The sequence below is a fragment of the Bufo bufo genome, chromosome 11, assembly GCF_905171765.1.
Source record: "Bufo bufo chromosome 11, aBufBuf1.1, whole genome shotgun sequence".
In the NCBI taxonomy this organism is placed as follows: Eukaryota; Metazoa; Chordata; class Amphibia; order Anura; family Bufonidae; genus Bufo; species Bufo bufo.
Window position 1 is genome coordinate 90,245,421 of NC_053399.1, and position 72,089 is coordinate 90,317,509.

Sequence of the window (72,089 nt, forward strand, 5' to 3'; positions counted from 1 at the left end):
AGTTCCCCCCTTAGGACCACCTTATGGGATTCCCAAAGTATAGAAGGAGAAGGAGGCGACTCTGGGGTATCATTGATCGCAAAAAATTCAGATATTGAGGCCCTGAGTTTATCTGCATGCCTAGGATCTAGAATCAGGGTGTCATTGAGACGCCACAAGCGCTCCTTTCTCTGTGGTTCAGACAGGGAAAAGTTAACAATGACAGGGGCATGGTCGGATACTGTTATGTTACCTATCCGGGCTCCAGAGACATTACGTATATGCGAACCAGACATGAAAATATAATCCAATCTGTGGAAAGATAATTTAGCATGTGAGTAAAAGGTGTAATCACGGCCATTGGGGTTCAAGGCCCGCCAGACATCTAATACTTTAAGTTTCCTCAAGGAAATTTTTACTCTTTTCAAGAGCCTGTAGGATACAGAGGGTTTACCCGCCGAGGTGTCCACCGCTGGCTCCAGAGCAACATTGAAGTCGCCCCCTAATACTAATAAGCCCTCTGAGAAGGAGGATAATGCAGCAAGGGTCTGAACGAGTCATGGAACTTCGCCTCTATTAGGCGCATAAAGATTGGCAAACGTAACCGGTGAATCGCTTAAAACACCCTTTACAAAAATGTACCGACCCTCAGGGTCTGCTGAGGTAGCGGTGTGCTTGAATGGTAGATTTTTGTGTATAGCCACACTAACCCCCTTACTAGCTGAGTCATTTGTGCTATGGAACCACTGAACAAATTTCTTAGGGGGGAGGTTGGGGATTCGACCTGTCCTGAAGTGAGTCTCCTGTAGGAAAGCAACTGAGACCTTATCCCTCAGGAGAAGGGAGATAATTTGAGACCTTTTGCATGGCTCGTTCAGCCCATGAGCATTTAGGGAGGCGACTGCAATTGACGACATATCAACATACGTGTATGAGGGAGATAGAGCCAGATACCCAGGAAAGTATTAGATAGCGCATAGAATATATGAGCAGAGCAGGGAAAATGAGGAGAAAGGGGGGAAAGGTAAAAAGGAATAAAAAGTAAGAAAAACATTACAATCAACATGTGAGACTGGCAATGAGCCAGCGCAGACAGAATATCCATCTGAAAAAGAGTGAGTGCTTCACCTATCACCATCCAAGACAGGGTTGGATTGGCAAGGGGGCAGGTGAAACACCCTATGGTCTGTAACAAATAAAGACCAACAACAAAAAACATATCCAGCACCGGTAACGCTCCGGTCATTACCCTGCATGTGGGGATCAAAAGTTCTCAGTTCAGAGACAACGTCCATCACATAATAGAGGTAATTGCAGTTCCTTATAACATCATATTCCCATCCGCCAATATAGAAAAAACAGCTCAGGCCCCAAAAACAGAAAAATAGGTCAGGATCTCCCCTGGCCACACGGAAACTGAAAAAAGGGAGGACCAGAGGTGCAAAACAGACATCCCCATAACCAAAGGGGAAAAAGAAACCTCAGGCCCATAAACTTTTCCTGAAAGGAAAAAGATTAGCATAAATCAGGTGGGGGGCCTCTCCGCCTTGCTGCGATTCGGACGCTCAGGTCTGCCCGATGAGGCCTTCTGCCAGGCCGAGATCCGCGGCGGAATCGGTAAGGGGCCATCTTGGTCGGCCGGTAGCCAGGAAGGGATCTCCACAGGGGGGACATTCAGAGAGTTCCAGACTGAGGCGAGATCGGCAGGGGATCGTATGGTAAGTACTTTACCGTTTCTGGATACAGCAAGCCCAAAGGGGTATAACCACCGGAATGGCGTTGATGATTTCCTTAAGACATCCAGGAGGGGCTTTAGCAGGCGCCGCTTCGCCAAAGTCGATGGCGCCAAATCTTGGTACATCTGGAATGGCGTTCCTTCATATTCGAGTGTCTCCATCTCTCTTTGCCTCTTCAAGAGGGCCGCAGTGTCCACGTAACTCAACAAGCCACATATGATGTCTCGTGGGGGCTCTTGCGGCTTAGGCCTGGGCCGCAGCGCCCGGTGTATCCGCTCCACCACGACACCCTCCGCTCTATCCGGGCCCAGCAGCATGGAGATGATTTCACGCGCCATTGTCGGCAGGGCCTCCGCCGCTATCGATTCAGGTAAGCCGCGGAATCGAATATTGCGCCTACGGCTGCGGTTCTCCTGGTCCTCAAGCTTTAAAAAGGCATCGTTCAATAAGGCCCTATGGGCCGCCAGCACCTCCGAGGCTTTGCCTTCATACTCCATGATGGATTCCTGCGCTGTTTCTAGCGCAACCACCCTCTGGCCTAAGTGCCTCAGGTCATCTTTTATATCGGATAGATCTTGCTTGATGGGCGAGAGGGCTGATTCCAGGACCCGTCGGAGAGTCCGTTCTGAAATCGGTGGGTCTCTGGGTCTCCTGTCTGAGATGTCAGATCCGCTGCACGCGTCTGAGAGGTCTCCGGCATCGGAGTCATGGGCGGCAGACTCCGCCATATTGGGGCCTTTCTGTGCTACAAGCCGCGGTGTTTTCCGGAGAAACTTCTCCATTTCTGGCTGTTTGGAATGCCTCGGAGTCGTCTCTGTACTTCCTCTGACTTTATCCTTGCCAGGTTTCCCCATAATAAGGCAAAGTTATATGCTTAATTAGGGCAAATGAGCCGGAATGCTGGAGGAGCTCAAGCTCGTGCGGCCATTCAGCCTATAGTAGTTATATTCTTGTACATAGGAGCAGTATTATAGTAGTTATATTCTTGTACATAGGGGCAGTATTATAGTAGTTATATTCTTGTACATAGAAGCAGTATTATAGTAGTGATATTCTTGTACATATGGGCAGTATTATAGTAGTTATATTCTTGTACATAGGGGCAGTATTATAGTAGTTATATTCTTGTACATAGGAGCAGTATTATAGTAGTTATAGTCTTGTACATAGGAGGCAGTATTATAGTAGTTATATTCTTGTACATAGGGGCAGTATTATAGTAGTTATATTCTTGTACATAGGAGCAGTATTATAGTAGTTATAGTCTTGTACATAGGAGGCAGTATTATAGTAGTTATATTCTTGTACATAGGAGGCAGTATTATAGTAGTTATATTCTTGTACATAGGAGCAGCATTATAGTAGTTATATTCTTGTACATAGGGGCAGTATTATAGTAGTTATATTCTTGTACATAGGAGCAGTATAAGGCTGGGTTCAGACCTGAGCGTATTTGATATGCGCGTTTAACGCGCGTTTTTATGCGCGTTTTTTGCAATAGTAAACGCGCGTTTGTGTGATTGACTGCAGTGTCCTATGGCCACAAACGCGCGTCAAAACGCCCCAAAGAAGTTCAAGAACTTGTTTGAGCATAGGGCGTTTTTCAGCGCGTTCAAACGCGCTGTAAAACGCTCAAGTGAGAACCCAGCCTTATAGTAGTTATATTCTTGTACATAGGAGCAGTTTTATAGTAGTTATATTCTTGTACATAGGGGGCAGTATTATAGTAGTTATATTCCTGTACATAGGAGGCGGTATTATAGTAGTTATATTCTTGTACATAGGAGCAGTATTATAGTAGTTATATTCTTGTACATAGGAGCAGTATTATAGTAGTTATATTCTTGTATATAGGAGCAGTATTATAGTAGTTATATTCTTGTACATAGGAGCGGTATTATAGTAGTTATATTCTTGTACATAGGAGCAGTATTATAGTAGTTATATTCTTGTACATAGGAGGTAGTATTATAGTAGTTATATTCTTGTACATAGGAGGTAGTATTATAGTAGTTATATTCTGGTACATAGGAGCAGTATTATAGTAGTTATATTCTTGTACATAGGAGCAGTATTATACTAGTTATATTCTTGTACATAGGAGGCAGTATTATAGTAGTTATATTCTTGTACATAGGAGGCAGTATTACAGCAGTTATATTCTTGTACATATGAGCAGTATTATAGTAGTTATATTCTTGTACATAGGAGCAGTATTATAGTAGTTATATTCTTGTACATAGGAGCAGTATTATAGTAGTTATATTCTTGTACATAGGAGCGGTATTATAGTAGTTATATTCTTGTACATAGGGGGCAGTATTATAGTAGTTATATTCTTGTACATAGGAGCAGTTTTATAGTAGTTATATTCTTGTACATAGGGGGCAGTATTATAGTAGTTATATTCTTGTACATAGGAGGCAGTATTATAGTAGTTATATTCTTGTACATAGGATCAGTATTATAGTAGTTATATTCTTGTACATAGGAGCAGTATTATGGTAGTTATATTCTTGTACATAGGAGGCAGTATTATAGTAGTTATATTCTTGTACATAGGATCAGTATTATAGTAGTTATATTCTTGTACATAGGATCAGTATTATAGTAGTTATATTCTTGTACATAGGAGCAGTATTATGGTAGTTATATTCTTGTACATAGGAGCAGTATTATAGTAGTTATATTCTTGTACATAGGAGGCAGTATTATAGTAGTTATAGTCTTGTACATAGGAGGCAGTATTATAGTCGTTATATTCTTGTACATAGGAGGCAGTATTATAGTAGTTATATTCTTGTACATACGGGGCAGTATTATAGTAGTTATATTCCTGTACATAGGAGGCGGTATTATAGTAGTTATATTCTTGTACATAGGAGGCAGTATTATAGTAGTTATATTCTTGTACATAGGGGGCAGTATTATAGTAGTTATATTCCTGTACATAGGAGGCGGTATTATAGTAGTTATGCCTCTTAATTAATTTGGTGCATCTTACGCCAGCATACTTTTTTACTAAGACTTGCATAGGAAACTCCAGGCTTAGTAAATGTGGCCCATACTGTGGCAAAGCCTGAAAGGGGTTTGCCAGGCTCCTGATCTTGATTACCCATCAGATTTCTGAAGACAGGTCATGAATATCAGGAGCCTGGAAAACCCCTTTAAAAGGGATATTTTTTATCTTAAAGTTGACCGAGCATTTCAGATACACTCATGTGGCTGACAGCTATCTCTCCCGACCTTCCCCATGTAAATGTTCCCTCATTAGATTAAATGTCGGGCAAAGCTGCCAATGTGGATAGGACTGAGCTTCTAATGTGAAGAGGCCTACCACTAGGGTGTGCACCACGTCAGGTCCATGTAGTGCAGACCGAGAGGTCACTCCCTTTATCTAGTACCTGGAATTGATAGCTGATGTCAGGACACCAAACACACAAATGAAGGTGACGTGAAGCACAACTGTCTGCTGCGTAATATACTTTATTGAAGGCACTTTAACTAATGACCAACTTTCCATGTAATGATCCCGTCTACCCACTGGGGGGCAGTGGACAAACCCAGACAAGAAATAAACTATGAAATTCTGCAAAATGGTAAAACCTTCGTTTAATGATTTTTATTGCAATCCATTGTAAGTGGCGCCGCTGCTCCAACACAAGAGGTTGTTATTAAAGCTTTTGTCGGGAAAAAAAAAAAGGGGAAGGAGTCAAACACGACATGAGGACAACCTTGCGCTGCCACATTGTGCTCTACAGTTAGAAAGGTTTGTGCAAATACTGCTAAGTTTCAGCGCGTTCCGGCCGTCTCTGCCGATTGTGTCGTCACGTCAGAAGAGAACAGGATCCTAAATATATATATATACTCATATAAATACAACTTTTACAAGTTAGGACAATGTGCAAACAGAAACCAGTGTGATCCTCGCCATCTTCCCGTAAAAACGTCTGTACACTTACACTGGAAGATTTGCATATTTCAACATTCAAAATGCAACATTGCATTAAAAACAAAAAACAAACCCAAAACGTCATCTAGAATGTTAGTACATAGCTGGATGCCATGTAAAAGAAAAAAAAATAAAATACTGTGAAATGAATCCTCCGCCCTCTAAGAGGAGGAGGCGGCCATTTTGTAGACAGAAACTAAGAGCTATACGGGGACATGTAGGGCGTGTCCTCTCACTCCTCAGTGGGTTGGGGGTAGATACAAAAAATGGGGCTATAAATTTCCAAATTTCGATAAAATATAAAAAGAAGAGGCTCTATTCGCATCCTTTGGCTACAGGGCTGAGGAATACTTCAGCGGGACACACCCGACATATCCCTCTATGGTAAAATATATATAATTATTAGATTTTTTTAAACTGTGCCCATCTGCATAGATTACACATTTCTAGAAAGCCCAAAGGAAAACAGGATTTTGGCCTATGATGGATGCATAAGGGCCCGTGGGCACCATCGCCATGTATCCCTGAAGCTCTCTCGGGCACATGCCAAACATTTCCCCAAAAAAAGAGATGTGAACTGAGCCTACAAGTGACGTTTTGGTCTACGAAATGGCCGCGGCGGTGACACACAGGTAAAGCATAGTTAGTTAGAATCAGTAAATGTACTGAGAGAAAGTGCCTTTTTTAAGGTTACAAACTTTGAATTCAGCAGAAAAGAAACATTCAAAAGCATTGCCGAAAATAACCAATTTATGTCGCGGTTGTATTTACAGCGCGTTTCAGAAATGACGAGAGAGGTCAGTGTGTCTGACGGTGGGAACAAATGAGCTGAGATGAAGAAACGCGTCACACGGAAGGCATTTCAGGGATGGAGACAGCGAAACGTTTGACGCTTCTTTCCATCCTCCTCCCACAGGTCACTCCTAAAACTACCAAATATAAAAAATATATTTCTATATAGAACATTAGTCATATTTTATAGAATATTTTTTATATCTATACGTAGTGAGGAAACGGTAGGGGGGGGTGTAACTGTGACATATTTATGTCAAATGTGACATATAAAATGAATGTAATGTACTGGAAATTCCGCTGTATTTAGGGTGTATCGCACACGCGCAGCCGCCCTCCATTCATTTCTATGTGGCCGCCGAAAATAACCAAGCGATGGCTCCATAGAAGTGAATGGAAGTGGTGGCCGCGCACCCATTCATCTCTATGGGGATTCCAAAAATAGCTCTGCTATTTTCGGCGAGCCCATAGGAATGATTGGTGGCCACTACTTTGCTGGCTATCAGATAATGGGGGATATGCCCCAATTGTCTGAGATGGGGAAAAAAAAAAAAAAAAAGGTGACCTCTCAGCCCATCACTGGCAGCAGGGCTGCCCACCTCCGTCATAGTCGTTGGCTGAGCGGTCACATTTCCGTTTCAAAAGGAACCACCAAGCACTGGAACAAGTGCAGAGGGGGGATCCCCAATTTTTTTAAGCTTTTTTTATTTTATTTTTATTTTGCGGACCATACAGTCCCTAATAGCGTTCAACTCTTCCTAGAGTTAATGAATATTTAAAAATCAAAGCAAACATTTGGGGGGGTTGCCATAGCAGCCAGTGAGCTAGCAGCTGACACGTGTAGTGCATTTGAGTACATGGAAGCTGTGATCCCAGTAGCTACAGCGTGCCACATCTACAATCCAGTTTTGCCCTGGTTTATCGTTACCGCCCCTCGTCGGTTTTCTTCCATTTTATTAGACTTAAGAAAACATTTAACGTGGTCATTTTTTTTTGCCTATAAGGAGGGCAGGAGGGCGGCCATGTCTTGTAACCAATTAGGAAAAAAGCGAAAAATAAATCAAGACTGCAAAGCAATGACCATGCAGTAACCGTGATGGATTTATTGTAGAAGGCCCCCCCCTTCCCCAATTATCAATGGATGTTAGTGTCCTAAGAGGGGTTAACGCTTTCCACACCACAATCGGGAATGGCAGTCAACTTAAAGAAACGGAGGGGAAATCGCCTTAAGTGCTGAGGAGGCAAAGTTGTTAGAAAATTACCAAATTTGCATGTTTTTTGTGTGTAATTTAGGAACTAACATGGCGCTTTCCTTGTCCCCTAGAACGTGTACATAAAACACTTGAAGGAAAAGTCTGTAGAAACATATTGCATCCGCCCAGTGCTGCCCCCTGCAGTCCTGGGTATGTGGTGTCCCTCAGAGCCTGTGTATTAACGCCTGTTTTTCTCGCTCTTTCCGCTTCAGTTCCGCTTTGTAACAACACGAACAGTAGTTGCCCGTTTCAGGACGTCCATAAAAATTGCAGTCCGCCTGCTTACACTTGGTCTGCTGGACGTTGTAGTGTGTCCGCGCTTTGCTGCTGTCAGAGGTCACCGCTCTGGACAGGGAAGTGGGGTCTGAGTATTCCTGGTAGCCATTGCTGTGCACAAGGCACACAGTCTGGTCGCCCTCTGCAGGGTAGTCCGGGGGAAGTTCTGACTCTGAGGGAGAAAGCCGACCCAGGTGTGGGGGGCTGGACTGGTACGGATGAGGGCGCGTCTGCATGCAGTGCCGGGGAAGCGTAGCATAGGAGGGCAGATTATTGCAAGAGCCACCTGCTACCTGCCGCCTACTGTCCTGGTAGCTGTGCGGGTGGGAACCGTCTGACAGATTGACAATGGAAGGTCTGGGGATGGTGAACCCCCCAGAATAACTGGAAGGTAACGCGCCTTTAGCATAGTCCATCCCATAATTACTAGTCACTTGGGAATATGTAGGAAGCGAGAGCAGATCGTCGGCCTTGGGTTGCCCCGTGTCTTGCTCTAGTCTCTTTGCCGTGCCGCAGTTCATGAGCGCCTTTTTCTCAGCCTCCCTCTGCTTCTGCTCGGCTATGAACCGGTCGTGGGCATCCGCCATATACTTCTGGATCATTTGCTTCTGGTAAGGCTGGCGGTCACTGGTTTTCAGGAGGCAGGCGAAGATAAACTTGCGTTCCCCTTGCATGGCCGCCCGCAAGATGCTCAGACTCAGTTTGACATCATGACTATATTTGTAAGGATCACCCTGGGCCTTGTCAGTCGCTGACTTGGTGGTGGACTTCTCAGAAGATGTGGAGAGGTCACCTTGTGAGGAATCCTCTTTGCTGCCTTTTCGGCCCTTCAAGGAGCCCCTCTTTTTCTTCTCCAGCGTGTCCCCTTGGCCGTTGCTCATTCCAGATTTCCCGCTCTTGCTGTGCATTAAGCCACCCATGTTTTTCTTCAGTTTACTGCCCAAGGTCTTCCCAAAGCTGCCCAGCTTGTTGGCCACAGAGTCCGCTCGCTTCTTCTCTTTCTCCTTGTCCTTCTCCTTTTTTGACTTCTCTTTCTCCTTGTCTTTTTCCTTCCCGGTTTTGCTGCCCCCATTGCTTGCCGAGCTGCTGCAAACGGACTCTTTGTCAGACTCTCCGGACTCTGCGGCAGACCTGGCATCATCGCCAGCGGATGCGGTTGGGGACTCTGGCTGGGCGAGGGGAGCCTGTTAATAAACAAGAAGATATCAGAATTTGGGAGTAATGCAAAGACCTCCTCTATAATATGGGTGAGAGCTGGGGCCTAACAGACATCACGTCCTTTTGTAGTCTAATTACTACCCCAACAACCTGGGTATCAATGATGACCCCGGGGAGAAATGACACCTGACTGCCTGTTTTGCAGGACCCCCTGTAGTGAAAAGTGTGGGCACGGTCCTTTTCAATACAGCGGTATGTCAAAAAGTCTATTAGCCTACGGTGTCGGCCATGTTTGGTGTACAGGTCTGGATCCTTTCTGGTATATACAGTGAATGTGCACCACATGCGCAGTGTGAACAGAGCCTAATCTGTCATTCTTCTTACAAGACAATATCCCTTTAATGGCGTCTTTAAGCACTCGTCACTCACCTGCATCTCGCACGGCAGTGAAAGCCAGGTGACCGTCATGTAGCTGTGTAGCAAGTTCAACTTGGCTTCCAATGATAACGTGACACTAGAAAAGAGAGGACACCATTTTACATGCACATCTTAGGCTACTTTCACACTTGCGTTGTTTGATTCTGGCAGGCAGTTCCGTTGCCTGAACTGTATGCAAACGCATGGCATTTTTTTCAGGCTGATCAGGCGTTTTTCAGACTGATCAGAATCCTGATCAGTCAGAAAAATGCATTGCAATACCGGATCTGTTTTTCCGGTGTCATCAGGCAAAACGCATCCGGTATTTATTTTTCTCTCATTTTTAAAGGTCTGCGCATGCGCAGACCGGAAGGACGGATCCGGCATTTTGAATGCCGGATCCGGCACTAATGCATTTCTATGGAAAAAAAATGCCGTAGCATGTTACGGTTTTCTCTTTTGCCTGGTCAGTTAAAACGACTGAACTGAAGACGTCCTGATGCAAACTGAACGGATTACTCTCCATTCAGAATGCATGGGGATATGCCTGATCAGTTCTTTTCCGGATTTGAGCCCCTAGGACGGAACTCAGTGCCGGAAAAGAAAAACGCTAATGTGAATGTAGCTGTAACAGTACACTACGGATGTAGCAGAACTGGAAGGCACTGTGAGGACACGTGTCAGTGTTATCTCGTGACAAAAGCCACCGATAACGTCAAACATTAACACTTTCTTGCCATTGTTTACTTAATGTGTTAACCATTCCTTTTAGCTCTGCAACATAAAGCAGCACCAAACGTGTAAGTTCAGGGCCCGAGTTACTAGCCGGCACTTGTCTATGGGCTCTCCTACTAGAAGAGTGCTGACAGAGGCTGCCACGGGCACACCGCACCTCTCTGCTCCTCCGCCCGCTACTTCCTGCCAGCAGCGGGTGCAGAGCAGCAACCCCCAACATGCACAGTGGCTCTACTCCTTTCAGACAGCCCACTGAAGCATGCTGGGAGTTGCCGGCTCCTGGTATATTGAGAGGCACTGCTGTGAGAAGAGACAAGAAGCACAGCTAACACTGGAGGGACATGGTGGACAATGCAGTGATCAAACCAGCCACAAGAGGGCAGCAAAACCAGAGACAGATGCATCTCCAGTAATGACCGGTATGCAAGCACCTAAAGGAGGCTCCCGCCACAACCACACAGCACATGGAGATGTCACCTATTACACAGGGCCTACATGTAGACTATAACTCCCATACGAGCAGAGCCATGTATGGTCCCCTATCACATGGTCGCCATTACAACCAGCCTATATGCATGAAATAGCCGTGTGCAGCAGGAGGAGGAATGAAGATCAGATTACACCCCGGCTAATGAAACATTTATAGGCACAGGAGATAAGGTGACATAATGGAGAGGACGGTGTGTCCTGACCACAGGCACAACGTAATGGACAGAGATCTGCATTCCTCCCCCCGGGCACATGACCAGTAAACGTGAAGAAGAACGTGGCTATTTAAAGGGCACTTCCCCCTGATTTCCATTTTTTCAGGAAGTCTATTCAACCATATTTTTATTCCTGGGAAAATTGGTTGTCACCCAGCTTTCCGGCTAGGTAAGATCCCGAATCCACAGCGAGTGTGAGCGGCAGGGTTCTAGACCTCACTGTGCACCAGACATCAATAATCAATCCGCTCAATGAAGCTAGTATAGCACAGGCTGCATGAGGGCCACAAAACTGTGAGGGAGAGACAACCCCAGCAGCGGCAGGAGCTATCCCTTTAAGAAACCTGTCCACAGGGATGTCAATAAACTATAGAAGACCCTGAGCAACATCAGGCCTCATACAGGACTCTACACGGTGTATACTCTTCCAGGGAGGGGACCTCCATACACATGGCATCGGTACTCCTCCACATGGTACATATTACTCAGGGGCTGCACATACCTGGCCAGGCAGACATTATCCGTGTCATTCTTGCCCCATTCCCAGTCTTTTCCTGGATCGACCGCGAAGTGCACCGGTAGTAACTTGTGCTGAGAGTCCGTCAGGGGGATGAAGGGCGCTGTGTGCAAGGAAAGGAGGGGAGACATGGGTCACAATCTAAGGCAAGGTCTGTTCTTAAAGGTAATGTCTTCTGGATTTACAGACAGAGGGGATATTACTACTGTGATCGGTGCAGAGAAGAGAAGATGCTTTTCAGGTAGGTCAGACACAAGATACAACCCAAAGCCTGAGGCTGCACCACTGAAAGATCCTGATGTCCTTTTCTGATGTGATGGAGATCTTGTGGATTCCAGCCACCAAATAAATACAAATCTCTCTACATGTCCCCCGGCTCTAGTTATGTGTGGGGTCACAATACCGATACCTAGTGGAGTATCAAACTCTCCATACCAAACCAGTACTCAAAACAATCCACAAGTATATAAGTTCCTTCCATAAAATACCTCACGTTCTGTGCCCCCCCTGTATACAGAGTGCCTCGCGCTCTGTGCCCCCCTTGTATACAGAGTGCCTCGCGCTGTGCCCCCCTTGTATACAGAGTGCCTCGCGCTGTGCCCCCCTTGTATACAGAGTGCCTCGCGCTGTGCCCCCCCTGTATACAGAGTGCCTCGCGCTGTGCCCCCCCTGTATACAGAGTGCCTCGCGCTGTGCCCCCCCTGTATACAGAGTGCCTCGCGCTGTGCCCCCCTTGTATACAGAGTGCCTCGCGCTGTGCCCCCCTTGTATACAGAGTGCCTCGCGCTGTGCCCCCCCCTGTATACAGAGTGCCTCGCGCTGTGCCCCCCCTGTATACAGAGTGCCTCGCGCTGTGCCCCCCTTGTATACAGAGTGCCTCGCGCTGTGCCCCCCTTGTATACAGAGTGCCTCGCATTCTGTGCCCCCCTGTATACAGAGTGCCTCGCCCTCTTTGCCCCCCTGTATACAGAGTGCCTCGCGCTGTGTGCCCCCCCTGTATACAGAGTGCCTCGCGTTCTGTGCCCCCCCTGTATACAGAGTGCCTCGCGTTCTGTGCCCCCCTGTATATAGTGTCTCGTGTTCTGTGCCCCCCTGTATATAGTGCCTCGTGTTCTGTGCCCCCCTGTATATAGTGCCTCGTGTTCTGTGCCCCCCTGTATATAGTGCCTCGTGTTCTGTGCCCCCCTGTATATAGTGCCTCGTGTTCTGTGCCCCCCTGTATATAGTGCCTCGTGTTCTGTGCCCCCCTGTATATAGTGCCTCGTGTTCTGTGCCCCCCTGTATATAGTGCCTCGTGTTCTGTGCCCCCCTGTATATAGTGCCTCGTGTTCTGTGCCCCCCTGTATATAGTGCCTCGTGTTCTGTGCCCCCCTGTATATAGTGCCTCGTGTTCTGTGCCCTCCTGTATATAGTGCCTCGTGTTCTGTGCCCCCCTGTATATAGTGCCTCGTGTTCTGTGCCCCCCTGTATATAGTGCCTCGTGTTCTGTGCCCTCCTGTATATAGTGCCTCGTGTTCTGTGCCCCCCTGTATATAGTGCCTCGTGTTCTCTGCCCTCCTGTATATAGTGTCTCGTGTTCTGCGCCCCCCCTGTATACAGAGTGCCTCGTGTTCTCTGCCCTCCTGTATATAGTGCCTCGTGTTCTCTGCCCTCCTGTATATAGTGCCTTGTGTTCTGTGCCCCCCTGTATATAGTGCCTCGTGTTCTCTGCCCTCCTGTATATAGTGCCTTGTGTTCTGTGCCCCCCTGTATATAGTGCCTCGTGTTCTCTGCCCTCCTGTATATAGTGCCTCGTGTTCTCTGCCCTCCTGTATATAGTGCCTCGTGTTCTCTGCCCTCCTGTATATAGTGCCTTGTGTTCTGTGCCCCCCTGTATATAGTGCCTCGTGTTCTGTGCCCCCCTGTATATAGTGCCTCGTGTTCTGTGCCCTCCTGTATATAGTGCCTCGTGTTCTGTGCCCTCCTGTATATAGTGCCTCGTGTTCTGTGCCCCCCTGTATATAGTGCCTCGTGTTCTCTGCCCTCCTGTATATAGTGCCTCGTGTTCTCTGCCCTCCTGTATATAGTGCCTCGTGTTCTCTGCCCTCCTGTATATAGTGCCTTGTGTCCTGTGCCCCCCTGTATATAGTGCCTTGTGTCCTGTGCCCCCCTGTATATAGTGCCTCGTGTTCTGTGCCCCCCCTGTATATAGTGTCTCCTGTCCTGTGCCCCCCTGTATATAGTGTCTCGTGTTCTCTGCCCTCCTGTATATAGTGCCTCGTGTTCTGTGCCCTCCTGTATATAGTGCCTCGTGTTCTCTGCCCTCCTGTATATAGTGCCTTGTGTCCTGTGCCCCCCTGTATATAGTGCCTCGTGTTCTCTGCCCTCCTGTATATAGTGCCTTGTGTCCTGTGCCCCCCTGTATATAGTGCCTCGTGTTCTGTGCCCCCCCTGTATATAGTGTCTCCTGTCCTGTGCCCCCCTGTATATAGTGCCTCGTGTTCTCTGCCCTCCTGTATATAGTGCCTTGTGTCCTGTGCCCCCCTGTATATAGTGCCTCGTGTTCTCTGCCCTCCTGTATATAGTGCCTTGTGTCCTGTGCCCCCCTGTATATAGTGCCTCGTGTTCTGTGCCCCCCCTGTATATAGTGTCTCCTGTCCTGTGCCCCCCTGTATATAGTGTCTCGTGTTCTGTGCCCTCCTGTATATAGTGCCTCGTGTTCTGTGCCCTCCTGTATATAGTGCCTCGTGTTCTGTGCCCTCCTGTATATAGTGCCTCGTGTTCTGTGCCCTCCTGTATATAGTGCCTCCTGTCCTGTGCCCCCCTGTATATAGTGTCTCCTGTCCTGTGCCCCCCTGTATATAGTGTCTCCTGTCCTGTGCCCCCCTGTATATAGTGTCTCCTGTCCTGTGCCCCCCTGTATATAGTGTCTCGTGTTCTGTGCCCCCTGTATATAGTGTCTCGTGTTCTGTGCCCCCCTGTATACAGTGCCTCGTGTTCTGAACCCTCCTGTATATAGTGTCTACTGTCCTGTGCCTCCTATATACAGCACAAACACAGTGTATAACACTCCCCCGTCTCCAGCCCCACAATGTCATGCAGTGATGCAGACCTGGTCTCTTCTGGCCAGGTCTGCCCCTGCAGAGCGTTGCATCACCCAAATTACAGAAAAGTGCTGAATGGCAGGGAAGTAATGGTTCCCTTGTCCTGTCAGTGCTGCCAGGTGAATCAACTCAGTCACTGGGTGGCCGGGAGAAGAGGACTGAAACCCAGGTGACTACCGGCAGGGCTGGCAACGTGAGAAGCGCTGGGTAATGCTCCCCTAGTAGTGAAATACTGACAATGTCAGCACTGAACCGGTAGATGCATCGTAGTATCAAAATTGTACCAATATTTTGAGGCATCGTGCGACCCTACTCTGCAGGAGGTCCCTATGACAGCTCTGTGTCCGAGTGACCAGATCTCAGTGTAGAAGCAAGGTAGTACAAAATGGTTTTCACATTCTTAAAGGATAACTGTCATATTTTTATTTGCTAGTTTATTACAGCTAGGCATGTATACCTGGGTTAGCCTGTCAATGATTGTCAAAAGATCTGTATTTACCTTATAATAACAGCTTTTCTTAATGTCCCCTGTCCCTTTCCACTGCTCCCTTAAAAGACTGTTGCTATGGCTTGTCTGTCTTCCCTTTAGTGTAAACAGAAGACGGAGGGGCGGTCCTTCACACTGCAGGCCTGCATTAGGCTTCAGAGTGAGGAGGCGTGTCTCTCAGTAATCCAATCTGATTGGCTGGCAGGGAGCTGCTGGTTACAGCAAGTGTGTATGGGAAGTAAAGGAAGGCAGTTTTGGCCTCGGAGAACTGGCAGAGGAGCCATCTTGAGAAGATCCTCATATTGTAAACGTTTAAACAGCCGTAACTAAGGGAAAAACTCAAGGAAAACTGTGGTATGTGAAGAAACTAAAGATCGCTTTATGCATAATGATGCTGCAGCAGTAACATATGCTAAAATAGATTTTTTTTTATGAAAACATGAAAGTTACCCTTTAAAAGGGGCATTCCAAGACATTTCCTGTGTGGACCAAACTACTGTCAAACTAAAAAGACTTTGCGCCAGATTTATCATCCGCTCAAGTCAAAATAATGGAGTGAAAAAGTCGCAAATTTTTGCGCAATCGCTAAAACTGCGCAAAAATTGGCGACTTTTATTGGCTCTGCTCGCCAGTTTTCTGAACGTGGGCGGGTTTTCTTATGTAAATGAATCTCTAGACAGATTTACTATTGCGACAATTTAAAAAAAGTCACAGAAAATTGGGCAATTTCACTCCAGTGAGGACCATGCTTATCTTATGCGACTTTTTAATAAAACACGCGACTTTTTTGTAAAGACGTGCGACTTTTCAGAAGCCGCTTACTGAAGGATAAACTACTACCGTCAAGCACATTTATCACAGTATTAAAGGACCATAATCACTTATCAATGAGAGTTATGGGAAGTGTAGCAGGACCTGCTTTGCTTCTATAGTCCTGACCCGATTTGACCTTCACATTTAGGTCAGACGAGATCGGAGAGGCCCCATTCCAGAGACAGGTGAGGCTCCCAGAGGTGTGACCTGTGGATATGCCACAGATGTCTGAGATAGGAATACTTGTTGCATGCATAACAGGCCTGGACCATACCTTGATCCTTGCTCAGGTCCCCATGTTCCATGGATACGAGGGCAGAGAAGTGGGCTTGATCGTACGCCAGGACAAGCGGTGAGCTGTGGCACTTGTTAGGTGGAACCTCCAGGGGAAGGTAGATTCCTCCAAATGGGATGGGGGCAAACGCTGGAAGTAAAAGGAACAGCAGGTAAGTCTCAGCCTGATCCTACTACCTACAGAACATGTTCCCGTAAAGAGAATGACTGCTGGGTCAGACTACACAGAGTTTGTAGTCTGTAACCATGGAGACACAATCTGCCTAGGAGCTGGAGACATGACAGCTGTTCTGTGGCTAAAGTGTGAACGTTATCTACAGGGTGGGGAATGGATAGCTTTTGGCATGAGGGAGCTGCTGATAATTCATATTGCAGATATCCTAATTCAGTTCCTGTACCTGCGTAGGGCCCATTGGGTCACATTGCTGGTGTCAGTCTGGAGAAGGGCGAGAACAAAACCAATGACACCGCGGACACCAGTCAGACTATAGTGTCGGCTGAGCGGATGCTACATAGAGCACAGTCATAATGGATTCTCCCCCTACTGGCAAATAAACTACTCGGCCATTTCTGACTTCTCCTGTCTACACAGGTGACATATTGGATGACCACCGCGGCTGGCAGCTTTCCATCCACACGGATCAGGCTGTCGAAGACGCCATGAACTCCTCTCCACGACTGCATCTTTTGTGGCCCCATTGAACTGAATGGGTCCGCATCCGAGCCACCAAAACTGCGGCCGTGGCTCGGATGCGGACCAAACAACGGCCGTGTGCATGAGGCCTAAGATGAATATTGTAAACAAAATGATGAAAGGGGTTTTCTCTCTCCTACCCATTCCTACACTGGGCAGGGAGAGACGCTGCTGCTTGCGGGGTGAAACCTTCCGTGTTGTGTAGAGGTCCCACTCCAATTAATAGGAAATACTTGGTGGGCAACGGACGGATGCCTTGGCGACCCACTGAGCATGCAACAGGGTCCCTCCAGGCCCAGAGACAAAGAGGGGCAGGACAACCCCTTTAATCAGTCTGGTAAGAATGGGTTAATCGTCAGGATTATGTGCCAGGCAGTTCGGCTTCGGTACCCAGGTACTAGTAAGCTTGCTTCCCTCAAAACTGGAAACGTTACTGGTGCTTCTGGGTTTTCTAATCTGATAATGCGATCCGGACGCTGGTAAACATCTGAGTCACGGCATTAATAAACGTCACTCATCTTCCGCTAAAAAAAAGACCCCCAGATGGAACAAATAGAGTGCACTATGGAAACATGTGCTGTTTTTGCAACACCCATGGGGGGGGGGTGTTAATAGATGTAATGAAGCAAAGAGAGGAACGAACAGCGCACGGACAACAGAGGGTGACCGGGCGATAGCTCTGGTAGAACCATGTAGAGATGGCACAGCGTCCCCTTGTAATCCAAGTAATGGGTATGGTGGTGAAGAGGGGCAATCTAGTCTAATAGCTGGATCACCCTCCTGGCTCTACGTACATCGCATTTATCAATGGGGGGGAGCAGACTGGATGGAAAAGAGAAATAAGGGATTTAACATCAGGGAATGGGACAGATAGTGATGTTAGGACAGAGGTACCTTCTCCTCCTGAGTCTCGGAGCATGGTGTCCGCCACCACCACAATGGGCCTCTTGAGTACATGAGCGAGGACAAAGACGTGGAACTCCTCCAGGCTCTCGTACACCGGCTCCTCCGAGCTCTCCACACTGCAAGACAATCACATCACTAATGATACCGAGGTTCAAAGACGGGTTACTTGGAGGTCTTCTGGGTCCTCCAAAGTCCGATATTTCAAAGGAGACCTTTGTGTTGAAGCCAAAGCTCCATAGTGACATCCACCCAGATAGTTAGGTTGTCTAATTCCCATGGTCAATACAGTCTATGGTGCTGCTACTGGAGGGCCACCATGCACCTTTGGCTGTTCACTAAAGGGCTGAAATAGGAATTAATAAGGCCATCCTAAATGCAACGGACTCTGACAAGTCCCCTGGAAGGTCACTTTAAAGGCCCCTATACATATCAGGTTACCGTTGCTCAAAGCCGCCAATTTCAGCAGGGGTGGCTATTGATTGTGTATGGGGGGCACACTGACTGACAGCAGATGCTGGGAAAAAAGATCGGGCGAAGTAAAGCCCTTTGGTTTTTGCAGGAGATAAGCTGCCACCAGAGCTGTCCGACGATGGCTTTCTCCTCACTTGCCACTGAAAACACATGCATGCTCAGCAGAACTTGGCCACGGACCTCCGGCAGGCTGTTCCGTCGGGTGAACAGCCTGCCGGATGCGTCCCCATTGACTATAATGGGTGCGGAGTTCCGGTGAGGCACGGCGAGAGGCTGCAGGAATAAATGTCGGACATGTCGTAGTTTTATTCCGGCAGCCTCTTGCCGTGCCTCGCCAGAACTTGGCCTCCGCCCCCATTATAGTCAATGGGGACAGAGCGGCAGTCGCATACGGCAGGCTGTTCACCCGACGGGACAGCCTACTGGAGGTCAGTGCCGCTGCCCACCAGTGTGAAAGTAGCCTTAGAGTAAATGTGGGTGGGTGAGTTGGGGGGAGCAGCCGATTGCTACTGAAGGTGCACAGTCCTCCTCTAGAATAAACATGCATGCTCAGCTGGGAGTGCATGTGTTTTCAGTAGGAGGAGGGAAAGTTTTTGCCCAGGGGGATCTCAGGGATTAGCAACATAAATCGCTTTTTGTTCCTAAAACAGTCCCACGTCTTGTCCATGTGCTGTGTTTGGTATCCCATGAATGGGATGGGATAAGCTGCAATACCAGACACGGCCCATATAAAAAAGTGGTGCTGTTTCCTACTCCAGACAATCCCCTTTTAATGGCTGGTCAGAGCTCTCGGCTATATGACAGTACTCCAGGTATTAACTCCGTCAGGTGATATTTTATACAGGTGCAGAGGTCACAATGACTTGGCCGGGCTCCTGGTCTGAAGAAATCTACTGAGGTTCGCACCTTCTCCTAAGTTGTGAGAAAGGAGAGACCATTTGGCCGAGTCCTGTGGTGAAGCCCCGGGAATGACCTGCGACTCGGCAGCAGGAGGAAGGAACTCACTCCCAGCCCCAGAATAAACAAGCGGCTTCACTGCAGAGCTCTGAAGAAGACTTCTAAGTGGGTACCCCGACCCCAGCAGATTAACCCCGTCCTTCACTGAGGCTGGAAAGTGGTCACCAAATGTATGTATGGTTCCTGTCAGCACCAAACTAGTGGGGGGACAATAGGCACAAACCCCCTTCCATGTGATGGTCACTACTTACCCTCCACAATTTGAGCCATTGGTTCCATAATGCATCCTCGGCTCACTGGACGCAAGTTTTATTAACTCATTCCACTCCTTCTGCCATTCCTCTTCTGTGTACACAAGGCCGGACTGCAAGAGAATGACTGCATTAAAGAGGGGGCCTTCCCTCGACATTCCCTACCCGAAAAAAGTGCTTGACCGTCGGTACAACCGTGGACTGCTGCAGAACCTCTGCCTGAAGAGGACAGGAGAGCCCCAATCACATGCTGTCAGGATTATTCCTGATGAGGTTCTGCAGCAGCCGAGGGCTGAGTTCTGCCATGTGCTCACTGTGCCTCATACCTCTTTATTCTGCATCGTCTGCTGGAATCGCCATCTCCGCTTCAACGCTTCCTTCTCTGCGCCTTTCTCCATCATGGTGTACAGAGACTTGCGCAGCATGAGGTCCCGGTCGTGAAAGCCCCACATCCCTGAAATAACATGGCGTGTTAGACGTTCCTCAAGGCCATCATCCTCCCACCCACGTTCCTAACCATGGCTTACCAAGGGAGGCAGCATGCAACAAGCAGTTTCCATCACCCGTCGTTGCCAATGGAAGAAGCCTCTGGTAAGACGGGTCGACTTGCGCCCACCAATTGAGACGACCTGCGGAGGGACAAGGTAAGATGCTTTAATACCGCCATCACAAGATGTGCCCACCACACAATGAACATATGGTGCCCAGGGAGTGGGTGAAGAGAAGTCTAGTTACATGACCTGCCCATTTGGTCACCATACTGGAGAACACGGGGGGAGCCAATGTCAGAGTCTAACCCATGTCTTCAGTGCCACCGTCATGCCCTGATGTGCTAGCTGGTTAAGGGTGCAGTAGGTGTATTAGGGAGGGTGCCAGAACGATCCTGAGATGTGTCCAGGAAGACTGGGGGACACACCTTGTATCTGCTCCACAGAAGAAATTATTCACATCCAGGAGCAGAAGGCACAGGACGGTGAAGCAGAGTTACAACTAGAGGCCTCCAGTGCAGAAGAGACAATGGCTCCACACAAATACCGTCAATACATCTGCTGCCAAGTGGACGAGATCCAGCGAGAAGGACAAGAAGTACATGCAGAGGCGCGTTAACCCCTTCTGCCACCTCACTAAAGTAAATCCCCCCTCCCCCAAATCCTAACAGAGACTTGCTAACAATCAGCCTCTCCAGTGCCCACGCAGTGTACAGCAGATATGGAGGGCGATGAGAGCAGGGAGCGTCTGCAGGGAGGGAGCAAAGCAACGGAGGCATCAACTAAAGTGTAAAAATGGCTGATTACGTCTGCAAGTCCATGTCTGGAGCACAAACTGCTGAGCTAAAAAGTGCCATACTGTGCAGACCGGGAACATGGGCATTCAACCTACCGTTAATTATTTAGCAAGTGATCCATTTCAATATATACTCTAGATAACTGCATTTATTCAGAGCTGAAATCTTCCAGCAACCACCAGCAGAATAGTGAGTGCAGCTCTGGAGTATAATACAGGATGTAACTCAGGATCAGTACAGGATAAGTAATGTATGTACACAGTGACTGCACCAGCAGAATAGTGAGTGCAGCTCTGGAGTATAATACAGGATGTAACTCAGGATCAGTACAGGATGAGTAATGTATGTGCACAGTGACTGCACCAGCAGAATAGTGAGTGCAGCTCTGGAGTATAATACAGGATGTAACTCAGGATCAGTACAGGATAAGTAATGTATGTACACAGTGACTCCACCAGCAGAATAGTGAGTGCAGCTCTGGAGTATAATACAGGATGTAACTCAGGATCAGTACAGGATAAGTAATGTATGTACACGGTGACTGCACCAGCAGAATAGTGAGTGCAGCTCTGGAGTATAATACAGGATGTAACTCAGGATCAGTACAGGATGAGTAATGTATGTACACAGTGACTGCACCAGCAGAATAGTGAGTGCAGCTGTGGAGTATAATACAGGATGTAACTCAGGATCAGTACAGGATGAGTAATGTATGTACACAGTGACTGCACCAGCAGAATAGTGAGTGCAGCTGTGGAGTATAATACAGGATGTAACTCAGGATCAGTGCAGGATAAGTAATGTATGTACACAGTGACTGCACCAGCAGAATAGTGAGTGCAGCTCTGGAGTATAATACAGGATGTAACTCAGGATCAGTACAGGATAAGTAATGTATGTACACAGTGACTGCACCAGCAGAATAGTGAGTGCAGCTCTGGAGTATAATACAGGATGTAACTCAGGATCAGTACAGGATAAGTAATGTATGTACACAGTGACTGCACCAGCAGAATAGTGAGTGCAGCTCTGGAGTATAATACAGGATGTAACTCAGGATCAGTACAGGATAAGTAATGTATGTGCACAGTGACTGCACCAGAAGAATAGTGAGTGCAGCTGTGGAGTATAATACAGGATGTAACTCAGGATCAGTACAGGATAAGTAATGTATGTACACAGTGACTGCACCAGCAGAATAGTGAGTGCAGCTCTGGAGTATAATACAGGATGTAACTCAGGATCAGTACAGGATAAGTAATGTATGTACACAGTGACTACACCAGCAGAATAGCGAGTGCAGCTCTGGAGTATAATACAGGATGTAACTCAGGATCAGTACAGGATAAGTAATGTATGTACACAGTGACTGCACCAGCAGAATAGTGAGTGCAGCTCTGGAGTATAATACAGGATGTAACTCAGGATCAGTACAGGATAAGTAATATATGTAGACAGTGACTCCACCAGCAGAATAGTGAGTGCAGCTCTGGAGTATAATACAGGATGTAACTCAGGATTAGTGCAGGATAAGTAATGTAATGTACACAGTGACTGCACCAGCAGAATAGTGAGTGCAGCTCTGGAGTATAATACAGGATGTAACTCAGGATTAGTGCAGGATAAGTAATGTATGTACACAGTGACTACACCAGCAGAATAGTGAGTGCAGCTCTGGAGTATAATACAGGATGTAACTCAGGATCAGTACTAGATAAGTAATGTATGTACACAGTGACTGCACCAGCAGAATAGTGAGTGCAGCTCTGGAGTATAATACAGGATGTAACTGAAGATCAGTACAGGATAAGTAATGTATGTACACAGTGACTGCACCAGCAGAATAGTGAGTGCAGCTCTGGAGTATAATACAGGATGTAACTCAGGATCAGTACGGGATAAGTAATGTATGTACACAGTGACTCCACCAGCAGAATAGTGAGTGCAGCTCTGGAGTATAATACAGGATGTAACTCAGGATCTGTACAGGATAAGTAATGTATGTGCACAGTGACTACACCAGCAGAATAGTGAGTGCAGCTCTGGAGTATAATACAGGATGTAACTCCAGATCAGTACAGGATAAGTAATGTATGTACACAGTGACTGCACCAGCAGAATAGTGAGTGCAGCTCTGGAGTATATTACAGGATGTAACTCAGGATCAGTACAGGATAAGTAATGTATGTACACAGTGACTGCAACAGCAGAATAGTGAGTGCAGCTCTGAAGGATGTACCTCAGGACCAGTAATGTAAGGTATGTACATAGTGACAATTCTTTATGTAGGTTATTACTACATGAAAACTGCACCTGGACACGTTACTTATCAAGTAGATAATACAAATACCTGAGAAAACGTCTGCAACTTCTCAAAACTGAAGAGTGCAGAAACCCCAGGTGCATGACATGTTTTCTGTATCAGGGGCCCCCGTTAGCCTGGAGGTGGGTGGTTTGGCTCTCTGTGAAGGGCTGACGGGGCCCCTGCAGTCCATTCCTGTTGCAGTGATGGGCACTGGTTGTACATTATTTGAGATGGGAGAAGGCATAGTACCCCCCGTTCCCAAGTCACACAGTGTGTCCTATAGCAGCGCCATCTGCTGATGTAACCGGACTACACCTGAAGACAAGCAGCAGCATGAAGAGATGTATGTATAAGTCGTCCTCCGGGTCATATGACCTCCTCCGGTATTCTGGGAATGTGACAGATCCCAGGGTTGTACTAGGACTGTCGGATAGCAGCATTCACAATCATCACAGATGTCACACTTGTGCTAGTCTCACTTTTTAAGTGGATCTCTTTTAGCTGTCAGTGAATGGAATTTTTTGCCATAGACTTATGGGCATGTTCACACTTGGTGGCCAAACTGTGGTTTTTCCGGGGCGAAAAAATCCATAGCATGTTACTGTACATCTCCAGAAGGACCTGTTGTACTGCGGCCTGCAGCATGTCAATGTGTGAAAAAAATAGCTGTGAGAAGTATTAGGTTAGGATGGACTTTCAGCCTCTGCACGCAAACAAGAATGTTTCCATTTACTGACAGCAAGCAGAGATCTGCAAAGTGGCAGGGACCTAGAGCAAAGTGTTGAATTTGTCGAAACTTTTCAACAGCGAAACTGGCCCGGTTCAGAACGCTCTTTCATTCTTAACGGGGATTAAAAAGATGACGAACTGGAGAAACCCTTTAAGGGTCCATTCACACGTCCGCAAAATGGGTCCGCATCCGTTCCGCAATTTTGCGGTACGGGTGCGGACCCATTCATTTTCAAAGGGGCCGGAATGTGCTGTCCGCATTTGCGGATACGCACTACTGTTCCGCAAAAAAATAGAACATGAAAGGCATTTTCTATTAGAGTGCCAGCGATGTGCGGTCCACAAAATAGGGAACGCACATTGCTGGTGTCCGTGTTTTGCAAATCCGGACGTGTGAATGGACCACTGTCAGTGAGACCCTCACTGTATGGGGAAGCTACATGAAATCACTGGGCACAGTGCGGGCAGTCAACCCATCAGTCATCAGGGGAGACTGGGCAGGGAGAACACACAAACAACTGTGCCCCTGTGGGGTAAGAATTCAGGACCCCAGAGGCTGGCGTTACGTCAGGGAACATGGCGGCGACGTGTGATAGGGCAAACCTTCACTGCCCCCCACCTCTGGGGCCCCCTCTAGAGCACATTCAGGAGGGGCGAGTCGCGGTAATAAGCGCAGCTTGTCATACCCATGAATTGCTGCCAAGCTGTAATAGATGGCAATACAAAAAGGTTAGAATTACCCCACACAAAAGTTCCAGGGTCTTTGTTTTCCCCGTTAGTGTTAGTAATGGAGGAACGTGATGAATTAGCAGCAGCCGGTCACAACACAAGTGACATCAGCCTGGAGGAATCTGCGTCCGTCGCTCCCACACGAGTAAATAAGCCAAGTCTACAGCCCTCACCACTGGGGAGCCTCTGCTGACTTCAACAGCTCGTGCCAGACTTGTCATGAAGGGGGGGGGGGAGGAATGCCATGCTGGGACTTGTAGTATCGAGGCGGAGAACCTCCAGTATCACAACAGCATAAAACTGGTGTAGAAATGAATGTTCTCAGAGCAGTTGTCACTTTCACCTCTCTTGTTGGTGCCAGTGAGCACAAGGGGATAAGCCGGCCATCTTGTAGCTCACCCAGCAGCAGGATAGGCGTGACAAGTGACAATCCAAAGAGACTATCAGCAATGTCTCCTGAGAGCACTGGTGGTAATATCAGCTGTGATCAGAGTTACACTTTTAAAGGGTTTCTGTCACCAGAAATACCTAAATTAAACTGGCTGACCCTAGCGATGTGCTAATGTCAGCTGAACCTAACGAGCCTATTCCTAGTTTTATCTATGCCCCCGTTAAGCAGGAGCAATGCCCCCCCCTCTCCTAGAGGCTAATTTGCATATTATAAAAGTTCCATTTATGGAGTAACGGGGGCATAGATAAAACTAGGAATAGGCTCGTTAGGTTCAGCTGACATTAGCACATCGCTAAGGTCAGCCAGTTTAATTTAGGTATTTCTGGTGACAGAAATCCTTCAAGATAAATCCTGAATTTTCAAAAAAAGGACTGGACATTAGTTAATTTCCTTTTGGTATATATGTAAATCCCAAACATCTCAATTTTAAGGCTGTGGACACCATCAGGGTAATATATATTTTTATGATAGCATTATCTCACTCAATTTGGGCTAAAAATATATATTTTTCAATTGGCCTTTATTAAAAACTTTCAGAAGTTTTAAAGATATAGGGGTCAGAAATCCATCTGTTTGCGGAAGAACAGTTGCAGTCCCATCAGCTGAGGGCTCATGTGAAGCCTTCACTCTGAGCTCCTGACCACCTAAACAGCTAAAATGATTTGTAGCCCAAAGCGAGTAAAATTGCCCTGAATGTGTGCATAGCCTCTACCTTTGTAACAGTCCCTAGGGACTCTGCGAATATGATCAGGCCCCAGTAGGGTCACTTACCAGCATGTTCCAGGGCCACCAGCATGGACTGCTCAATCAGGTCCCGCTCGATAAAGCTCCGGAAATCATCATTGTACATTGTTAGGTCGGGGAGCTGGAAGGTGCACACAGGGGGCTCCAGCGTATGCTCGCTGCTGCCATTGCTGGACACGTGGGATCGAGCCAGGGAGACGATAGAGGAGCTTGCGTGAGAGATGCCTCGGGACAGGCGCTTCTCTAAAAAGGAAGAACATTCATTGAATAATCTGGTCACACAGAGATTAGGATTTTTATATAAAAACTGGAAAACCCTTTTAATTCAGGTAAATGCCTGGTGCACGGTTACAGCCTGCAGGTGCAGGATCCACTGACACACATTCCTGTCATGCTCTAAGCCCCGTGGATCTCTGCAGCTACAAGCGTTGAGTTAGGCTTGTCATGTTGGCGGCTGAAGTAGTCACGGTCACGGTCACAGGGTTTACACAACAATTGAAAGCTACTAGCATAGCGAGGATCCAGACGGATCTCAGGTGTAAAATGTGAAGCAGCCCGTGACATGGAGCGTGCATGGAAGCTTCAAGAAGATGGATGTTCTGGAGACCTTTACCTGTTAAATCAGGTCTCCAACTATTTCCTCCAATTATGGTCAAATATGGCCTTACTATAGTGTGTGAAAGAGTAATGGCCGCCTTGGAGATGAGGATAACGCAGCATGTGCGGCCCTACTGCCAAGGGTCCCAACGAGCATGTGATCACATGAAAGTAGTCACTCGTCAGCCTTGTGGACCATCACCACCCCAAAAGATATTTTCTGACTTTTTGTAGCCACGTCACAAAAAGAAAATATTTAAAATAATGTGACGGGAAAAAAGAAAGAAATCGGAAGCAGAGAAAGGTCCCGCAGACACACAGGCCTCACCTTGCACCATGTCATCCTGCCGCTGCAATGCCGGTCTCATGAGTCGAGCCGCTTCTGGGGGTTTGAAGTTTCGAGGGTCGCTGAAGTTATGAGCCAGCCCGCCTGCAGTGGCTTGTCGTACCTGGTTAAAGTCATTAAGAGTGGGGCTGCCGTCCCACTGTTTACCTAGGAGACAAAAATATTTTCTGGATTACTGAAATATTCGGGATGAGCCGACAAAACTGACAAGAAAGGAAACACAAGAGAGATTTACAGCGTGCGGCCTTGATGGCTGACCTTTATACGGTACAGCGCCATTTTACTGTTCATACATGTAAAGTTCATTCACTTAGTAAATACATTACTCATTACAGAAGCTGTGTTAATAACCCCAGAGCTGCACCCACTGTTCTGCTGGTGCAGTCACCACGTACATACATTACATGAGGTTGCTTTTACTGTAGCCTACAACTTCATGTACTTAGTAGAACATGGTCATCTCTTTAGATTTCCTCATGTGACTCTTTCAGAAGGTCCAGACGCCATACATTAATATAATCCCCAGACATAATAAGAATAACGTGTCCATGATTCGTGGCTCACAACAACATCAAGTAAACCATCATATCCTAGTTTCTTTTGCTGTGGGATGACCTCTAGGCCAAAGGATTGGGCCCTGAAGTATCTAACCCTACTTTGTGCCAGTACTTTTAGGGGCTGAGCCGAGGGCTCCTCCATTAACAGCCTTCTACATCTCGCCTCTCGCTCTGCATCAATCACTTATAAAACCAGACTTCCGCTGCTTATCTGCAGTACGTTTCCATCAAACCACCTGCGACACGTTCTGGCTGCAGAGCTTCCACCTACTCTCCGCTCTGACATCGATGCATTATACAGCAGAGGCGGATAACTGAATCTTACATTTACAGAAATGTTATCACCTGATTGATACGGTCGGGAAACAAACCACCGCTTATCAGTGTGGAAGAAGATACGTTCAGTCAAGTCAATGAGTCGGGGCCAGAAGGTTTGCACGTCACAAAGAAAGTCCAAGGGTACTAGGCCCATAACCTCATTCCAAATGGGAGGCATTGAGAAACATGGAGAGTTATCAAGAGGGGTTCCAGGCCAGAAGGTCACATGCACCTCAAGAACCTCATGAGAATTGAAGAGTGTAAAATCCCCTAGAGCCTCCAGCCTTAAAAATGAGGGGGGCTCCCTTTGGCTTTGGGGGCCATGCAAGCACACACAGAATGAGGATAGTTTAAAGCGACCCTCTTATCCAGGTCAGTGTAGCTTACCTGGTGCCCTCAATTCAGCCCATGCTCCCTCCGTTCTAATACCTTATCAGATTCCTGTCATGATGGCCACCACCAACATAGACTTACCCATACCAAGCACTGTAGGAAACTCCAAAGCTCTCAGATTGACCAGAACCAACAACGTAGGCAGTACCCATTCAAGGGCAGTGGAGGAGGAAGTAGCATGTCTTAGACTTTCCTACAGTGATGGTGGAGGCCAAGCTCGAAAGGAATGTGATGGGATACCAGAACTGAGGGCACCAGGTATGTTGACTATACATTAAGACTGGAAGGTTGCCTTAAAAAGAGAGCTCTACACCGAAAGTAAAACTCAATTATGAGGAGGTTCTCCAGCCAAGTTCTAAGTAAGCTTCTCTAGTTCCTCCCGCTGTCCATGAGGTTCTCTCTCCACCACAAAGCTCACGATTTGTTGTGAGAAGAGGAAGTGTGAGAAACTAATGTTGTCAGACCTGCCATTGCACCATGACTGAAGACTCTCCAAAATAAAGGGGGCTGACGCCAAGATAGTGATTCCCCCTTCCCACGGGGCACTCAGACCAAAACCCTTCTAGAGTCAGAGCAGCAGCAAAATAACAAAACCTACAAAACGAAGCTGTTACCTGAGGACCCTCCTGAATGAGGACCATTAGCTACTTAGGAAAAAACATGGCCAAACTTCACCCTGCTGTGATTACAGGGGGTTGTCATCTGCATTTTCAGACTGTCACACATGTCAAAGAGGTCCTACTCCGCCTGTGTAAGTGACCGTCTTCTATATGACAAAAGCCATGAACCAGAAGCCTCAGGATGAACAGACTCCTGTAACCCACCACACTGTAGATGTCCCAGGACTCTGCTGTGGCCCCAAATGTAGTCATGTCACTATTTCTCCTCTCTCCGACTCTACTGAACGATCGTGCAGTTAAGGTTTCTAAAATTTACAGCTGCAATTCCAAAACCTCACAAAGGTTTTGTGTGTCGGAAAGCCGGTGACATGGGCCCCAATTTCATGTGCTCAGGAGCCGAATTCTTTCTGCTCACCTCCCATCTGGACTTGCTGGAAAGTCCCCACACGTTCAGTGTCAGCCAAGAGATGAGCTCACCGCTCAGCGTAACAATGAGAACGTCGATTAACCATTTACTCACAATGACCACACTGCATCGGGGGGGGATGGTTCTCATTGAAGCGATCCACAGGCAATGCATCATGGGAACAATATTCAAATTAGCTCGGCTCCAAACGGAAGAAAGCTGTGGACAGATGGGGGTCTCTGGCTTGGCTGGTATGAGGCAATCTTCTTACAAGTAGCACCCTACAAATAAGGCTACATGCACACGACCGTTGTTTTGGCCCGCATCCGAGACGCAGTTTTTGCGGCTTGGATGCGGACCCATTCACTTCAATGGGGCCACAAAAGATGTGGACAGCTCCATAAAAAAATATAACCTGACCTATTCTTATCCGTTTGGCGGACAAGAATAGGCAGTTATATTAATGGCTGTCCGTGCCGTTCGGCAGATTGCGGGAACGCACACGGACGCCATCCGTGTTTTGCGGACAGCAAAACACACAACGGTCGTGTGCATGTAGCCTAAATCTTACTGGAGAGTATGAGGGCACAAGACAATGTCTTCTGACCCCATCTTCCAAGAAGTAGCTACATTACAGCAGATCTATTATATAGTCACCAAGGCTCCATAGATATGACCAGCCCCTGGCGTCCCCTCCAACAGGTTTATATCCGATTCAGTGCATTGTCTGATCTATGACTGGGAAATGTTGTGGGCGATACCTGTAAATAATGGCTGGCGTCAAAACCAGAAGGAGGTGCCAGCTACAGGAACAAGGCTGGAGAACCAAACCTACCAGACGTTAGCAGAGGACCTTCGCTGACAATTCCCTACTATTTCATCTGCCACATATCTTCACAAGACCCAGGAAATGCCCACATCACCACAGCGCATGTGTGACAGCGGGCACCGCTCATCCGGCCTGTAATGTGCCTCATCCCGCTGCTATCTGGCTGAGTTACAGCGGCCGGTGAATAGGAAGAGGTTACCCCTGTGGTCTCCTCGTCTTTAGGCTACATGCACACGAATGTTGTTTCCTTAAGTGTCCGTTCCGTTTTTTTGCGGATAGGATGCGACCCAATTTTTTTCAATGGGTCCGCAAAAAATGCGGACAGTTACAATGGTCCAGCAAAAAAAAAAAAAAAAAACGGATGGCATATGGACCGCAATACACATATAGTTGTGTGCATGTAGCCTTAGGCCTTGTGCACACGGCCGTGTACCACGTCCGAGAGCGGTCCGTGGTAACACAGCCTGGATTCCTGTAATACACTATACGAGTGTATTACTGTAGTGCAGCGGCGGCATGAAGCGCACGGTGTCATAGCAACCAATGACGCCGTGCGCTCCTGCTCTCAACAGGAATCCGTGTTACCACGGACCGCTCTCGGACGCGGAACACGGCCGTGTGCATGAGGCCTTAGGCTCCATTCACACGTCCGCAAATGGGTCCGCACCAGGAACGGGTGCGGACCCATTCATTTTCTATGGGGACGGAATGGATGCGGACAGCACACAGTGTGCTGTCAGCATCCACATTTGCGGAACGCGGCCCCGATCTTCAGGTCCGCAAAAGATAGAACATGTCCTATTCTTGTCCGCAGCTTGCGGACAAGAATAGGCATTTCTATAGGGGTGCCGGGCGGGTGTGTTTCAGACCTGCAATTTGCGGGTCCGCAACACACCACGGACGTGCGAATGGAGCCTTACAATGACCTTTTGTATCCAGAACAACTTTCCGTTCTGTCCTCAGGAAAGGTGGGGCTTGATATTCTGCCAAGGGTAGGGGTCTCTCCACCAACCCTGTCCAAGAAGGTACAAAAGACACTAAGGCAGATACAACTATGGGCAGGCGTCCCGCAGTCTCTTAAGTGGGTACATCAGCCATGGACATATGTATGAATCTATGCAACTTTACATGGGGGCACCAGGGTAATGCGATAGTACCAGTAGTGGCCTATAGAAGCTTTATAGGAATTGTGCCAATCAGAGCCAACTCCCCCCCCCCCCGCTATCATATACCTAAACCCTTAATAAAAAGCCCCTCCCCTATATCTCCATCCTTATAGGGCACACACAATGCACACAGCCCCTCCCCCATCATTTCTCCATCCTTATAGGGCACACACAATGCACACAGCCCCTCCCCTATCATCTCTCCATCCTTATAGGGCACACACAATGCACACAGCCCCTCCCCCGTCATCTCTCCATCCTTATAGGCCACACACAATGCACACAGCCCCTCCCCTATCATCTCTCCATCCTTATAGGGCACACAGAATGCCCACAGCCCCTCCCCTATAATCTCTCTATCCTTATAGGGCACACAGAATGCACACAGCCCCTCCCCTATAATCTCTCTATCCTTATAGGGCACACAGAATGCATACAGCCCCTCCCCTATCATCTCTCCATCCTTACAGGGCACACAGCCCCTCCCCTATAATCTACCTATCCTTATAGGGCACACAGAATGCACACAGCCCCTCCCCTATAATCTCTCTATCCTTATAGGGCACACAGAATGCATACAGCCCCTCCCCTATCATCTCTCCATCCTTACAGGGCACACAGCCCCTCCCCTATAATCTCTCTATCCTTACAGGGCACACACAATGCGCACAGCTCCTCCCCTATAATCTCTCTATCCTTATAGGGCACACAGAATGCGCACAGCCCCTCCCCCGTCATCTCTCTATCCTTATAGGGCACACAGAATGCGCACAGTCCCTCCCCCGTCATCTCTCCATCCTTATAGGGCACACAGAATGTGCACAGCCCCTCCCCTATCATCTCTCCATCCTTACAGGGCACACAGCCCCTCCCCTATAATCTCTCCACCCTTATAGGGCACACACAAGGCACACAGCCCCTCCCCCGTCATCTCTCCATCCTTATAGGGCACACAGAATGCGCACAGCCCCTCCCCTATAATCTCTCCACCCTTATAGGGCACACACAAGGCACACAGCCCCTCCCCCGTCATCTCTCCATCCTTATAGGGCATACAGAATGTGGACTACCCCTTTAATAACGATTTTTCAGTCCGAGTAAGGCTGCATTCACACGTCCGTGGTGTGTTGCGGGCCTGCAAACACACCAGCCCGGCACCCCCATTGAAATGCCTATTCTTGTCCGCAAGCTGCGGACAAGAATAGGACATGCTCTATCTTTTTGCGGAGCTGTGGACCCAAAATCGGGGCCGCGCTCCACAATTGCGGCTGCAGACAGCACACTGTGTGCTATCCGCATCCATTCCGTCCCCATAGAGAATGAATGGGTCCGCACCCATTCCGGAAAGGATGCAGACCCATTTTGCGGACGTGTGAATGGAGCCTAACCGCGGTGCACTCACGTTCTGTAACGATCACCCAGTGACCACAGGATGTGGAGATGCCGAGGTGACGAGACAAGGTTGAGGCTACACTGCGCCTTATCATAATTATTGATTACAATGGATTATAAAACTGCCGGGTGACTACTCCTACGTCGCTTATAGACGGGATCCATGTAATATGGTAAACATGTGTAGTACCTGGTTGGCCACTGACTACGGCCCAAAAAATAAAACCGCTCTGCAATCAGCTGCCTCAGCTTGGCTATCTGCATGGCTGAGGTGGACACCCCCTTTAAGAATAGTGGACACCCCCTTTAAGAATGCGGTGACTAAGGCAGCATGTGTCACAAGTTCTTATCGTCCAGCAATTATTAGTGTCATTTCGAGAGTCTATAAAGCAGCGACTCCCTGCAGCATCACATAATACCGCACAAGGCAGCCAGCAGGTGGTCGCAGAGGTCCGCCGCCAACTATTATAAGTGATGACATATCCTAGTCATATACCATCACGTAACATTTTGGGATTAACCCCTTAAAGAGACTCTGCCGGAGCAGGAGAAGCTGAGCAAATAAATCGTTTTGTGGGAAAAGATTCAGAATCCCTTCTCTTTTTATGCTCAGGAGTCCAGTGGGCGGTCCTAATCAGCAACTTCCCACCCACTGGACTCCTGAGCATAGAAAGAGAAGGGAATTTAATGAATCTATTATAAAGAACATTTTCCCCCCAAAAAAACGTATATCAATTAACTCAGCTCCTCCTGCCCTGTAAGGTCTCATCCACACGTAGTGGAATCGCTGTGAGTTTTCTGTCCAGAATACCGGCAAGTGGATGAGACGTGTAGAAGTCACTGTCCACGCCGTGACCATGCTCTCAGACTGAATGCAGATTTTATATCAGATTACCCACAGATGCGCAGCAAAATCAGCAAGCCCTAAAAACAACAACAACCACCCTCCGCTGGAGCTTCCAGGCTTCTTTGCGGCTACAGCGCTCACACAGGAGACATCATCGCAATCAATGAACGGTTGCCACCATATCTGACCGCAGAGACACGTTCCTAGCATTCCTGCAGGACGCTTATCATCCTGGTGCCACGAGCAGTCAGGAGAAGAGGTCCACGAGGAAGGTGGCCATACCCATGAAGTTATTGCAGGCTGACCATCAAATGTGTTTGGGGGGAGACCGGACTCTCCTCAAAGGCAAATGTTGGGGAACGCAGATCAGGCCGTCACATTTCAGCATATTCCATACGTGTGTTCCCGGGGGACATGAGGCGCCTCCATAGGCGTCTCTCAGCCACATGTGTCTGCGGGGAGCTGAGAGTAAAAGCAGTCGGACAAATGAGCGTTCAGACGACACCTATCTGATGTGTAACAGTGTAAGGGAGCAAAACACGGATGCCGGCCATGTGCGTTCCGCATTTTGCAGGCCGCACATGGCCGGCGCTATATAGAGAATGCCTATTCTTGTCCGAAAAGAATAGGACATGCTCTATCTTTTTTGCGGGGCCACGGAACGGAACAACGGATGCGGACAGCCCCATTGAAATGAACTAATTTGCGGAACGGATGCGGATCCATTTATACGGTCGTGTGAATGCTCCCTTAAAGTGACATTCATATGAAGCTGCTGAGTTACATCCTGTGTTATACTCCAGAGCTGCACTCACTATTCTGCTGGTGCAGTCACTGTGTACATACATTACTTATCCTGTACTAATCCTGAGTTACATCCTGTATTATACTCCAGAGCTGCACTCACTATTCTGCTGGTAGTCACTGTGTACATACATTACTTCTGTACTGATCCTGAGTTACATCCTGTGTTATACTCCAGAGCTGCACTCACTATTCTGCTGGTGCAGTCACTGTGTACATACATTACTTATTCTGTACTGATCCTGAGCTATATCCTCTATTATACCCCAGAGCTGCACTCACTATTCTGCTGGTAGTCACTGTGTACATACATTACTTCTGTACTGATCCTGAGTTACATCCTGTGTTATACTCCAGAGCTGCACTCACTATTCTGCTGGTGCAGTCACTGTGTACATACATTACTTATCCTGTACTGATCCTGAGTTACATCCTGTATTATACTCCAGAGCTGCACTCACTATTCTGCTGGTGCAGTCACTGTGTACATACATTACTTATCCTGTACTGACCCTGAGTTACATCCTGTATTATACTCCAGAGCTGCACTCACTATTCTGCTGGTGCAGTCACTGTGTACATATATTACTTATCCTGTACTGATCCTGAGTTACATCCTGTATTATACTCCAGAGCTGCACTCACTATTCTGCTGGTGCAGTCACTGTGTACATATATTACTTATCCTGTACTGATCCTGAGTTACATCCTGTATTATACTCCAGAGCTGCACTCACTATTCTGCTGGTGCAGTCACTGTGTACATACATTACTTATCCTGTACTGATCCTGAGTTACATCCTGTATTATACTCCAGAGCTTCACTCACTATTCTGCTGGTGCAGTCACTGTGTACATATATTACTTATCCTGTACTGATCCTGAGTTACATCCTGTATTATACTCCAGAGCTGCACTCACTATTCTGCTGGTGCAGTCACTGTGTACATACATTACTTATCCTGTACTGATCCTGAGTTACATCCTGTATTATACTCCAGAGCTGCACTCACTATTCTGCTGGTGGAGTCACTGTGTACATACATTACTTATCCTGTACTGATCCTGAGTTACATCCTGTATTATACTCCAGAGCTGCACTCACTATTCTGCTGGTGCAGTCACTGTGTACATACATTACTTATCCTGTACTGATCCTGAGTTACATCCTGTATTATACTCCAGAGCTGCACTCACTATTCTGCTGGTGCAGTCACTGTGTACATACATTACTTATCCTGTACTGATCCTGAGTTACATCCTGTATTATACTCCAGAGCTGCACTCACTATTCTGCTGGTGCAGTCACTGTGTACATACATTACTTATCCTGTACTGATCCTCAGTTACATCCTGTATTATACTCCAGAGCTGCACTCACTATTCTGCTGGTGCAGTCACTGTGTACATACATTACTTATCCTGTACTGACCCTGAGTTACATCCTGTATTATACTCCAGAGCTGCACTCACTATTCTGCTGGTGCAGTCACTGTGTACATATATTACTTATCCTGTACTGATCCTGAGTTACATCCTGTATTATACTCCAGAGCTGCACTCACTATTCTGCTGGTGCAGTCACTGTGTACATATATTACTTATCCTGTACTGATCCTGAGTTACATCCTGTATTATACTCCAGAGCTGCACTCACTATTCTGCTGGTGCAGTCACTGTGTACATACATTACTTATCCTGTACTGATCCTGAGTTACATCCTGTATTATACTCCAGAGCTGCACTCACTATTCTGCTGGTGCAGTCACTGTGTACATACATTATATTTCTTGCCCTGTACTGATCCTACTGTAGCTGCATTCACAATTCAGAGCAGAAATCTCCCTGCCCGCCCTGTTTGTTCAGTGTCACCAGGTATTGTACTTCCTAATAATACAGTAGAAGGTGACCCATCTACAAGCCTGGACAGTGACATATATGGCGGCCACCGGCTGGTGGCTCAGTCACTGGTCATATGACACAAACAGGTTTTTTGCCCGGCTACCTTCACGATGACATTTATATCTATATAAAAAAAAAATATATGTGTGGCACCCAGATTTACAGCTCTGCCAGGGTTGCCACCCAACTTTCCTGGAATCCTGAATGACCGTTCTCAGTACGCAGAAGAAAGGGCGCTGGCGGGCAGAGGACGGCTCCATTCTCTCGACACGCCTGTGTCAGTAAATACTGGTAATCCCAATAGAAACAAAACAATCCGGCAACAACTTTTCTAAGATCCTCTGTTGTTCCTCCTGGAAATTACAAATAATTTCTTACCTGGGTTAGAGCAGTTGGGTGACTGCCCCTACACCCTTACATTACCCAATCAGAATATGTAGACCCATCACCCCCCCCCCCAACCGGCAGCACCCAGTGTTGTTTGTTTATACATTTCCAGGAGGAATACCAGAGGGACTCAAAGATTCTTCAGGATGGTAATGTCATGGGGAATACGATTACAGAGCAGGCATTAGACCGGGAGATGTAACGCCGGCCATGGCAGTTGTCACCCAGCCCAAACTCACCTTCCAGGAGATCTCCGGGCAGTCCAGGCTCCGCCCCGGCCGAGGGCATGAAATCTGACAGGACGAGATCCGTGTCCCCAGGTCACGTGACCATGAAGTCCCCGGTCCCAGGTCAAAGTCTCGCTCCAGGAATGCACAACAGCGTGTCACGCACCGGGCAGACGAGCGAGGCCTGCCATATAAATACCCGGCGCTCTCGTCTGGATGAGGACGCTCTCTGCTTTCCCTTTGTTCACAGTTTTTACAAAAGGCGACGAGTGACCCCGCCCCCCCCCCCCCACTCCAACGACCAGAAGGGGGGCATTGTTCTAACTCCTACAGGTGCCGCCGCCGTCCACAACACGGCCACTTAAAGGGGCGCTGCATCCAAAAACACTTATCTGAGCTGAGGCATCTATTGTCCCCTGGTACAGAACAGCGCCACTCCTGTACAATGGCAATGTCTGGTACTGCAGCATTATATTTTCTTTATAATCTCACTTGTTTAACGCTTCGACATGGACTGGGACGTAAGCATGGGATTAACGGGATGAGCTCTGTGGAGTGCGATGATTAGACAATCGCATAAAGAGCGATTCCATAAGGCTGCATTTTACAAGAAGAATGTGTTGGCACGGTGCAGGATGATAACCCTCTGCCACTGCAGGCCTGGCAGTGCCCTACCACCTGGAAGGAACATATTGGATTCCTCGGAGGTGGGGCAGCCCTATAGCCCCCCCATAGTGTGGCTCCATATACAAGTATGGAGGACGCAGATCGGCACATACCTCTGCAGCCACCTACCCCTCAGCGAAGAATGTCAGGAGGTGCCCCCCCCACGTTTTCTACAACTGGTGTTTACAATGGGCCGGGCCCACCAGGCAGACAAATAGAGGCCTGTTCTTGGGCATATCTTAAGCAAGCACATGACGGCTATTGTACTGGGCACGGACCACGCAGCGGCCACCATGCTGATGAGCTCCAGTGAGAAGGGTAAACAGCGGACACTTAAAGGGGAACCTATAAATAATACTTATATTCCAAAGGAACTGTTACTCTGTTATTCCTCCTGGAAATGTACGCTTAGCTGGTTAGCTTTTCCCTCTGATACTGACAATTCTGGTGTTGTGACGCCCCCACCCCAAACTTGTAGCATCCAGCTGCAAGTTTCATCCTACATTTCCAGGAGGAATAACAGAGGAACACCACAATGCTATTGGTATTACATGGGGGAGCACATGTGCAGACTAAACCAGACGTGACAGGTATAAGGTGGACATAGGAGCAGACAGGATTTTCTAGACTGGGTCCAACTGTAGCAAACCCTCAGCTGCGTGATCCATTCACAACGAGCCTAGTGGTGATTATTTTTTTTAATAATTTTTCAGCCCCAGACCGTGGGTGGGCAGCTCGTTGTGCCAACATGGGGGCGCTCTTCCACAGTACCCCTGGTCTCCGCATGGAGATTGGCAGCAGCAGAGGACACAGACTGTGCCAAAAGGGTGAATATGAAGTTTTATTCTGCTCTGTCATGTGCCCAGGAGGCGGAGCTTCACTGTTTAATGCTTCACAAGCCCCTCCCCTCCGAGTGGTGACTGTGGTGTCTCCTGGTTGGATGCTACAGCTGTCACTCAAAGCAGAGGGCGGGGCTGTAAAGCATCTGAAGGCAGGCAGCACTTCACAGTGAAGCTCCACCTACTGGGCACTTGAAAGAGCACAATCTGGCAGAATAAAAGATAATATTCTCACTACTCCTGATGAGTATTTGTGCTGCTCTCTCCTCCCCTTACCTGGTGCTGTCAGCAGCTTAGCATGGTCAGAACTGCTGATGGGCAACAGAGGACAGGTCTACATAACTGAAGCCCGGAGAACCCCTTTAACTTTAGGTCACCTACTGATACAGCATGGCTATTGATGGAGGATAATGTGATCAGATGTGTCCATAAACATGGGGGGGAGGGGGACATCGCGGCTGAAGCTGTAATATATTTTTACAAACAAGAATGTTTCCCTTCACTGACAGCAAACACAGATCTTGAACACTGGAAAGAGTTGAAACACAATTTTATTTTCATCGTATATAAAATGGAACTCCCCTTTAAGAGACCTGTGGTATGTGGGGGCCTGAAGATGCAGAAACCGCTGGGCACTACCCACGTCTGGCTGCCGGCAGCAGGGACACCCCCTCCACCGGGACTCCTGACAACCCAGGAGGCGATCAATCTGGAAAGTGTGGCCACAGGGGGGCGCCCCTAGCAGCACGCCAAGAGGTTGTGAAATTGTTTTTAGGTATCTTATTACTGCATTAGGAGAGGATGGAGTTACCCGTCTCCTGCCAGATCGGCAGCTGCGCCCCGTGTCCCCATGACAACACTTCCGACCCCGAGGCCTCAAAGAACTGGAATCCAGCTGTCACTGTTACAGCACAGGTAGCAAAGCAGTCCACACCTGATTGGCTGTTGTGTGCTGCAGGAAGTGTTGTCATGGGGGCGCCTGTACAGGAGGTCACTGCATCCCTGGGTACCAGACTTCAGAATAACAATGGGTCTGCGGACCACCAGAGTGTGGGGCTCCGTCCAAGCTCTCACATCACCCCTAACCACTAGCGGGCAATGCAGCGACTGAATATTTTGCCAAAGTTGCAGGTGGGTGCAACACATTCAGTGCACACTAGATACAGATGCAGGGTGGCGCCCCCCAGCCAATGAGACGTGTCAGACAGGTCCATGTGGTGGTCCTCCTGAAAAGAAAGGAAAGGGGGCTTCCTACCTGAGCCCCCTCCTCAGGGGTCAGTCCTGGTAGCAGATGGTGGCGTCCACCATTGTCCTGCTCCACAATTAGCCCCCCCCCCCCTCATCATTCACACATGAATAGGTAAATTTCATCCCTATTCATGTCGGGGAGGGGGCTGGTAAATCAGCTTAGCCGGCCAGTGACCACCACTGGCCCTGCCCGCGGCATATGGCGCGCTGCTCTAAGAGTACTACGCCGCACACATGTACTTAACCCTTTGTGCTGAGGCTCGACAGCGGATGTCACCGCCCCGGCAATGGAGGGGGGAACTTCTCGAGCAGGATAATCACGTTTATGGATCACAACGACCCCCAAAAATCCCAGCACTGGGGGGCCGTCAGGTGACTACTCTCAGCCAATCAGTGCTGCTTTGCTTTACACCCCCCTAAAGTAGGAGCCCCTTCATGTTTAGGACGCGTACACTGCATGAATCTGTGTGCTGGGACCCCCCGCTGATCAGGAGAATTAAGGACCCGGCCCACGACTGCAGTGGGACCACCCCGTTTAACAGTCGGGGGTCCCAGCTTCTGCAGCTCTTGAACAGCCTTTGTGTTTCTGTTGAGCTCTCTGCTTGCTGTCAGTGAACAGGGGGGCTTCCTTTTTACATCTAGACCCCTACAAGACGACTACTACTCACACAGCGGAGGACTTTCTTCAGCGCCTGAATGGCACTGATGCACCCCCCCCCCCCCCCCACCACATTACTGCTCGGGACTCAGGAAAGCTGGGTGACAAACCCTGAGCAGAAATATTCATTAATTTTATCATTTCCGAATTTTTTTTGTAAAAAGTTGCAAGCGGATAGGAATGTGGAGAAAGGTCGCCCCCCCCCCCCCCCCCCGATCTATGATATCACAGGCTGAGTATGAGGAGCTCAGCAGATTGTCTCAAGCCCATGGCATTTCTGCGCTCATCCCCCCCCCCGCAGACACAGAGCATCATGGGAGATGCATGGCCAACGCTAGCATGCCCTGGCTGGGAGTTGTAGTCTCATAGCGGCTGGAGGGGACACTTGGAGATTTTATCTGCTTCTGGGAAAGCTGGGTGACAATCGGTGTGAGCATTAAATGTACAAGGACAGTCGTCACCCAGCTTTCCCAGACTCCTGCACGGACGGTCGCCTCCAGTCTGTATCGCTAGGCAGGCTTGACGTTCAGCGGTATGGGAAAGCTGGGTGAAATCCAATATGGCCGCCATTGGGGCGTCACCCAGCTTTCCTGGACTTGCTGCATTACTAGGCCAACCTGGGAAAGCTGGGTGATGACCCCGGACATGTGAAACCTGGTTTGTCTCTGGGCCAGAACTGATGTAATGTGGAAAGTTACAGTAATCAGAGGACACGCCGGGTGTTGGCGGCACATTGCATCATGGCGGGCGTGTGCCCGCAGCCGGACACCAGGCCGCTGGAGGTCATGTCCTAGCCAACATGGCACAGGAGGTCATCGGCCAGCTTTCCCTCTGAGACCAGGAGGCGGCTGAACAGAATCAGAAGCGACGACTGCCAAACCGCTGTGCCCTCCTCTGCCAATCAGGAGCCCAGAAATGGCTGACAACCCGTGTGGCGACTGTTACAGCAGCCGTGTTGGTTGTCACCCAGCTTTTAAACAAAGAACAGGTGATTAATACTAGGTGTTTCACTATCTCTGCTTGCTGTCAGGGAACGCAGACTGAAAAGCCTGTGTAGCCTTCTCACAGCTAAGGAGACTGTCTCCTGTCCTGTGGATTTGTTACAGTGTGTCAGTGTGGGGTCCGGAGTGGACACAATTGTAACAGAACCTCAGCTGTGGGAAAATATTAGGCTTTGGAAACACTCCCAGCAAGCAGAGATCTTGGAAACAGGGTGGAATCGCAGCATAAGTATATTAGAAAGCTGCAGAGCGTTGACGCCGGGACTGCCCGTCATGGCCGCCTTACATGGGACTGCTAGCGTTGCAGCGACTTGTCCTGGATCCGCAGCTCCGTCAGTTCTGGTCTGAAAACGGAGCGTTCAGCATTCCCCATGGCGGCTGCTCTCAGTACACGTGCTGAGCAGACGCTACAGCCTCCACCCCAAAACTACAGGGGGATTACACGCTGCTCATCCTGGGCCTCCTGGTTCATTACGCTGACAGCGAGGGGAAGCAATAGGATCTATAGGCGAGGTGTGAAATGTGATGGAAGTGCACAGAGTTAGGCTACATGCACACGAACGGATGTGGTTTGCAGTCCGCAAATTGCGGATCTGCAAAAAAAAAAAAAACAACTGATGACGTCCATATGGCCTCCGTTTTTTTTTGCGGATCTATTGTAACAATGCCTAAAACGGACAAGAATAGGACTCTATTTTTTTGTGGGGCACGGACATACGGATAGTGCACTGTGTGCTGTCCGTTGAAATGAATGGGTCCGCATCCTATCCGCAAAAAAAACAAAACGGAATGGACACGGAAACAAAATACGTTCGCGTGCATGTAGCCTTAAAGGGACAGAGGATTGTGAGGGGATAGTAAGGAGATCAGTGGGGGGGGCTCTCGCGCTACTTGTGATGATCCAGTCACTCCGGGGCAGACGGCGAGAGATCCGGGGCCAGGACACAAATAGCAGATTATAAATAGATCCCTGGATGTGTTGATCACCCGCCAACGCTCGGCGACACCTCGTGTCTATGTCATGGAGCGGAGCTTATCTCACTGGATAACCCCGCGCTGCATCCGCTGCACCCCCATCGTTTAAAAACTCTGAGGGTCATCCAAAAAAATTATATTCTGCTGCTATCTGCGCCTGGGACAGCTGGGTGACAAGCTCCCGGGCAGCGTCACGTGCCCTCCGAGGGAACATTTTCCACAAACAGCGCCACCCCCGTCCACTGGCTGTGTCAGGTACTGCAGCCCGTCTTTAACCTGTGTGGTTACCGGGCGCTGGGTACGTTGCTTGCAGCGTGGAGGAGACGTCCATGTAGACAGCAGTGAAGAAGAGCGAGGAGCAGCCAAGATGTCTGCCATAAAGGGAGATAAGACAGGAGCAGGAAGAGGTGCGGCCGGGAGGATCCACCGAGGTAGGAAGCAGCGGGGCATGGCTGGGTCACCCGCTCTGCCCGCACGTCCAGGGCAATGACGAGACTCCCCACTACCCACCTACTGCATGAAGTGCAATCCCCAATACAGTCAGTGCTGTACTAGGGAAATGCATACAGTGCAATCCCCCAATACAGTCAGTGCTGTACTAGGGAAATGCATACAGTGCAAACCCCCAATACAGTCAGTGCTGTACTAGGGAAATGCATACAGTGCAATCCCCCAATACAGTCAGTGCTGTACTAGGGAAATGCATACAGTGCAATCCCCCAATAGTCAGTGCTGTACTAGGGAAATGCATACAGTGCAATCCCCCAATACAGTCAGTGCTGTACTAGGGAAATGCATACAGTGCAATCCCCCAATAGTCAGTGCTGTACTAGGGAAATGCATACAGTGCAATCCCCCAATAGTCAGTGCTGCACTAGGGAAATGCATACAGTGCAATCCCCCAATACAGTCAGTGCTGTACTAGGGAAATGCATACAGTGCAATCCCCCAATACAGTCAGTGCTGTACTAGGGAAATGCATACAGTGCAATCCCCCAATACAGTCAGTGCTGTACTAGGGAAATGCATACAGTGCAATCCCCCAATACAGTCAGTGCTGTACTAGGGAAATGCATACAGTGCAATCCCCCAATACAGTCAGTGCTGTACTAGGGAAATGCATACAGTGCAATCCCCCAATACAGTCAGTGCTGTACTAGGGAAATGCATACAGTGCAATCCCCCAATAGTCAGTGCTGCACTAGGGAAATGCATACAGTGCAATCCCCCAATACAGTCAGTGCTGTACTAGGGAAATGCATACAGTGCAATCCCCCAATACAGTCAGTGCTGTACTAGGGAAATGCATACAGTGCAATCCCCCAATACAGTCAGTGCTGCACTAGGGAAATGCATACAGTGCAATCCCCCAATAGTCAGTGCTGCACTAGGGAAATGCATACAGTGCAATCCCCCAATACAGTCAGTGCTGTACTAGGTAAATGCATACAGTGCAATCCCCCAATACAATCAGTGCTGTACTAGGGAAATGCATACAGTGCAATCCCCCAATACAGTCAGTGCTGTACTAGGGAAATGCATACAGTGCAATCCCCCAATACAGTCAGTGCTGTACTAGGGAAATGCATACAGTGCAATCCCCCAATACAGTCAGTGCTGTACTAGGGAAATGCATACAGTGCAATCCCCCAATACAGTCAGTGCTGCACTAGGGAAATGCATACAGTGCAATCCCCCAATACAGTCAGTGCTGCACTAGGGAAATGCATACAGTGCAATCCCCCAATACAGTCAGTGCTGTACTAGGGAAATGCATACAGTGCAATCCCCCAATACAATCAGTGCTGTACTAGGGAAATGCATACAGTGCAATCCCCCAATACAGTCAGTGCTGTACTAGGGAAATGCATACAGTGCAATCCCCCAATACAGTCAGTGCTGCACTAGGGAAATGCATACAGTGCAATCCCCCAATACAGTCAGTGCTGTACTAGGGAAATGCATACAGTGCAATCCCCCAATACAGTCAGTGCTGTACTAGGGAAATGCATACAGTGCAATCCCCCAATACAGTCAGTGCTGTACTAGGGAAATGCATACAGTGCAATCCCCCAATACAGTCAGTGCTGTACTAGGGAAATGCATACAGTGCAATCCCCCAATACAGTCAGTGCTGTACTAGGGAAATGCATACAGTGCAATCCCCCAATACAGTCAGTGCTGTACTAGGGAAATGCATACAGTGCAATCCCCCAATACAATCAGTGCTGTACTAGGGAAATGCATACAGTGCAATCCCCCAATAGTCAGTGCTGCACTAGGGAAATGCATACAGTGCAATCCCCCAATAGTCAGTGCTGCACTAGGGAAATGCATACAGTGCAATCCCCCAATAGTCAGTGCTGTACTAGGGAAATGCATACAGTGCAATCCCCCAATACAGTCAGTGCTGTACTAGGGAAATGCATACAGTGCAATCCCCCAATACAGTCAGTGCTGTACTAGGGAAATGCATACAGTGCAATCCCCCAATACAATCAGTGCTGTACTAGGGAAATGCATACAGTGCAATCCCCCAATACAGTCAGTGCTGTACTAGGGAAATGCATACAGTGCAATCCCCCAATACAGTCAGTGCTGTACTAGGGAAATGCATACAGTGCAATCCCCCAATAGTCAGTGCTGCACTAGGGAAATGCATACAGTGCAATCCCCCAATACAGTCAGTGCTGCACTAGGGAAATGCATACAGTGCAATCCCCCAATACAGTCAGTGCTGTACTAGGGAAATGCATACAGTGCAATCCCCCAATACAGTCAGTGCTGCACTAGGGAAATGCATACAGTGCCGTTTCCTGACATTTGAAAGCTCCAGATTACCATAGTGGCAATTCCCTAATATAGATTATCTGTATGAGAGGCATCGATCCTCTCCTTCTGGAAATGCCTCATTAGCAATTGCTTTACACAGACTGATCGTACAATTACGAGTGGAGGCGATGGTCCGCTGACATTGGGGAATTGCATAAATAACAACTCCACACTGGAGACTAAAGCTCCTCGCCTTACAGATGAAAGGGATAGAGGATTAAACGTGTGATTACCGAGGGTCTGACAGATAGATACTTGGGGGACCCCCACAAGTAGGGGAGTCCCCTGTGGGACCACCGCTCTAGTCACTTCTATGGGACTGATGGAGGAAGCAGAGTGCGGTTCTCCCATAGAAGTCAATGGAGTGGTGGTCACACAGGCGCCATGCTGTTGCAGTCAGACAGCGGGACTCGGGGACCCCAGCGACCACATTTATGGGAAAACCCCTTTAAAGTAACAATTCCTTGAAAGATTCCATTCACTGCAGCCAGCATAAGACAGCAAGCACTGGTTGTGGATCTGGATGCAGAAATGTTGGGCGGTTGCTATTTAGGCAGTTACATAACCTCATCCTCCTCGTCGTGATTCACTATTGACACCACCCGGGCACGAGATTTATTGCCCCTGTGATCACTGTTATTACCCTCCGCATACCACATAACCCCTCCCATCACCAAGGACCTGGGTGACCCCCGACACTGCCCGATGAGAGTCGTACTCTACAGACGGTGAGGTTTACCGCAACACCACCAGACACGGACCAGCACTGACCGCAGCCTTCTCAGTTTGATGTCAAGAGCTTCGTATCTACAACCTTGTGTATCAATGCTTCACCATTTTCAAAATGACTGCTTGCTGACAGTGAACGGAAACACCCTTCACAACCTTCATGTCCCGATATCCAAGTGATACAGGTGCGTCTCTTGTAAGGAACACGATCAAGGCAGGCTTTCCATTCACTGACAGGACGCAGAGATCTGGTAAAGACCATAAAGTGGCTCCATTGATAAACTGGAAACTTCCTTACTCGCCCCTCCACGGGACTGTACACCCCACGCCCGCTGAATCACCCAGAAATTCCCTCATCGCCGAGACATGTCAGGAAAGCCAAGTGTGCCCGACGCCCAGAAGAAACCTCAGGGACGGAGATAAGTCAGACGCAGAGGAATGCCAACAGTCTCTGCCCTCTAGGGGGGTGGTGTACAGGAGGGCAGCACATTTCTCTTGATGGTTACAATTGTCCTATGAGGCGCAGGAGCTTAATGGTTGCAGTACATTCTAGGGGCACTACCCGCTCCTGGTAATGCAGAATCAGGCCATGCCAGGGGCCTCAGGGCAGCCATCGCCAACCTCTGATAGACCATGGGTCAGGGTCCAGCACCGCCACCTTGGTTCCCTTCCCGCCTGCTCCTGTGGTTAACCCTTCCCAGCCCTCTACTCTAGCGCCAACTATCACTAAGGTCACCTCTCCTGGCTTTCCTAAGTGACACCACGGTGAGACCTCTCGTCTGTAGGTCCACCAGGTCACCCACTCCATCCCACCAGCTCTCTCTTCAAGAACAGGCAACACTCCACCACCAATGGGCCTATCCATATATACAGGCCAACCGGACCGGCCAGACTCAGCCCCTTGTGCCGGGGACCACAGCCCACCGCTCCGAGCTACCCATGTGGGTACAGGGCAATAACAAAGGCATAAAGCAGTGACAGTGTGGTTAAAAGCATGGCTGTGTCCTTCCAGAAACAGCGCCACACCTGCTCATGGGTTGTGCCTGGTATTGCAGCTTCGCTCTAGGGGCTTAGCTGCAATACCACATGCCACCCATGGACTGGCGTGGCGCTGTCCTTAGAGAAAGGCAGCCTTGTTTTCCTGACCCTTGGAGCATGACCACCCACCACTGGACTGTGACCCCAAACGGATGCGGCGGGCGGGATCACCTGTATACACAAAACGGAAGGAGACTATTTACAAATGCAGTCTAGTCTAGTCTGTGGATGCTGGGGGCAGTAGTTGACTTGTGAATAAGGTGCCAACGTTGCCCTGTCGGTCACCAGCCCCTTACACAGACAGGAGGCGCCGACAACTGCCTGGCACATGTTCCTGGATTACAGGTGGCACCAGACGCAGCTCTGCCAGCTGTGCAAATGAAGCAAACAACCTAAAACAAACAGAAATACAAATCCATGACGTGAAGACCCAGCCGTGCCCTCCCCTGCAGATGCCCGGGCACGTCACAAATAAGGGCATCAGAGGTAACCATCGTGGTACCTCAGGGAAGCTGGTATCACCCCGACATACACTATTTAGAGGTCACCACCCAAACAGTGCTGGGCAAGGGCAACCCACTGTGTGCAAATAAAGCCCCCACCCCCATACAATACAGGTGCCACCACAGCAGACGTGTACAGAACAACGCCAGTGCAATGCCAACCTAGATGCCACCAACAAAAGGTGTGCTGCCATCAAAAGTGACCCCACAACATGAGATCAGATCGCAACTGGCTTTCTGCCAAAGACCCTCTCTCAAGCAGACAGTGTGCCCAGATTACCTGGCTGCCAACAGGACCCCAACACTCAACCTACGGAAGAGTCTCCCAACACTGGATGCCACCTACCAGCAGGTACAATGCCACAAAGTCTGGTCAGTCGCCCAGGGTGCCACCAAAGGGACCAATGTGTGACCTGGACGTCACTATAATGCCCATGTCACCAGGGCATACCTGAGGTCAGAGAGCCCAGCCTGGTGCCACCACCTGAAGGCCCCCTCCAGGACCCAGCGGAACTTCTCGCCGTCAGCAGCAGCAGCGCCCCCTCCCGGCGGGGCAGCACTCACCCTTTGACGTCATGTCGTCCCCGGTGTCACAGTCTCTGTGCTGGGAACTGCTCCACGCTTAATCCAGGCCAGAGCCGGCCACTTGAGTACGGTGGTGGCCCCAGTGAAGCATGTCCTTTCCCGGCGGCCACCTCAGGCCGAGGCGCAGCGCTCATGTCCCGGAGCTTCCTCCTGCTCTCACTTCAGCCCCGGGCTCACAGTCCTCCGCACTCCCGGATCAATATCCAACTACTCAGCGGCCGCCGCACGGCATGACGGGACCTGTAGTCTGCACCTCAGACACCCGGCCCACGTGACCCGCGCCGGAGCCACGCCCCTGACACTTGTTCGCGTCGTCCCGCACATTCTGCGGTCACCGCCAGGCTATCAGTGCACCAGCCTCCCCTAGCGGCAGCCCAGAGAACTACAAGTCCCAACAGGCCACGGCTCTGGAAAGATGACTACAACTCTCATCATTCCAATGCTCTTTGGTAGGGTTTATAAGTAAATCCCAAGCAGCACTGGAGATGTGTTTTTTTTCCTATTAGACCTGTGCTGCCTACCAGTCATTACTAAACGTGATCATTCTTACCAGAATGTAGACTTCCCCTTTAAGAACAAGTAGGACATTATGGCTGCTTGTCATCACTCCAGGCATCCTCACCTTCTGGTTTTCTTGAGGTCAAAGAATGACACAGGGTCCGACAGTTGGTCCTTAAAGGGGGTCTCCAGTTTGGACAACCTCTGTTCAGTGGCCACCATGAAGAAGCTGGTTAGATTGGAGGGTAGGTATATCTGTTGTTGGAAAACCTGGGGGACAACTGATATGTCTTCTATGACAACTCCAAACTCCAGGCAGGTGGGGGGATTGGGTCAGGTGTCTCCTTCTCTGGAGAACCTTTCCTGTCCTGCACCGCACAGACAATCCATGTGTAATCCCTCATCTCCCCACTGGAGGCGCTGCAGAGAGACTGAGCACTCACTCCACAGCTGATCTCTGGAGGTCCCAACATGGGGCACACTTTATGGTCATTTTTTATATATTTTTGTGTGAAGTGACCCTTCGATCAAGTAGGGATTGCCCAAAGTGGAGCGTCCCTTTAAGTGTAACTCCTTTTCATGTTATGGTCGGGGCCACTGGAGACGATGGACGGTTGGACGGTATACACACGTTTTTCTTGCTGGACTTTGAGATGTGTAGGTGATGCACGACCGCCGCTAGCTCTATCGCTGGAGGTGCCAGGAGTTGGATCCTCACCGATCCGATATTGATGACCTCCTGTATCCTCAGGATAGGTCATCGGTATCTTTGCACTGCACAACCCCTTTAAGAGTCACATTTGTAAACCAGCAATTTACCTCTGGTGGTCTAGGCTTGTGAAGTGGTTAGCAAAGCTATTCCTGTCTGTCTAGAAAATGACCGTGTTAAATACCTTACAGTTCAATTTACTGACAAGGTTAATGTTAATTCCTGGAATTTTAGAGTGGAGAAAGGGTTAATCCCTGACAATGCAGTAAAGTGGTTGATGCCAACATCCCTGGTGGTCTAGGGGAGTGAAAGGGTCAATGCCAGCATTCCTTATATCTATATCAACACTCCTCGTGATCTCGGGAGATTAAGGAGTTAACAGTTAAAACCCTGGTAGTAAATTTCAACCTCCTTGGTCAATATCCATATCCCTTATTAGCACCTCTGGTGGTCTAAGAGAATGAAGAGGTTAATTGTTAAAACGCTGGTGGTTATTGCCAACATCCCTGGTGGTCTAGGGGATGGTGGTCTACTGCATAAATCCCTTGATGGTCTAGGGCAGTGAAGTAAGATATTGTAAAATTTCTGGTGGTCTAGGGCAGTGAAAGGGTTGCAGCTGTACAGTCCCCGCATATCTATGATCTGCGAGGAAACGGCATCCAGGAGCAGGCAAGTAACTACTGGACCCCAGGTGTGCAGCATAAACCCTTCCACAAACCTCCACTCGTGGTGTTAAAGTTGACTGCCCCAGACCACAGGTGTTCTTCACTGCCCTAGACCACTAGAGATACAAACAGTACCCCTTCACAGTCCTAGACCACTAAGGATGTAGCCAATAACCTTCATTCTGGCTGCTGTTTAATACTGTATGGCTAGAAGGTATTGCCTAGAGGGAGCAAAGCCCAGGTGCCTAACTGCCCCGCTCACTATTACATAGGCTTAGAGGACACCCCCCCCCCATAAACATTAGGCTTCACACACAACAATGTATGGCCAACACTGACCTAGAATAATAAAGCCACCAGGTCCTCAGCTGGAGGTGGTGATGGGCAGGGAGGTCCTGGACAAGCCTCAAATCAATCACATCTAATACCATCCCCAAACTATAATACAGAAAAGTGCAGCGTTTATTATAGATGAGATCTCCTCATCCTGATCGGTGGGGGGTCTGATCGTTTTTACGTTTTAAAGTAACATCATAGCAATACCTGCTGGAAATGAAAAGTGTAATAAAATAAAAGCGACGCCTGCGCGCCTATTAGATGCGTCTTACCTCTCTTCTCGCGGATTAGATTCCTGTAAATAATGGAGGACGGTCGGTGACGATCAGGTTTCCTCATCGTTCACCTCGGGCCAACTACCCGCGTACGGAGGCTCGGGCTATTATATGAGCGCCCATTACATAATGAATCCTGACAAATATCTGGGACGTATATATTTGAGCCTTGAGGGAGCAGAGATCCTGCGAGCGGCAAGTGAATCAGGAATAACGTGTGTGACCTGTAATGCTGATCCCGTGACATCACTGGTAGGCATGACATAGGCTAATGTAGTCAGTAGACCTGCCTGGACGCTATGTGACTGCAGGTTGTACGCTACGCCGTCTGAATACATTCTGTCACTCCACATCCGGCACATTACACTGACCATTCTGACTCAAAAATGAAATAAAAAAATGGAAACAAAATGTAGTGAATTTTTGCCTATATGTTTGAACGTAATAAAACATAAAAAAAAGATAATAAAGATAATGTATGCAGTAGACGAGCCTGTACATTATGTTACTACGTGTAATAAATTGTCTATGCCTTGCGAGTATTTTGGTGTACAGCGGTTTGATCATTCATTGGGCACATTCCAAGGACGCCATTGAATTTTTTTTTATCCTTTAACCCTTTTACAGGGATCTGGATTTCACTGCAGGGGAACCACCAGGCCTCTACCTCCTGGAGTAGTCTCTGTTCAAGTGACCACTGACCCATAGGGGTCAAGAGACACCATTGTGGAGCACCAAGGGATCAGGCAAAACCACAGTCAGGGACAGATTGAGGTCAGGGCAGGCAGAGTACTGAGGTCAGTGCGGGCAGTTCAGGGTCAGTACAGAGACAAAGGTCAAGTGAGGCAGCAAAGAAGTCGGTACACGAGACAACAAACCAGCCATACGGCTCCTTTGCAGGACACTGAACTAGAACATACTGCTCAGGCACCTGCAGATAGAGGATGGTGCCTTAAGTACCCCAGTGTAGCTAGCCACTGGCTGGAGAATATTAGGATGCGTGCTGATCCTTTAAGAGCCAGAGGGAGCATGCTCGCACCATAGGCAGACCTCAGTAGTGGATGGAGCAGCTCTACTCCAGCGGCTGGGCCTGCTGGGTAGGAGTAGAGCGATGCTGGTGGGTGCGAGCCTCCAAATACCAAGAGTGTGTGAGGAATGGAGCAGCGGTGGGTAGGACCTGCCACCATAAAGTTGTGCACTGTATTGAGCAGAGTCCAGCTCTTGGCCTGTGCTGAGCTTCTCAATATCGATTTTGAGTCAATACAAGTGACCCAGCATCAGTTTATGCTGCCCTTGATATAAAATTGGTCTCACATTTCCTTTAACAAACATTCAGTGGCTTAGGAAGAAGTAAAGAATAGGGTGGAGGAGAGTACGACTGCAGGATCAGACTACACAAGGTCTGTTTGTAGTCTGTTACCATGGAGACTCACAGCTGTAGAATCCAAACAACTGGAAATTTGTTATAAGTTTGACATGAAGGGTCCAGTAATCCCACAACAATCAGATGGTCCAGTCTGGCTCATACAGAGCTGTTATTTACTGTATGGAGATGGACTATGCTAACTGTTGTCATCACTCAGGGGCCCCGGTGTAGATGCAGACACTTCCCAGTATCGTATTTATTACCTATGTTAGTACAGGGTACTTGTCACGGATTTAGTAGGGGAGAACATCAAAAGACAACAAGAAGGGAGAAGAAAGACACTAGGCTAGGGAAGGAAAAGGGTCACCACCTATAAAACCCTGCTCCTGGCCCTAACTCCTATCCGTATGGGCACCTCTCGATGGTAGAGATGCCCATACACAGGAACCTGGAAAACCCTGGTGACCCTCGGATGCCCGAAAGGTAATGACAGGGCAGAGACAACCTGTTCCTTCCCTGGTGAAGGAACCAGCGTATCGCTGAGAGGGACTATGCTAACAATGGCAGTGATCTTATATGGACCAATAAATCTTGGGCCCAACTTCCAAGAAGGTACCCTAAGCTTAATGTTTCTTGTGGACAGCCACACAGAATCACCTACTCTCAGGTCCGGACCACTCATACGTCTCCTGTCAGCAGCACGCTTATACCTGTTGCCCATGTTTTTCAGGTTATTTTGGATTTTCCGCCAAATAGAAGACAAAGAAGAGGAAAATTGTTCCTCCTCAGGAATGCTGGAATTTTGAGCACCAGAAAATGTACCAAACTGTGGATGGAACCCATATGCCCCAAAAAATGGCGACTTATCAGTGGATTCCTGTCTACGGTTATTTATGGCAAACTCAGCTAACGACAAAAATGAAAACCATTCCTCCTGGTTCTCAGAAACTAAACATCTCAAGTAGCTCTCCAGATTCTGATTAGTGCGCTCCGTCTGTCCGTTCGACTGAGGATGAAAAGCCGAAGAGAAGGACAATTGTACACCCAGACGAGTACAGAACGCTTTCCAGAATCTGGAAACAAACTGAGTCCCTCTATCGGACACCACATCAGAGGGAATGCCATGTAGTTTCACAATGTTGTCGACAAACACCTGTGCAAGAGTTTTAGCATTAGGTAGACTAGGTAATGCAATAAAGTATGCCATATTACTAAAACGATCGACAACCACCAGAATCACGGTTTTTCCCGAAGAATCCGGTAAATCTGTGATAAAATCCATGGACAAATGGGTCGAAGGTCTGGACGGGATGGGTAATGGAAGCAGAGATCCAGAAGGCCGAGTATGTGTCACCTTAGCACGTGCACAGGTACCACAGGCTGACACAGTCCTCAACACACTTACGCAACCCCGGCCACCAGAATCTGCGAGAGATGAGATCAACAGTGGATCTGTTCCTAGGGTGTCCAGCAAGCAACATACAGTGATGTTCCTCGAACACCTTGTGACGTAATTCGGAGGGAACAAACAATTTCCCCGGAGGACCAGAGTCCGGAGCATCCTCCTGTGCCTCCAACACCTTGGCCTCGAGATCAGGATAAAGAGCGGATATGACAACCCCTTCAGATAAAATGGGACTAGGGTCATTAGATTCACCCCCCCCCCCCCCCCCTCGGGAAAGTTACGCGACAAAGCATCCGCCTTGACGTTCTTAACCCCAGGGCGGTAAGTTATATTTGCCCCCCCCCAGATCCAATTTAGAGAACACCTTGGCACCGACAATCTGACTAAACAAATCCGGAATCAAAGGAAGGCGGTAAGGATCACGGACGGTAATATGATTGAGCTCACGGAAGTCCAGACATGGCCTAAGGGTACCATCCTTTTTCTTTACAAAGAAAAACCCAGCCACCACTGGGGATTTGAATGGTCTATTATGTCCCTTTGCCAAACTCTCGGTGATAAATTCTCGCATGGCCTTTCTTTCAGGTTCCGAAAGATTATACAACCGAGATTTGGGCAATTTAGCTCCGGGAATAAGATTGACGGGACAGTCATACTCCCGATGCGGAGGCAACTCCTGATTACCACTCTCAGAGATCAAATCAGAAAATTCTGAAATGAACGAGGGTACAGTTTTAGTGGTCACCATAGAGAACGATGCAATAAAACAGTTGTCCATGCAAAAATCACTCCACTCGAGAAACAGTCGCTTGCCAGTCGATTTTAGGGTTATGTTTGCTTAACCATGGCAGACCCAACACCAACGGAGCAGGCAGACCCTCCAACACATAACAGGAGATAGATTCCTGATGAAAATCACCCACTCTTAAATGGATGTCATTTACCACCTGCGACTGGCATTTTTGGGTGAGAGGTGCTGAGTCAATTGCAAAGATAGAAATACTTTTCTCTAATGCATTAGTAGTCAACCAGTGAATGCGAATAAACTCTCCATCAATCAAGTTAACTTCTGCCCCACTGTCGATAAATGCTTAGATTTTCACAGTTTTGGACTCTAGCGCCACCTCGGCAGACAGGAGAAAACGGGTACTACCAGTAAAAGACAAAAGTAGGTTTTCTTGCTCCTCACCCACACCACCAATAGTTATTTGGGAATTAAACGTCTTTTTCTTTTTGTTTACACCTTGATGCTGCAAATACGGACAAATATTCACAAAATGTCCCTTCTTGCCACAACAAAAGCAGACTCCTTTCACATGACCCAAGCTTTTGCCAGTAGTTTCAGGAGTAGCTTCTCCTAACTGCATAGGCTCATCACAAGGCGCATCCACCGGTGTCTCTCCACAATAAGTGTTGAAGCAGTACCCTTGTTGGACAGTACGTCCTGAAGGTGAGGACCCTTAGATCTCTCCCTCAGGCGTCTATCAAGACGTACAGCAAGGGACATAGCTGCTTCCAATGACTCAGTATTTTCATGAAAAGCCAACGCGTCCTGCAGTCTCTCAGAGAGACCCTGGCAGAATTGGCTACGGAGAGCAGTATCGATCCACTCAGTATCGGTAGCCCATCTCCTAAATTCAGAGCAATAGATTTCCGCGGAACGTTCTCCCTGCCGCGAACCCCGTAACTTGGTCTCGGCCTGAGAGATCCGATCTGGGTCATCGTAGATAAGACCCAAGGCTCTAAAGAATTCATCTACCGACCAGAGGGACGGTGATCCGGTCGGCAGAGAAAAAGCACAAGATTGGGCGTCCTCTTTAAGCAACGAAATAATCATACCCACACGTTGATCATCCCCAGAAGAGTATGAACGCAGTCTAAAGTATAATTTACATGACTCCCTTAACCGGATAATATTGTCACTACCCCCGGAAAACCTGTCCGGGAGAGCCACCTTCGGTTCAGGGCAGGCCTGGGACCCACCACCAGAACCAGCAGCCTGTGGACTCTGAATCTGCAAGACCGTTGCGCGGAGGTCTGCTACCTCCAAAGTCAGATTCTGCAGCTGTTCGACCAGTGCAGACATAGTATCCATAGCTGCACAGATCAGAACAAAAAATGGCGGTATTGGCTCTGGATTATGTCACGGATGTAATAGGGGAGAACACCAAAAGACAACAAGAAGGAAGGGGAAAGACACTAGGCCTCATCACTAGAGAAGGAAAAGGGTCACCACTATAAAACCCTGCTCCTAGCCCTAACTACTATCCGTATGGGCACCTCTCGATGGTACAGATGCCCATACACAGGAACCTGGAAAACCCTGGTGACCCTCGGATGCCCTAAAGTTAATGACAGGGCAGAGACCACCCGTTCCTTCCCTGGTGGAGGAACCAGTGTCTCGCTGAGGCCTAGTAAACAACCGGGGGGGGGATACAAAACACAACTAGCGGAACACTTAACTTCTGAGGATGGTGGATGAACAGGACTTCAACACGAACCACACTCCAGCTCTTCTAAAACCAAATTAAGCTATCCAGAGCAAGGAGTGATGGGTAAAGTGTCAGACTAAATAGGGAGAGGTAAAGGTCACATGATCCACACCTGATCAGGAGGAGTGGACATACCAGCAACACACAGACAAAGTGAAACCAAAAGAGGATGTCAGATCACTCATGTGCAGTCAGTCTTTCAGACCTTCTAACACCAGTCACAGATGTGACAGTACTATTACAGGCCTTGGTTTTGGCAGTCAGGCAGCCATTGTAGCCAAAGAGAAGTATCCAGATACATGCAGCCATCTTACATCGCTCTTCTGTCTATATAGCGGTATCATACTGCTAGTAGTACACAGTATATAATACCACTATAAGGCTGCAAATGAAAACTCAACTTTCCAATGAGAAAAGAGAGGGAGTGACCCATACACAGTGCCAGAGAGTACCCCTTATCTATACACAGTGCATGCATTCAAAGGCAGAGGTTTCCTTCTACACAGTGGCAGCCAGAGACGTCTCCCATACAAAGTGCTGAACAGTATGAGCCACAGGGTACACCCTTTACCACTGCCAGCCAGTAGGTGTCTCCAAAAACAGTGCAAGCCAGAGAGTGCCCCCGTACACAGTGCCAGGCAGAAAGTGAGACTGATTGCTCCGGTTTAGTTACTCACCTGTCCTGGATCCAGTAAGGTGTGCTGCCTCGCTCCCCTCCTCTGGTCGGTTAAGTCTCTTAGGTCTAATTCACACAACCGTATGTCTTTTTCAGTGTTCTGCGGGCCGATTTTCACAGATCCGTTGTTCCGTTTTTTGTTTCCGTTGTGTTTCCATTTCTGTTCCGTTTTTCCGTATGGCATATACAGTAATTACATAGAAAAAATTGGGCTGGGCATAACATTTTCAATAGATGGTTCCGCAAAAAACGGAATGGTTACAGAAGACATACGGATGCATTTCCGTATGCATACCGTTTTTTTTTGCGGACTCATTGACTTTAATGGAGCCACGACCCGTGATTTACGGCCAAATATAGGACAAGCTTTATATTTGTACAGAACGGAAAAACGGAAACGGAATGCTTACGGAACACATTCCGTTTTTAATGCGGAACCATTGAAATGAACACAAAAAAAACGGCCCGTACACTCGCAAAAAAAAAACGTTCGTGTGAACTAGGCCTTATTCTAAGCGTCACGTTGGCACGGCAATAATGGTTTACACCTATGACGTCATCCTGGCGGTTTATTTTACCCAGTATCAGACAGCAGGACACCCCCTGATTATTTTGGTTAGTCACTACATTAACCCCTTAGTAACCAGCCTGTTTTAGGCTTTCCTGACCAAGCGTTTTTTCTTCCTATTGTCCTAATCGCATTCCAAGAGCTATACATTTTTTTTTATTTTTCCGTCGGTGTAGCTGTATGAGGGCTTGTGTTTTGCGGGACAAGTTGCAGTTTTTTTATGCCGCCATTTTGGGGTACACATACATTTCTGATTAACTTCTATTAACTTTCTGGGAGGGGGGGGGAGTGAGGAAAAACAGCAATACTGCCACTGAGTTTTATGATATAAACTTTGGGGCATAAATAACATAATATCTTTATTAGTTTGTTTTACATTTTACTATTTTTGTGCAATAAAACCCCTTTTTTTATTTTTGCAGGGCGACTTGTAGTTTTCATTAGTATCATTTTGGGATAAATAATACTTTTTGATCGCTCGTTGTTTTTCAGTGGCAACTAAGAATAAATGATCAATTCTGGAATTTTTTTGGTTGTTGCTTTTTTACGACGTTCACCGTAGGCAAAACTTTATATGATATTTGTGTAGTGTGATGCGGCGATACCAAACATGTTGGGGAGATTTTATTTTTGCATTTTTTTCATGAAAAAGGTATTCAATTTCAATGAAAAAAAAAACATTTTTTAATTGGATTTTTTTTTACATTTAATAAATGTTTTTTTTTTTTACTTTTTTAACCACTTATTAGTCCCACAAAGGGACTATAACAGGCTTTTGATTGCTTCTTAAATACAATGCACTATCCCTATAGTGCATTGTATTTTAAATGTCAGGGTAGTACTGACATGGAGCAGCAGGCTGTACCTCTCTGGCGCAGCCTACTGCGGAACACTCAAGACAGGCTTGGGGCCTACACCAGGTCCCAGCCAGCTTATACACACATCAGCACCCAGTGATCGCATTTGTGGGGTGCAGATCGGAGACGGAGTCTGCTCCCTCTGTCACCACTTACATGTGGCGGGTGACATTGGCCACGGCATGTAAACGGTTAAACAGCCCAGATCGGCACTCTTAGAGCACGAGTGCGGCGCCGAGTCCCTGCTCTCCGCTGCACGGGTGAAAAGGCGGCGGTACAGCCTAAGGCCCCTTAGTGACTGTTGTAAAAAGGCGCATGGGAGATCACTAAGGGGTTAAAGTACTGTAAGTACTGGATCATGGGAGCATTGGAGTAGAGAGGTTACCAGAGGGACCTCACGTAGGTACATTAGCAGATTGGGGCACTGTAATTTGAGGACAGTGCAGGGTTAGAAAAACATGGCTATTTTCTTCTAAAAAGGCGCTTAGGCGCCACACCTGTCAACAGGTTGTGGGTGTTATTGCAGGTCAGATCCATTCACCGCAATGGAGCAGCATGGTGACCATATGCCCTAGTTCTCCACTTCTTTAGTGCCTTTACTGAAGGTGGTAGCTTAGGGTACGGTCACAGTAAGTGTTCTGGCGATGTTGGTTGCTACACTGTCGCAGTGTAGCGGTGGGAGCACAGAAATGAATGGGGTCGATGGCCTACGATGCACATTGCAGGTTTCGCCACGGGTTTCACTGCACTGCAAAGAGAGATATATGCGGTGGAAATCTACTTTAGGCAAGGACTTATTGGGTGGCCCTGGCATGGTCACAGCGGCTGCCCAGCACTGGCACACAGTGCATGGTCCAGGCCTAGTCGTGCTGCAGCTGTAGACTGCGCTGACTGCAGCAGGCTTGTGGTTAGGTAGGTAGCTGCGGAGGACAGTGTGTTCAGTGCAGGCTTAGATCAGGTGCGGGTGAGTAAGCCGATGACTCAGGTAGGTGTGTATGAGTAACCAGCCTGGAGAACACGTGGGCCCAGTCATCACTGCTTACCCAGCATGCACCACTGGAATGTCAGTCAATGTGCAGGGAGCACAGAGGGCACATTGTGTCTCCAGCAGCCAAAATAATAAGGTGCTCCTCTCCGCCGCTAATGCTGCCCAAATTCCTACCCCGCGAGCTGTCCTGGCACAGACAGGGCCGGCTCCTGTCCTGAGAATGGGGCCCCATCTCACGACCGATCTGTGGGACTTCTGAATATAGATGAGTAGGCGCGCGCTGCTGTTTTTGGAAGTCCCATAGAATGAATGGAGAGAGCAGTACATGTGCAGCCGTCTCTGTAATCACAGTGGGCACAAGACGAGGCCCCGTACTCGAGAGAGGTGCCAGTTACTGGGCGCTTATAGACCAGACCACTGTGATGATTTTTCAGCCATCTCTTCTCTCTGCAGCGTTTGACAAAAAGACATTGTAGTTTCCTACTTTTCCATCATCCTCACATTTTCTCAACACTCTAAGGCAGGGGTAGGCAACCTCCGGCACTCCAGATGTTGTAAAACTACAACTCCCAGCATGCATACTTTCTCTGCTCTTCTCAGAACTCTCACAGAAATGAATGGAGCATGCTGGGAATTGTAGTTTCGCAACAGCTGGAGTGCCGGAGGTTGCTGACCCCTGCTCTAAGGGCTCATTCACACGAACGTTCATTCGAACGTTAGGGCTCCGTGCCCGTGCTGCGGACAGCAAATTGCATTCCACAATGCACGGGCACCAACCGTGGGGCAGCCGCATGCGGATCGCAGAACCATTTACTTGAACAAGTTCTATCTTTTTTCGGAACGGAAGTACGAAACTCCGTAGTGCTTCTGTAGTGTTCCGTTCCGTTTTCAAGTCAATGGGTCCGCATCCGTGATGCGGAATGCACACGGAAAGGTGCCCGTTTATTGCGGATCCGCATATGCGGTCTGCAATACGGCAGCAGGACACCTACGGTCGTGTGAATGAGCCCTAATACTGTGCCCACTGTGCTGCCCAATACTATACTGCAGAAATAGTCCACCTGAAAATACTGGTACCACACAGATAGTGCCCCCTTCAATAATTATGAGCACACAGTGTCCTAAAAAATAACTGCGCCCAACAAGTCTCCCTGACAGAACAGTGTAAAAATAATTCGGGTCGTTTATAAAACTGGTGTAAAGTAGAACTGGCTTAGTTGTCAATAGCAACCAATCAGAGTCCTCCTTTCATTTTTGACAGCTCCTTTGGAAAATGAATCTGATTGGTTGCTATGGGCAACTGAGCCAGATCTACTTTACACCAGTTTGATAAATGACCCCAATGTCCCCCAAAAATAATTGTGCTAAACTGATACTGTGCCAGGGTGCCCCCACAGTCCTACCAAAAGTAATAATCTGCCAGAGTGCATAGCGTTAACAGTGGCCCCAATAGTAATAATGCTGTCACCCATACTAGTAATCATGTTCCCTGTAGTAATAATTCAACTTATAATGTCCGCCCGCACAAAAAATAACCCCTTACTTTCAGATCAGACCCCCATATCATACCTCAGATCAGACCCCCATATTGGATCCTCAGATGAGACCCCCCATAACAGATCTCCGATCACATCCACAGACCCCCATATCAGATCCTCAGATCAGACCCCCATATCAGAGCTCCATGTCAGACCCCCATATTGGATCCTCAGATCAGATCCACAGACCCCCATATCAGATCCTCAGATCAGACCCCCATATCAGACCCCCATATCAGATACTCAGATTAGACCCCCCCCCCCATATCAGACCTCAGATCAGGGGGCCAGTCACAATTGCGACCACTGTTACTCCACTGCCTCTAGATATATCATAAATGTCCTGATGGGAATACCCCTTTAAGACACCCATATATATTAGAGCAGGGATCAGCAACCTTGGGCACTCCAGCTGCAGTAAAACTACAACTCCCAGCATGCACTCTTTCTTGGCTGTTCTTGTTACTCCCATGGAAGTGAAAGGAGGATTCTGGGAGTTGTAGTTTCAGGACAGCTGGAGTGCCGGAGGTTGCTGATCCCTGTATTAGGGTACTTTCACACTAGCGTTAAAGTTTTCCGGTATTGAGTTCCATCGTAGGGGCTCAATACTGGAAAAAAACGCTTCGGTTTTGTCCCAGTGCATTCTGAATGGAAAGCAATCCGTTCAGTGTGCATCAGGATGTCTTCAGTTCAGTACCTTTTACAGTATTCCAGAACACTTGCTGGATTGCCGGCATTAATTTCCATTTGAAATGTATTAATGCCGGATCCGATACCAAGTGTTCCGGAAAAATGCGCAGACCTTGAGAAAAAGATAAAAACCAGATTTTCCGGATGACACCGGAGAGACGGATCCGGCATTGCAATGCATTTGTCAGACGGATCCGCATCCGGAAACAAATGATATCCGTTTGCATACAGATTTCCGGAAGAGGCAGGCAGTTCCGGATTCTTCTAACGCTAGTGTGAAAGTACCCTTAGAGAGTTGCTTCCCTGACTTTGATATCCTCAATAACATTAATGTATGGCTTGGCTTCCACAGAGTGGAGTGAGATGAGTGGTTGCCGTGCACCTCTGGCGCCGATTATCTCTGTGGGAGCCAAAAAGATTAGTCAGCCTCTTTCACTAATATTAGATTCTTGGGGGATCCACTGCTAACAATGAACCCCCAAAGATAATTACATCAAGGCATTAGACCTTTATTCAAGCCTGTTTTATGGATAGAAATCTATAGCTGTGGGGCGCCATCTAGTGGTGATGAGTGAAGTTGCAGTATCTCATAAATTCCAGCTTATCACTACAGGTTGGAAGTGCTTATATGCCCACCACAACGCCCCCCATGCCCCTCCCAGCACACGTATGACCTCGACTAGTAATAAGGTGGAGGCTGCAGAGGTTTCTGTCTATTAGGATGTTGTATTACTTCTATTACCTCTGATAAGTGATGGGCAGAGGCATCCATTCTCATGATCTGGCAGCAAAGAAGCTACCCGAGTGGTATACAGCCTGGGGTGCCATAGTGGGGTCCACCACTATATGACTGTACCGGGTGGTACCCCCGCTGCTCCTGTATAGGACAACGACTCTCCATACAGGAGATGTGTGTAATGCAGGAGTAATCATGGGTTTGCTATGGCTAACACTATTATGAGAGCACTATCGCGGTTACAGTAAACTCACACTTGGCAGATTTGCTGCAGACATTTGCCCCGCTCATCTTAATGGGGCTGGCAGGAATCTATGTGTTTGCTGCCAAAACAACCCCATTAAGTTTATAGGAAACATTATGGGGGTACCGTGAATGTTACTGTTATGCTTGCTGTAGCTATCACTAATATGGGGGTACTATAACTATCTCTATTATGGGGGTATTATAGCTATCACTATTATGGGGGAACTATGGCTATCACTATTATGGGGGAGTTATGGCTATCACTATTATGGGGGAACTATAGCTATCAATATTATGGGGGAACAATGGCTATCACTATTATGGGGGAACTATGGATATCACTATTATGGGGGAACTATGGCTATCACTATTATGGGGGAACTATAGCTATCAATATTATGGGGGGAACTATGGCTATCACTATTATGGGGGAACTATAGCTATCACTATTATGGGGGAACTATGGATATCACTATTATGGGGGAACTATAGCTATCACTATTATGGGGGAACTATGGCTATCACTATTATGGGGGAACTATAGCTATCAATATTATGGGGGGAACTATGGCTATCACTATTATGGGGGAACTATAGCTATCACTATTATGGGGGAGTTATGGCTATCACTATTATGGGGGAACTATAGCTATCACTATTATGGGGGAACTATGGCTATCACTATTATGGGGGTATTATAACTATCTTTATTATGGGAGAACTAAAACTATCTCTATTATGGGAGAACTATGGCTATCACTATTATGGGAGAACTATAGCTATCACTATTATGGGGGAACTATGGCTATCACTATTATGGGAGAACTATAGCTATCACTATTATGGGAGAACTATGGCTATCACTATTATGGGAGAACTATAGCTATCACTATTATGGGGGAACTATGGCTATCACTATTATGGGAGAACTATGGCTATCACTATTATGGGGGAACTATGGCTATCACTATTATGGGAGAACTATAGCTATCACTATTATGGGAGAACTATGGCTATCACTATTATGGGGGAACTATAGCTATCACTATTATGGGGGAACTATGGCTATCACTATTATGGGAGAACTATGGCTATCACTATTATGGGGGAACTATGGCTATCACCAATTTGGGGGTACTATAGCTATCACTATTATGGGGGAACTATAGCTATCACTATTATGGGGGAACTATGGCTATCACTATTATGGGCGAACTATAGCTATCACTATTATGGGGGTATTATAACTATCTCTATCTATTATGGGGTACCTATGGCTATCACTATTATGGGGGAACTATAGCTATCTCTATTATAGGGGTACTATGGCTATCACTAGGGCTGTGGAGTCAGTTAGCTTTCATAAACGTACATTTTTTATGGCGTTCCCTATGCGGTAAAACTGACTTGTTCCCTTCATTCTCCAGGCATTTATTTCGTTTTTCTGGTGTGTTGATGTCTAAAGAGGCCATGTCAGCATGATCAACCCTAATAAACCAGGCCTACTTTTCTTTTATCTCTTTATTATGATCCTTTAAAATTCCATGAGCTGATCAGAAAGCTTTACGGTCTACGCGTTTCCACAATCTGTCTTAGGGTACTTTCACACTTGCGTTATTCTTTTCCAGCATTGACTTCCGTCCTAGGGGCTCAATACCGGAAAAGAGCTGATCAGTTTTATCCTAATGCATTCTGAATGGAGAGTAATCCGTACAGGGTGCATCAGGATGTCTTCAGTTCAGTCTTTTTGACTTTTCAGGACGGAGATAATATCGCAGCATGCCGCGGTTTTATCTCCGTCCAAAATTCCGGAACACTTGCTGGAATGCTGGATCCGGCATTTTTTCCCATTGACATGCATTAATGCGGCCCCGAGTGTTCCGGCAAAACGGACCTGGCATTGCGGTCTGCGAATGCTCAGACCGCAAAAAATGTGAAAAAAATAAATGCCGGACCTGTTTTTCCGGATGACACTGGAGAGATAGATCCGACATTTCAATGTATTTGTCAGACGGATCCTGATCCATCTGACAAATGCCATCAGTTTGCATACGATCCGGCAACGGAACTGTTGCAAGTGGTAAAGTCCCCTTATTCATGACCATACTGTGTGACCAAATTTTCTAATTTAAAAAACCCTTCACCCACCTCAGACACTCCTCCATTACCATGTGTGAATAATCACTGAATTGTAATCGGGGGTGGGGGGGGGGGGGGGGGGGGGGGGGGGGGGATGGCCAAGATCAAGTGTAGTATCTGTTCTTCAGTTCCGGTCTAGCTACGCTCCCGGATTGTACTCCGACTGTGGTGTCCTTGTCATGGTTGTTGAGCGGAACGGAGAACCACACAGTAACCTGGGTTATGGAGCGTGGATGTAGTATTGGGCACCTATGTGATGTGACCTTTGAGCTCTGCTGGATCGAAGCCATGAGGCTGGGTTGTGTTGAAGGCCCGAAGTCCATAGTGCCCCAGGAGTGATGGCACATTTTGCACAGCACTTTCTTTCTCACAATTTGCGCACACACCTCTATTTGCTTAGCTTCGGCGTTGTAAATATGAGGAATTTTTATAATTCCAGTCGAATGTCCGGGCCGTAACTTTTTCAGGTTTGTTTGTCACTGGATTTTCGAGGTTGCGGCGTCAACCCACTGTCACGGCGGACGTACACTTAGTACAAACGATAACACACCAACCAGGCTCTGGACGAGAGACAGGGGAAGGGTCACCTCCTAGCTTATCCCTGACCTCTTTCCCTGCACTGCTCAGCCCACAGCAGACCTAGATGGTAGGTGTGCTAGTGTCCTCCAGCCTGGGCTAACAAAACCCTGAACTCCCTAAGATGGTGAAGTGGGGAGACAGTTCATTCTGGTCTGGGAAGCTTGGAGGAAGGTTGGCTGTCAGTTCCTGCTCTCTGAGATAAGTGTCATTTCTAGTTCGGTTGTTTGTGTCTTCTATTCCATCCAGGTTCTGTGCGAGTGGACTGCTCCTATCTCCCCACTTCACCATCTTAGGGAGTTCAGGGTTTTGTTAGCCCAGGCTGGAGGACACCTCATACCTACCACCTAGGTCTGCTGTGGGCTGAGCAGTGCAGGGAAAGAGGTCAGGGATAAGCTAGGAGGTGACCCTTCCCCTGTCTCTCGTCCAGAGCCTGGTTGGTGTGTTATCGTTTGTACTAAGTGTACGTCCGCCGTGACACCCACCTTGAGGTTTGGGGGGGGCCATATTGGTTCCTCACCCCCCTGCAAAACCCCTTGGGCACTCCCTTCGGGGAGAGTCTAGACCTTGTTGAAGCTCCTGGCTGATGCCTTGGGTGTCAGCCTAGGCGAAAGCTGGGAGCATAGATGGGCATATCCCCGGCTTCGGCTGAGGGTTGCCATTTGTCCTAGTCCCTTGCAGGTGCCTCCGGGCCCGGAGGGATAGGGAATGGTTTGTGGGGGCCCTTCTCTTATGGAGAGGGATTGCGATACACCGCAACCCAGTGCACGTTTTTGTGTGGCACGGGGTGAGAAAGCACGACTTTGGGCTTTCAAAAAAAAAAAAAAAATCTGCTGTGTTACCTTCAAGTTTGAGATGTCTGAAAGGTGTTTCCTTACTCTGGTTTTCAAACTGTTTGAAGTGCAGCCCACATATTGAGCGTTACAGCTGCTGCAGGCGGTAAATAAATCACATTACTTGTGTTACAGTTTATATATAATTTCATTTTAAATTCTTCTCCTGTAGCACTAGATTTAAAACTATTGCTTATTTTAATAAATTGACAGGTTTTACATACATTAAGTCCACATCTGTAGCAGCCAGTAAGGGCTCATGCACACGACCGTGTGCCCTCTGAGACATACTGTCCGTGAGCGTGCCATATGAAGGTTTACGCAAGACCGTAAAGCTTTCTGATCAGCTCATGGAATTTTAAAGGATCATAATAAAGAGATTGGATTTTATCCGTAGTGCATGTGCTGGATTTTTCCATTTTTTTTCCCAAGAAAGTGTTTCCTTGATCCGAAGGTTCCTTGCACGCCTATGGAGTGGAGCAAGTGAGCTGGAAATATTTTGCTATATAAATAAATATTATTATATGCAGGGGCTAGAATCCTTGGTGCACCACTTTTGTAACACCCCCTGTGCTCTGTACACTCCCCCTCCCCTTGATTGACAGGGCTATACATCAGCATGCTGAGGGCAGAGCTGTGTCTTCACATGTACATATCATATACACTACTTACTATACTACTTATTACTATTACTTACTATAGCCTTACCATGTTGAGGTTTTTATACTTAGAAAGCTAATATACATATTACTGGTTTATTCACAGATACTACTTATTACTATTACTTACTATAGCCTTACCATGTTGAGGCTTTCTATGCTTAGAAAGCTAATATACATATTACTAGTTTATTCACAGATACTACTTATTACTATTACTTACTATAGCCTTACCATGTTGAGGTTTTTATGCTTAGAAAGCTAATATACATATTACTGGTTTATTCACAGATACTACTTATTACTATTACTTACTATAGCCTTACCATGTTGAGGCTTTCTATGCCTAGAAAGCTAATATACATATTACTGGTTTATTCACAGGCACAATATATGACTATAAAGACTCAAGCAACATATATTAGCTTTTTAAGTATAGAAAAACACTCCTTTCAATATGATAAGGCTGTAGCCTGGAGGTAAGTGGTTAGCCTTGCATGTAGATGCCTCAGGAGAGATTTCTAGATTTGTTTTCTTCATAAATTTTTTCTCCATTTAATCCACTATAAAAGGCTATAGTGTTACTATATTGGAAGAGTGGTTTGACTTTTTGATCACTTTTTATTCAATTTTGGGAGTTGAAACAACAAAAAACGTAGAATAGGCCATTTTGATTTTTTTTTTCTCCTGACCCCTGAAATGAACAGAAAGGAGCTGCGCATGTGCGGCCACCCTCCATTCTCCACTATGGGAGTTCAGATAATAACAGTGCCGGCTCAGATGTTTCCGGCAGTCCCATAGCGGTTAATGGAATGGTGGCCACGCTTCTATTCACCATTCCGGGACTTACAGTAATGACCAGAGAGGGCCCGCACTTGCATGGCATGCTCTTCTTCTCTTTAGGGGCCCCATTATGGAGATAGGATCATGTCACAAAGGTGAGACCCATACCTGACATTGATGGCATATCCTAGCTATGCCATCATTGTCTGAGATAGGACAACCCCTTTAATGTTGTATTCCTGTTCTGTCTAGCAGTTCTGAAATGAAAGCAGGCATGCCCAGTAACATAGTTTATATATTACATAGTAACATAGTTAATAAGGCTGAAAAAAGACGTCTGTCCATCTAGGTCAGCCTGGTATCCTGCACGTTCGTGAACCTCCTCTTCTGGTCTTCACTTCTGAGCATGTGCAGCAAAGTTTAAAACATTGTAACTCAGGGCCTTGTCCCTAGTATAAGGAACAGGAGAGAATACAGGAGAGATGAGAACTGATTGTCTATCACCACTAGACAACCGTGCTTATCACTGTTTATAGTATAAAGACAGAGGAGAACATAGGAGAGGTAGGAACTGATTATCTATCACCACTAGAACACCCTGCTTATCACTGTTTATAGTATGACAGAAGAGAACACAGCAGAGGTGAGAACTGATTATCATCACTACAACACCCTGTTATCACTGTTTATAGTATAAGGGATAGGAGAGAGCACAGGAGAGGTGAGAACTGATTATCTATCAGCACTAGAACACCCTGATTATCACTGTTAATTGTATAAGGACAGAGGAGAACTCAGGAGAGAACTGACTGTCTATCACCATTAGAACACCCTGTTTATCACTAATTATATTATAAGAACAGGAGAGAACACAGGAGAAGTGATAACTGATTGTCTTTGACCACTAGAACACCCTGCTTATCTCTGTTTCTAGTATAAGGGAAAGGGGAGAACACAGGAGAGGTGAGAACTGGTTATCTATCATCACTAGAACACCCTGCTTATCTCTGTTTCTAGTATAAGAGACAGGAGAGAACACAGGAGAGGTAGGAACTGATTATCACCACTAGAACACCCATCACTGTTTATAGTATAGGGACAGGAGAGACCACAGGAGAGGCGAGAACTAATTGTCTATCGCCACTAGAGCACCCTGCTGATCACTGTTTAGAATATAAGGGAAAGGGGAGAACACAGGAGAAGTGCGAACTGATTGTCTATGATCACTAGAAAACCCTGCTTATCAGTGATTATAGTATAAGGACAGAGGAGTACTAAGGAGAGAACTGACTGTCTATCACCATTAGAACACCCTGCTTATCACTAATTATAGTATAAGGACAGAAGAGACCACAGGAGAGGTGAGAACTGATTGCCTATCACCACTAGAAAACCCTGCTGATTACAGTTTATAGTATAAGGACAGGAGAGGGGGTACTGATTGTCTATCACTACAGGAACACCCTGCTTATGACGGTTTATAGTATAAGGAGAGGTGAGAACACAGGAGAGGTGAGAACTGATAATCTATCATCATTAGAACACTCTGCTTATCATTGTTTATAGTATAAGGACAGGAGAAAACACAGGGCAGGTGTGAACTGATTTATTTATCACGACTAGAACACCCTGCTTATAGTATAAGAAAAGGGAGAGAACTGATTGTCTATCACCACTAGAACACACTGCTTATCATTGTTTACAGTATAAGGACAGGAGAGAACACAGGGGAGGTGTGAACTGATTTATTTATCACGACAAGAACACCCTGCTTATCACTGTTTATAGTATAGGTGACAGGAGAGAACACAGGAGAGGTGAGAACTTAATATCCATCACTACTAGAGCACCCTGCTTATAGTATAAGGGACAGGAGAGGGCACAGAAGAGGCAAGAACTGATTATCTATGACCACTAGAGCACCTTGCTTATCACTGTTTATAGTATAAGGGAAAGGGGAGAACACAGGAGAGGTGAGAACTGATTGTCTATGACCACTAGAGCACCTTGCTTATCACTGTTTATAGTATGGGGGTACTATGGCTACCATTATTGTGACTTTTACTATTATGGGGATACTATGGCCGTCACTATTATGGCGATACTATGGCCGTCACTATTATGGGGATACTATGGCCGTCACTATTATGGGGAAACTATGGCCGTCACTATTATGGGGATGCTATGGCTGTCACTATTATGGGGATACTATGGCCGTCACTATTATGGGGATGCTATGGCTGTCACTATTATGGGGATACTATGGCCGTCACTATTATGGGGATACTATGGCCGTCACTATTATGGGGATACTATGGCCGTCACTATTATGGGGATACTATGGCCGTCACTATTATGGGGATGCTATGGCTGTCACTATTATGGGGATGCTATGGCCGTCACTATTATGGAGTTACTGTGGATGTAACTGTTTAGAAGTCCTCCTGTGTAATAACTTGTACCATGTTCCAGTTCTCACCCCACTTACCCCAGTGATGATGCTAATGTCCTCTCACAGCAGCATGCCCCCTTTATTACTACCCCAGCAGACAATCTATCTCAGGGCTGAAGCACTGGGCAGGCAGCAGGGTTACAGGGGCCCCTCCCCCCTCACATCTACACACAGGACGCTATTGACAGGCGGTGGACTACACTTCCCGGCGTACATCACGACAAGCGCTGACGTCAGCGAGGCTCCTCCTTCCCGCAATCCACAGTCCTCGGATTCCTACATCTCCCAGGTGCCTTTGCGGTGACACCCGGAAGAGAAGGTGTTGTCGGCAGATTCCAGCTGAGATCTGAGATCGGCTTCACCATGAATGTGGTGCTGGCCGTCAAGCAATATGTGTCCAAGATGATAGAGGACAGCGGGCCGGGCATGAAGGTGCTGCTGATGGACAAGGAGACGGTGAGTTATGGAGGCAGAGGATACAGCCCTTTAAAATGGCTCTGCCCTGCCAGTCACAAGTGTCACTCCACATTTACCTAATATGTCGCCCTGTCTATTCATCCCCTCCCCGATCACTAAATGTCACTGTTTACCACTAGTCTTCATATCACATATTTCTTCTACCATAACATATGGTCCATCGACAAATTCTGCTACTGCCCCGATCTTTCCCATAGACCGGTATGAAGCAGATCACATTTAGGCTCCTCCATCGCTCCCCACCATGACCGTTTATAGGAAGAGGGATCGGGGGAGTGACTGGAGTGGGTCTGACCAACCTTACCCCTTTATCTATGATATATCGCCTTGGTGGGACCATTCACCATTGCCCACGGAGATTCCAGGAGAAGTTCTTGTGTATGACCACCACTAATGCTTCCGGTATGGTCGTCGGTGGAGAACGCTGACCTGGTGTCTTATTTTCCTGCAGACAAGTGTGGTCAGTATGGTCTACACCCAGTCTGAGATCCTGCAGAAGGAGGTCTACCTGTTCGAACGCATCGACTCGGCCAACCGGGAGAGCATGAAGCACCTGAAGGCCATATGTTTCCTCCGACCCACCAAGGTAATGGTACAACACTGGGGTAACCGCGGAGGAGAACAGAAGAAGGGAGAGCTTGAGTCATGAGGTCCTGAAAACCTACACAAGTAGGTTCTTCTGGGAGAGAGCAGCATATCGGGAGGATCCCCTACAGCCAGGATCACCAACCTTTGCCACTCTAGCTGTGGTGAAACTACTACTCCCAGCATGCACACTTGCTTGGCTGTTCACAGAACTCCCATAGATGTGAATGGAGCATGATGGGAGTTGTAGTTTCACAACAGCTGGAATGCTGGAGGTTGCTGAACCCTGCCCTACAGGATATTCCCCAAAAGCAATGTAATTAGAGCTCCCAACTCCGACACCTCGCCGATGACTCTCTGCCTGGATGTAGTGGGTGCGACAGGGGTTCAGGGTCTTGCCCTGGGGTGGAGCCCACATCAATCAGAGTTGGGCATGCCCCTTTGGAGCGAACTATAAAGTTCTGAAAGGGGTTGGCAACCTAGTGGTGGTCCTTTATGGTGTCCTAAACAGTAGACATGCCATATTGTCTTCTCTGAGGAAAAATGGGTCACACTACGAACCCAAGGGGCCCCAGAAACATAGAAGCTGTCTTTAATTGGTTCTGCACTGGTTTTAACATGAACCAGTTCTGATAAAATTTCTCTAATTCTCTGTTCTATCCCTTTTTAAAAGGAAAATGTTGAGTACCTGATCAAGGAGCTGCGAAGACCAAAGTACAGCGTCTACTTCCTCTGTGAGTATACTTCAAGGAACTCAACATTTAGTGAGATGTCAAAACGAACTGAAGGCCTGAAAATCAAGAAAATGGCATAAAAACTAGTGTGAAGTGAGCCGGTCTTCTCTATAGAAGCCCATCATATGGCCGACTGAGTTTTTAGTGATGAGGCCCAGTATGAAGCTGAGAACAAGGACTCGTTATGTAGTCACCATGATGGACTCTTTATGCCCCAATAATACAATATACCCATCACTGATCACAGCTTTACAGTCTACATATAACACCAAAGTCTCCATAAATACATTATTCATATGGATCCTGTATTATACTCCAGAGCTGCACTCACTATTCTGCTGGTGCAGTCACTGTGTACATACATTACTTATCCTGTACTGATCCTGAGTTACATCCTGTATTATACTCCAGAGCTGCACTCACTATTCTGCTGGTGCAGTCACTGTGTACATACATTACTTATCCTGTACTGATCCTGAGTTACATCCTGTATTATACTCCAGAGCTGCACTCACTATTCTGCTGGTGCAGTCACTGTGTACATACATTACTTATCCTGTACTGATCCTGAGTTACATCCTGTATTATACTCCAGAGCTGCGCTCACTATTCTGCTGGTGGAGTCCCTGTGTACATACATTACTTAGCCTGTACTGATCCTGAGTTACATCCTGTATTATACTCCAGAGCTGCGCTCACTATTCTGCTGGTGCAGTCACTGTGTACATACATTACTTATCCTGCACTGATCCTGAGTTACATCCTGTATTATACTCCAGAGCTGCACTCACTATTCTGCTGGTGCAGTCACTGTGTACATACATTACTTATCCTGTACTGATCCTGAGCTACATCCTGTATTATATTCCAGAGCTGCACTCACTATTCTGCTGGTGCAGTCACTGTGTACATACATTACTTATCCTGTACTGATCCTGCGTTACATCCTGTATTATACTCCAGAGCTGCACTCACTATTCTGCTGGTGGAGTCCCTGTGTACATACATTACTTATCCTGTACTGATCCTGAGTTACATCCTGTATTATACTCCAGAGCTGCACTCACTATTCTGCTGGTGCAGTCACTGTGTACATACATTACTTATCCTGTACTGATCCTGAGTTACATCCTGTATTATACTCCAGAGCTGCACTCACTATTCTGCTGGTGGAGTCCCTGTGTACATACATTACTTAGCCTGTACTGATCCTGAGTTACATC

General features: G+C 47.7%; 2 protein-coding genes and 1 long non-coding RNA gene across 3 annotated transcripts in view; 1 reads left to right on the plus strand and 2 right to left on the minus strand.

The window, feature by feature from the left end:
* Positions 1 to 5,185: 5,185 nt before the first annotated feature.
* On the minus strand, positions 5,186 to 47,779 carry OTUD7B (OTU deubiquitinase 7B). Its single transcript, XM_040412695.1, has 11 exons — positions 47,563 to 47,779; positions 26,644 to 26,808; positions 25,746 to 25,961; positions 20,003 to 20,104; positions 19,802 to 19,929; positions 19,476 to 19,588; positions 17,785 to 17,912; positions 16,177 to 16,326; positions 11,505 to 11,622; positions 9,576 to 9,660; positions 5,186 to 9,172 (listed from the first exon to the last, which is right to left on the minus strand). Exons 1-11 carry the CDS (start codon positions 47,573 to 47,575, stop codon positions 7,877 to 7,879), a joined length of 2,514 nt encoding a protein of 837 aa, XP_040268629.1. The 5' UTR covers positions 47,576 to 47,779; the 3' UTR covers positions 5,186 to 7,876.
* A 12,193-nt stretch (positions 47,780 to 59,972) lies between these two features.
* Positions 59,973 to 65,392, minus strand: LOC120982503. Its single transcript, XR_005774907.1, has 3 exons — positions 65,269 to 65,392; positions 63,444 to 63,448; positions 59,973 to 59,987 (listed from the first exon to the last, which is right to left on the minus strand). It is a non-coding gene; the product is annotated as an uncharacterized LOC120982503 (long non-coding RNA).
* Positions 65,393 to 69,365: 3,973 nt separating this feature from the next.
* VPS45 (vacuolar protein sorting 45 homolog) overlaps positions 69,366 to 72,089 on the plus strand; it is a 21,465-nt gene continuing 18,741 nt past the window's right edge. Inside the window, exons 1-3 of the mRNA XM_040412696.1 lie at positions 69,366 to 69,526; positions 69,999 to 70,133; positions 70,806 to 70,866. Coding sequence (XP_040268630.1) covers positions 69,434 to 69,526; positions 69,999 to 70,133; positions 70,806 to 70,866 — 289 coding nt within the window. The 5' untranslated portion in view covers positions 69,366 to 69,433. The remainder of the gene's footprint in view (positions 69,527 to 69,998; positions 70,134 to 70,805; positions 70,867 to 72,089) is intronic.

Bases quoted from the DNA above. Each gene is read 5' to 3' on its own strand.
- OTUD7B (XM_040412695.1), bottom strand. The intron at 20,105-25,745 runs GTAAGTGACCCT...GTCCCTCCGCAG, and splicing joins GGTGGCCCTGGAACATGCTG to GTCGTCTCAATTGGTGGGCG. The intron at 16,327-17,784 runs GTACCTCTGTCC...TTTTACTTCCAG, and splicing joins CCGAGACTCAGGAGGAGAAG to CGTTTGCCCCCATCCCATTT.